Source organism: Lonchura striata, chromosome 4 (genome assembly GCF_046129695.1).
Source record: "Lonchura striata isolate bLonStr1 chromosome 4, bLonStr1.mat, whole genome shotgun sequence".
Lineage (NCBI taxonomy): Eukaryota > Metazoa > Chordata > Aves > Passeriformes > Estrildidae > Lonchura > Lonchura striata.
In genome coordinates, this window is record NC_134606.1 from 64588342 (window position 1) to 64640931 (window position 52590).

At 42.8% G+C, this 52590-nt stretch overlaps 2 protein-coding genes across 4 annotated transcripts; one reads left to right on the forward strand and one right to left on the reverse strand.

Annotated features, from left to right (window-relative positions):
- The first annotated feature begins 3291 nt into the window (after nucleotides 1-3291).
- NOCT (nocturnin) lies at nucleotides 3292-11652 on the forward strand. The gene is made up of 3 exons (XM_021548528.3): nucleotides 3292-3595; nucleotides 8488-8757; nucleotides 9555-11652. The coding sequence occupies exons 1-3, from the start codon at nucleotides 3292-3294 to the stop codon at nucleotides 10388-10390; spliced, it is 1410 nt and encodes a 469-aa protein (XP_021404203.2). The 3' UTR covers nucleotides 10391-11652.
- Nucleotides 11653-16229: 4577 nt separating this feature from the next.
- ELF2 (E74 like ETS transcription factor 2) lies at nucleotides 16230-51197 on the reverse strand. 3 transcript variants are annotated; one of them, XM_077783022.1, is made up of 9 exons: nucleotides 51101-51197; nucleotides 45357-45552; nucleotides 44221-44386; nucleotides 24501-24614; nucleotides 23364-23537; nucleotides 22320-22406; nucleotides 18913-19105; nucleotides 18176-18529; nucleotides 16230-17944 (listed from the first exon to the last, which is right to left on the reverse strand). In XM_077783022.1, exons 2-9 carry the CDS (start codon nucleotides 45426-45428, stop codon nucleotides 17317-17319), a joined length of 1788 nt encoding a protein of 595 aa, XP_077639148.1. In that variant the 5' UTR covers nucleotides 45429-45552; nucleotides 51101-51197; the 3' UTR covers nucleotides 16230-17316. The 3 variants fall into 3 exon arrangements, with proteins under 3 accessions (XP_077639148.1, XP_077639149.1, XP_021404199.1); XM_077783023.1 differs by lacking the exon at nucleotides 44221-44386; XM_021548524.3 differs by lacking the exons at nucleotides 44221-44386; nucleotides 45357-45552; nucleotides 51101-51197 and adding an exon at nucleotides 31304-31456.
- Nucleotides 51198-52590: the final 1393 nt, after the last annotated feature.

Here is a 52590-nt window from a genome sequence, read left to right on the forward strand (position 1 = left end):
TTTTTTAATTTCTTCTAAGAACAATGTCTCTTTCCGGGGAGATATCTTCTGTTAATAGACTATTGAATGACTCCCTGCATGACCGGTAAAATTACATCATCCCATTGTGAGATGCTCCATCCAGAGGGGAGGAGCCAAGCATTCTTACCTGCATAAAATCAGCACTTTTTGAGACACTGGCAGTCACTTCGCTGGATTCCCAGAGAAGCAGCTCTCTTCTCTGCTGAATTCCCAGAGGAAGACCAGGCCCAACTACTCCATCACCAAACCTTCAGAGAAAACTACACCACTTCAGCAGCATTTCACCTGCCACTCCAGGAGGGGCAGCCACCATTTTAACTGGACTACTACCAACACCCTGACTCCTCAGGGTGTCAGGTTTCTGACTCCATCACTAGTTTCGTTTGTACTAATTACATTTTTTTAAATTTTTTTTTATTTAGTTTTTCTCCTAGTAAAGAACTGTTATTCCCATTCCCATATCTTTACCTAAGAGCCTTTTTTAAAACCGTAGCAATTCAGAAAGAGGGGGTTTACTTTTTCCATTTCACAAGAGGCTTTTGCCTTCCTTCAGAGATTCCTGTCTTTTCAAACCAAGACAGGAGGGCTAGATGAGCATACACAGCCAGGTGTAAGTTTAAGCACCAAGATCTAGGACCCACCTTTGAAACTGCAGCTGCTTTACAGATGTGTTTTTGAAGAGAAAAGCAGCATTGAGAGAAAAACATCATCAGTAGAGGGCTTGTGAGACTATCACAATCTATGCTTTGATAATCAAAAAGGAAATTAGTAACAAAGACAAACAGATAAAATCACAGATGAGAATAACAGAATTAGCACAAGTCTCCAGAGGTGAAATTGGGATGCAATCAGTCAGCGCCGAGAGGGTTCAAAGCATCAAAATGGTACAAGTGATGAAACCCAGCTCTAGAAATGAGACAGGAAAGTCTGAACAAGGAAGTAAATCAAACAGAGTGTGGGCAGAAAGAAAAGATAGCTCCATGATCCCAGAAGACTCTAGGTATTTTCCCAAGTTGTCTCTGAACCCCTAACAAGTAGCCTTCCAAAATCCAGGCAAGAAGAGTGGTACCAGGTGATGAAAGAAAGACCAAAAATGCACCTGCTTTCAGAGGGGAAGGAAAGTTCCCCGCACTATGGAAATTTGTGAAGAACAACCTGACAATGACAAATGTGGCTGGAATGGAGAGTAACACGAAGACAAGCAAATTTGTGGTGGGCTGTATGCAGGAGACAGTGGTGAAGAGGTGCGGCAAGAAGCTTAGGGAGACAATAAGATTTAGAAGACATAATGTGAAAAAAAGAAAATATTTAGAAGACATAATGTGAAAGAAGCATGTTTATTTTTTATAGTGGAAAATAAAGACCAGGCCCTTGAAAGTCAGTCTGCAAGATTAAAATACTGCTAGAACAATGACAGGGATGAACCAGTGTTGCCCAAGCCAAGGTGCACTTCTGGCACTCAGGGAAGCAGGTCAGCTGTTATGCTTAGGAAAGACAAGCATCGTACAACAAGACAAGTCAGAGATCGTACAACATGCCAGTGGAAAAGACGAGTCCCATCTTTCTGATGGTACCTTCAGCCCTGGAAGCCAATTTAATCCCTGGAAAGGTCAGAACTCCCTTTCCCTGCACCCAAAGGCATGCCTACATATGTGCCCAAAACCAACAAGAGTTTTCTGGGAGTTGGGTGAGGTTGTGAAATCCACTTCGCTTGCAGCTTAGAACAAGGTCACATGTCACCCACAGAGGCAGCCTGCAGGCAATTCATTCTGACAGCACAAAGAACAGAGTTAAGATCTCCCCAAAACCTGACTTCTGCTTGGCAGTAGAGCCCAGCCTGTGATGCTGCTGAACTGAGACAACTCTTTTGAGGTTGCTCTGGAATGGTCTTTTTTAATGCTTGCACAAATACTTTTGAGGATCCCCATTCATTCACATTGACCAGTTCCTGAACTGTCTGGCAGTTGCAGAGGTGGGTTGTTGGCTCCATCTGGTTAATGAGGCAGGACTAGAAGCATCCTTAGTCTCCCCAGTGTCCCTTCTTCTGGTTGTCCCCCATCCTGTTGTACAGCTGGTGCAGTGGACTGCTGGGGCTTGGGAGCCCACCAAGAGAAGGATGCCCCAGCAGCCAAACAAAACCTTCCACTCTGATGATCCTCGAGGTCTTTTTCTCACCTGTATGATTCTACTATTCTCTCTTGTCTCCAGAGGATGGCTATAACCACCCTAAGCCCAGTAGACAGCAAGCTGCAGAAAAAAAAACCTTGACAACAGACACTGGAACACCAAAACACAGGGAAAACAGGGATCAGCTCCTGTGCCCTAATGCCATCTTCCTGGCAAGAGAAAGCCTGAGAAAGAGAGGGATGAGCCAGGGGTGCTTAGGCAGACCTAGGTCTAATGCCATGCTGCCAGTTCATCCTAGTTCCTGCAGCAGCATCCCTCACAGAAGGCATCTGCCTCCCCCAGGCCCTCTTGGTAGTTTATCGAACACATAAAGGATCAAGTACTTCTGGGGATTAAAAAAAAGTCACATTTTGAGAAGGAAGCTTGTTCAGACCAGCTGCAGGCACTGCCCTAATTTCAGCACAGGAATTTCGGGCTGCCCTTGGCCTGACACAGGCCGCTGGAGCAAAGAGGACACGGGAAGCAGAGGGGAACAAGAAACAAGAGCACCTAGCAGAGGCGCCCCAAGCTCTGGGGCGCAGACCCCCTTTATCGGGGGTCGCTCCCCTATTCCCCCCCAACCCAGCGCCTGGCATGCTCCCATAGGGGCGCATCCCATAGGGAATGGCACGTGCGGGATGCTGCGCTGGGGGAGAGAGTCCCGCTCTCCACGTGGTCCTGGGGACATGGCGGGCGCGGGCAGGGGGATGCGCCTGGCATCGCAGTGCCTCTCCCAAGCGCTGCGGAAACCCGCGCCGCTCTCCCACGCGTGCCGAGCCCCGCGGCTCCCGGCGGGGCGGGACGGGGCGGCCGCGGAGCCGTGACGTGCGCGGAGCAGAGGGCGCCCCTCACGGCCGTCACCGGCGGGAACCCGCCTCCGGGCCAGACCACTCTGCGGCGGGTAGGGGAGGCGGGAGCGGCCACGGGGCGCGTTCTTCCCACCGCAGCGTCCTCCGCCAGCGGCGGCGGCAGCCGCGGGACGGGTCACGGAAAACCGGCTCGCCGGTCTTCGCGGGCGGGCTCGGTGTGCGGGTGGCGGTGCCGGGAGGGTTTGTTGGTACCTCGTCACTCCCCCTCTGGAGCGAGGGTGGTAGTGCCCGATGTATGCGCCGCGCGAGGCGCCGCCGCCTCTATAAGCGTGTCCGCGGGGCGGGCACGGGACCCGCTGCGCCACTGATCCCGCCCGGTGCTGCCCGATCCCTGCCGGTCCCGCTCCGTCCCGCCGGGAGCATGTACCAGAGCTCCGCGCGCTGCCTCTGCTCGGCCCTTCCCGCCCTCTGCTGCGCTCCCGCCGCCGCCTCGGCCTCCCGCCTGCCGCGGCCCCGCTCCCACCCGCCGCCCCCCGGCCCCGCCGCCCCGCGGGCATCAGCGGGCGGCCCGCCCGCCCCGGGGACGCCGCCCCGCACAGGTGGGTGCTGCCCGAGGAGGGCGCGTAGGGAACCGCGCGGGGTCACAGCCGGGCGGCTGCTGTCAGAGCGGGATCTGCGCTGTCCTGCCCATGTCAGCGTGTTCCTGGTCACTCGCCAGCCACCTCTCCGGGCTGGACCGGCCCTTGGGCTCTAAAGCCCCGGAGTGAGCGGGCGGCATCCCGCAGCATCGCGGCGGGCGCTGCCGGACAGCCCTCTGGAGCTTCGGGCGCTTCTGGCTCCGTGTGAGGGATAGGGCACCCTCTGCGCCCACAGGTAGGCTGGAGAGAACCCAGGTGTCGGTGGGCTGCCCAGGCTGGGTGCTTGGAGAAAACCCAGGTACCGGTGGGCTGCCCTGTCTGGTGAGCCAGAGGGTCAGTGTCCACATGCCGCTGTCAGGAACGTCTCTCGCATAGCTGAGCTACCCTCTTTAGCGCTGCCCTTTGTGTAGGATGAGCTTGACTCACAGTGGGGTCTTTTCACTCAAGACAATGTGTGGGAACAGCCCAGGTTACCCTCTGGCTGGCAGCAGCAGCCATCAGGTCCCTATTTGCCTGTACTGTTAAGTAATTAAGCCCTGTCTTTCATTCCCCACATGAGACTTGGAAAGTGCCCAGGTGTCCTTGTGTGCCTGTGTGGACACCACCTTGGTGTGGTGCACCCACGGCATCCCTGTGGTCGGATCCAGCCTTGAGCTACCTCTGTTGACTCTGGCCGTGGCCAGAATGCCCACTCAGAGCCATTGCTGCTGAAAGCTGGGGCAGCAGGGCAGCAGCCACCGTGCTCCAGACTGTTACTGTGGGCGGGGTGATATGCCCAGCTCTTTATCATTGAATGGCTGGGGTTGCAAGAGACCTTAAAGGTCATCTGGTTCCAGCCCTCCCTCAATGGGCAGGGACGCCTCTCACTGGACCAGGTCGCTTAAAGCCCTATCCCAAGCTGGGCTTGGACACTTCCAGTGACAGAACAGCCACCGCTTCTCTGGACAATGTTTGAGGCTGTATTACGTATCTGGCATGCAGGAAGATCCACTTTGCCCTACTGCCTTCAGCTGGGGTTGGGTTAAAGTGAATTCATTCCCTATTGCTGCTGTTACAGGAGGAGTGTAAAAGCCAGGCTGGGGCAGGGTGCTTCCATTCCTCCTGTTGAAACTAGGCCAGATGCCATATGGCAGGATTGAAGCTTCATGGCACTACAGGGAAGAGGAGAGTATGCATCTGAGAGCTGGCAGAATCGAGCTCATGATTCATAAAGCACTCATGAAGATAAATCTTTCCAGAGCTTGTGCTCTGTACTTTTACTGATTCTCTGTATTACTGGAGGCAGGATTTTAGGTTCCCTCTTCTTTCTGGTGTTGCCTGTTGAGAACAGGCAGCTTCTGCCGTGCTCTGACAGACGCTCATTGCTGTCCCAGACAAGGTTGTACATGTAGTATGATATCTTGGTAGCTTAGATTTTGTCACATGGCGGTGGCGCCTATCAAGTTGTTCCTAGAACTGGGGTTCCAAGGAGGGCATTTCTAGCTGCTGCCAGCCTCTGGGGCCGTGGGGGCTGATGCAACTTCAGTCTGGAGTTGCCTCTGGCAACTGGTGTGTGGAGTCATTCACCTGGCAGGGAATGCCTTGTGGTAAATGGGGCTTCTGGCTGAAAGTGGTGCTGGGAGGTATGACCTGGAAGGAGGGGAAATGAGAATGTTGTTCACCTTATCCAAAAGTTCAGGGCTCAATACCTTTCTGCAGCCCTCATTTCTGAAGCAAAGTCCTTAAAGTCTTGTCTCTGATAGCTTGTTGCCTGAGATCCTAGAAGTTCATCTCTTCTGTGCTGGATGATGCAAAAAACCTTCCAACTTTATACCCTTTTCTTACATTTAATTCACAGTTTGAATTCTTCCCTTGCCCTTACTTTGCTGAGGTACCACCCTTGCTGAGGGGAAGGAACTTTTTGATTTTAAGCACCTTGAATAGTAATTGCTGAGTTGGTATTCCCTGTTACATAATGCCAGGAGAATCACTTTCATGTTTGCTATCCACTGGTACAGTGCAAGCTCAGAAGTCTCCTTGTGCCTCTGCCCCCTCCAGCACCACAGCGTCAAAGCTTTGGCAGCACACATTATCCCAGAAAGTTACAGGCCACTTAACTTGCACCGTAAGATTTCAGGGTGCTGACCTTGTATTGTACAGCTGGACTGCTGTGGACATGGTTCAGCATTGCAGAAATAACAACATGGATTCTGTATTTGGAGCTCTCATGTTCAGGTTGTTGGTCTGGCCCCTATTCTGCAGAACACCTCAGTCTGTGTTATCATGATTTCAGTACTTTGGGTGCAAAGAACTTGTGCAGACAAGCAGTCATCTTAATCTGGAATCTTTCCAAGGAGCCCCCTCCTTCAGCCAAGAACTTTCAAGCCACCTGTATCAGGACTGAAAGTGCTTAATTTGCAGTCCAGACCCTCTTTCACACAATCATCTCTGGGTCCTCAAAAGAAGACTGAAGCTCTTTTTCCTTCCTGAGACATGACTGACTTTAAGAGCTGTCAGATCAGTTCTGGGCCATAGTACAGGTTAGTCTATGCTTTACACCCCATAAAGAGGTGGATACACCATGATCCCAGGGATGATGAGATTTAGACAATACTCTGGCTTTGTTTGCAGCTTGGCAGGTGGAGGCTGAGCTTAGCCTTGATCCTGCTGTAACAGCTGTAAGCTGCTCAGGGCTTTGCCAGCAGACCTTTGACTCCAGCTGTGTCGCACCTACCTTGTCCCTTTCAACATCATCCCTCTGACTCAGGTCAAACCACAGGCAGCCTAAGAGCTTGCTAATGGCTTCTTGGAGGGTTATTATTTCCCAGTGTTCCTTTGGAGAGTGCCACATGAGCCATGGTCATTCATGGCATGGCAGGGGCTGACAGCAACCCTGATGCAGCAGAAAACACTGCTTATCTCCAGTTGCAGCACTTAGCCATGGGTTGTACCTGTCCTAAAAATAGGTGTGTGGCTCCCTGTGGAGTATCTATTAAAAGCTCTACTGATTTCTTTGGGTTTCTACATGGCTGCCTGGCAGCCCTGGCTGTGTGTTAACTGTACTCTTCTGTATCCAGCACAGAGCATGCTTTCATTCCTGCTCCCATACCCCTCACAGCTGTGTCAGGGTCCTGCTTAGGGATTTTGAGTTTTCCCTCACTATTAAATGCCACTTCTACTTCAGCAGTACTTGGCTTCTTGAGAAGAATTGTAAACTGAGAAAGACTACAGAAACTGAAACACTACACATGGCTTCCCTGGAAAGACATGTGTGTGAGCTCAAGATCATATCTCAGTTTGAGGAACTCCTAAAAGGACAGAGATGAGGATAAACATCCTATATCTAATCTAAATTCCCATTTCACAATATTCTTGGAACTGTTCCATGGGCTTACACACACACATTAAAGCAAGTAGTTTTGAGTATCTTTTAAAAGTACCCATTTTCCTGAATACAAGGATGTGAGGCTTGTAGTGGAGAGTCTTTCTCTTCCTCCTGAGTATGTTTATTGGACTGTAAGGGTGTCCATCTTACTGCCTGCCACTCTAGCCTGTCATTATTGTATGTCTGTCACCAGCTCTTGAAATTGTAGTGCTGTAATTCAATCTGAATATGCAGCCAAATCTGCCACAAGATGTGAGCACAACATGACAATTTCATCCTCTTCCTTTTTTAAGTAACTCAAATGTACAGATAAGCCTACTCAAAAACCACTGTGGGCCAACAGCAGTGCAACACTGAAGTTCTTTTGCTCAAGATTCCCTTTGCAAAAGGCATTCAGAGTAAATAAGTAAGTTGAGACAACAAAACTCAGTCAGCGTTGCCTCTTATGCAAGTTGCTGTGGTGCAAGCACTGCCCTTCCTGCCTATGTTTGAAGGAGCAAACCCCCCTGAGATCAGGTTGGAGAGCTCTTGCACACACAGTGTAGAAATGCCACAAAATGTGCATAAACCAAAGGGCCAGAACAGAGCAGGGACCCATGGCAGCTGTAAGCCCGTGTGGGATGGGGGGACCTCCCTGTAGGAGATACCGGGCTGGCTGAGGGACAGTTGCATTAGCAAGGAGAGCTGGAGACAACCGCTTGTGTGCAGGTCGTGTGGGTAAGGTGGCCAAAGGAATAGGAGGTGGCTGGGGCCCAGGGAGGACTGCAGGGAGTATTGGAAACTGCTGGGCTGGGGCAGGGCACAGCACAAAAGAGTGGGAAGATAAAGGGAGAAAGCAGGGGGAGGGGGTTGAACACAGGGATGTGGAGCTGTGAGACACCACATCCTGAGGTCTAAGCCAGCAGAAGCATCTGGCTGCTTCATGCTCACGACAACATTACTGATCTGGGGATAAATGACACTGATCAGAGATTCCTATTAAATACTAACCTGAGGGTTAGTCAGGTTAACTGGAGTCTGCAGCCTGGAGGCATCCCAGATGGATACAGGGTGCCAGGCCATACAGAGTGCACCTCCAGCAGAAGCAAATGCTGCACATGAAATAAGGAGCAGGCAGCATTTGTCCACCTGCTGGGCTCTCTCATCTGTGAATAGGGAAAAAGCGTGCTCTACTGTGTTTTCTACAATATATGCAGAGTTAATCTTAGCCCTGCTAATTCTGGTTGAAAGACTTCTTTAATGCCTTAGAAGACAGCAGCATGATGTCTTAAACCAGGCTGTTTGCAGGGTGCAGCCCCAGGTGACAGGCTGAACATGCCAGGCAGAACATGAGACTGCACAGGACTAACCCTATCTCTGCATCCTTATTTTGTCTCAGACTCAGGAACAGGCTCCTGCACAAACAACCAATGTTGTTGTTGCAACAAGGTACCCAAGTGAGGAGGAGAGTTGTGGTGGACCATCTCTAACACCAGTTTTTCCCTTGCAGTGTGTTCCATGGGAAACAGCACCAGCCGGCTCTACAGTGTGCTAGCCAAGACTCTGAGCAGTGGTGCTGTAGCCCAGCACCAGGACTGCCTGGAGCAGCTGGACTCGGCACAGCTGGATCCTATAGACCCCAAGGATTTGCTGCAGGAATGTCAGATTGTTCTGCAGAAGCGGCCACCCCGGTTTCAGAGGAACTTTGTGAACCTGAAGAAAAACAGCACCAGTAGCCACCGCCCCATCCGGGTCATGCAGTGGAACATCCTCGCCCAAGGTAGGAGATGCTTGTGGGCTCAAGGTCTGAGCTTGAGATCAAACACAGCTATGAAAACCCTGGCAGAGCAGAGGGAAAGGAGTGGGCCAGGGGGAATATTTTGAGCACTTGAAATAGTGGCTCTCCTTCTGTCCCATAGGAAAGGAAATAAAGGATCTCTCCTTGCAACTCTGATGCCAAAGATAGCCCTGCATTGCTGTCTTAACTGAACATAGTGTATTCTACAAGCTGTGACCCATCAGTTTTAGATGGTTGTTAACCCCACAGAAAAGTCATCCTTTTCCTGAGTTTTATTTGTAAAGTTTCTCTTCAGTTTCTGATTACTTATTGGTGAACTATCCATAAATTCAGATCTGCTACGGGAATTCTTAATACGTAAAAAAACTTTAACTGCTAGTTTTGAATCAAGGCTGTAAGTTGACGAGTGCAGCAGCCTCATCTTAAAATATTTTGGAGTGGGCAATTTCCCTCATAAGGATTGTCTTAACCTTCTGCAGTTAAGTCACTTTTAATCCACTTAATTTTATTTTGGCTTAAGCTGCAGCAGCCACATGTGGAAGTACTTGCTCTTGTGTAGTGGGCAGAGGGGGAGAAAGTCTTAATATATCTTTTATCTGTAAAAGGAACTTAATTTTTTTTGAGTGACTCCAGTGACTTGAGAAGGGGTTCTCACACCTGCTGGAAAATCTGGTACCCTTAAAGTCACTACATGTAAACTGATAAAACCTGGAGGATGAAAGGCTGTTTCAGCTATCAGTAACTCTGGGTTTTTTGTTTACCCTCCCTGCTAATTCCAGCTCTCGGGGAAGGCAAAGACAACTTTGTTCAGTGCCCCATGGAAGCTCTGAAATGGGAGGAGAGGAAGTGCCTCATCCTGGAGGAAATCCTTGCATACAAGCCCGACATCTTGTGCCTTCAGGAAGTTGACCACTACTTTGACACCTTTGAACCAATCCTCAGTCGCCTGGGCTACCAGTGCACGTTCTTCCCAAAGCCGTGGTCACCGTGCCTGGATGTGGAGCATAACAATGGGCCAGATGGCTGCGCCATGTTCTTCCTCAAGGAACGCTTTGAGCTCATCAACAGTGCCAACATCCGGCTGATGGCCATGAAACTGAAGACCAACCAGGTGGCCATCGCTCAGACGCTGAAGTGCCACGAAACCGGGAGGCTCTTCTGCATCGCCGTCACCCACCTGAAAGCCCGCACAGGCTGGGAGAGGTTCCGCTCTGCTCAGGGCTGTGACCTCCTGCAGAACCTGAAGAACATCACCCAAGGAGCAAAGATCCCCCTGATTGTCTGTGGAGACTTCAATGCAGAGCCAACCGAGGAGGTCTACAGGGAGTTTTCGAACTCCAGCCTCAATTTAAACAGTGCGTACAAGCTGCTGAGCCCCGATGGACAGTCGGAACCCCCCTACACCACCTGGAAGATCCGGCCCTCTGGAGAGTGCCGGCACACGCTGGATTATATCTGGTATTCCCAGCATGCCTTGAATGTGAACTCAGCCCTGGGCTTGCTGACTGAAGAGCAAATTGGGCCCAACAGGCTGCCCTCATTCAATTACCCTTCTGATCACCTGTCCCTTGTATGTGACTTTAGTTTTAATCAGGACCCTGACAGGCTGCTGTAATGTCTTGGAGTGCTACCTGGTATTGCAGTGTTTGAACTCACTGGTCTTTTAGAGAAAACCTTTGAAGCTAGATGCTGTTGAAAGGTGAGAAAATCCTGTTGACTAACCATTATTTCAGGCACTTGTTTGGAGTTACACTTGCTGTTCAACCCTCATTAGTGTGCAGCCTTCAAGGGAGGAAGAAGGAAGCCAGTGTTCTCGTCACACTCTTCCTGCCACATCAGGGTTTGAAAGCTAGAAGGCAAATGGCTTTATTCTTTCACTAAGCCCACTGTTTTAAGGATTTAATCCTCTAATGAATGTGGAGGCCTTAGTATTTAAATCAAAACACTTGTGTTTGTAAAACATCTTGCCCTGACAGCATGCTAATATGTATTTCATGTTAAGCTTCTGCAAGTACTAAAGGGAGTGAGGTTCGACTACCCAGTGAGATTATCTTAAATCTTTTTCTGTTGCAATATGAAGGAAGTTTAATGCAGTTTAGACAAAAAGCTAAGCTCATAATAGTGTGGTCTTGTCATTTTTTCATGACCTGAGATGACAAATTCATTAGAAGTGTGAGGAAGGAAGGACCCCTCCAGTAAGAGCAGGAGAGGAAAGAGAGGCTGGCTATGACCTAGAGTAATACCCTCACTTTTCCAGAACAGTGTGCATGTATGCAGGCTGTACAGTGTGACTGTACCTTCATCTCTTCTGTGCTCCCCTTTGGAGGACACAGCTAACCAGGGACTATTTCTTCCTCTGCTCTGAGTATTACTTTTCTAAATTGTTTAAATTTGTAGTCCTGTCAATCTTGCTGTTTCAGTAAAGGGCCAGTCTTAATATTGAAAGATTTTCTTTTATTTATATTCAGAAACTAAAGCTACACCGGAACCTGTTATAAGATAAAATTTATTAATTGAGAGGAATAAATAAGTCTGATTTGAAATCATAGAGTGACAGTGTTCAGGAGCCTCTTCCTGTGACCCAGGAAAACTCTGGCAAAGCATCTGGGCTACAATAGAGGTGTGTTAGTATAGTAACTGCTGTGATTGCTCACTGGTGACAGGAACTGCACATATGTGTTGTAAATATACCATTATGCCAGAAAATGGCATAGGAGAGAGGGAGGAAGAGGGACAGCAGTTGGAGTTGTGCTGACATTTAGATAGTTGAGGAAGATATAGCAGGGCAAATAAAGCAGTATTTTCACTTGAAGTAGGGTGCATAATAACTCTTAAATGTTCCAGGTGTTTATTAATAAAACTCTTTGGAAAAAAGTAGTATCTCAGCTGCTGTCTTTCTCACTTTGCTGTCCCAAGTTCCTGTTGCCAAGGAGGTGACCTGTCTCAACTAGTTTGAACTTCAAGTTGGTGCTGATGCTTCCCCTTCAGACCCCTTTTCCCCCATCCCTAACCCTAATCTCAGAGTGGCATGGCTGCTTTGCCTTCACAGCACACACCCTTTCTCCAGCTTGGAATGTCCAAATTTCTCAAGTGTGAAGGGAAGGGAGTTATGCTTAGCTGTTAAGCTGCTCACTCTTATAGTTAGAGAGGAAACCTACACTGTATTACTGTAAATATTTCCCTTTCCAACAGTTGTGTGGAGCTACAAACCTGCAAAGCAAGGTTCAAGAATTCCTCCCTGAGGGCTGCTAAATGTGCAAGGGAAGGCTGGCCCCTTACAAGATGCAGCTGTATCTGCCACTTTCTTCTAAAACCTCATTTGAAGAGAAGAAGTGCCACAGGTGTGAGCTTTACACAGCCCATAAATTACTATACTTGCATTGCTGAGAAGGGAAATAGAGTCTGGTGACTGGAAGTCCCAAATTCCCACAGAAACACACTCATCAGGCAAACAAATTAAGTGCTGTTGTGCAGCTGTAACATGCTCTGCACGTGTTCCTGATGCTTGCAGGATGAGGGCAATGGTTTGCTTCCAAGCAGAGACTCCTTTAGCCAGCCTGGGATTTATGTGGATTTGACTTTCCCCAAAGAAAAGGATTTTACAACCAAGGAGAGACAGCCTTGGTGAATACTCTTACCGTGCACATGCAACATGCCAGCACCTCCTTTGGCTAGAATTTCAGAAAGAGCAAATTGTGTCCCTGCAAGCCAGAAGGGTGGCACTTTTGGGGGAGATTTTGGGCAAGAAACACAACATTCCCAATGCCCCACAAAAAGACAGACCTTTGAGCATTGCTGCCATGTTTCATACCAAGTAGACACTGACAGCTTCCTTTTTATGGTGCTGGCTGCCCTCAGTCGTGCAGAGGGAGTGAGAGGCAGTGCTTCTCCTTTGCAATTATTTTCTCTTAGGAGCTTCCCTCAAATGGTCTTGCAGGGAGGAAGAAAAATACCAGTGCCTGTTAATTAACATCTGTAGTCATCTGCAGCTAAACACTTCTAAAATCAACACCACAATGTAGACCTATAAACTGAACTATCACAGCTGTAGAATTTCCACTGTCACTCTCACAGTGAGGTATATGGTATCTGTATGATTCTTAAGACATTTTAATTCATACCCTTGCTTGCAACACTAATTCTCCTAAACAAGAAATTAAACTGTTGAGAAGAGCATGATTTGTATGATACTGCCATCACTGCAGAACCTCTTCTGAAGTGGAAAGGGCTGGGATTCTTCTTTCATCCTGGACATGTTACAGTAGATGTTTGCTGCTTCAACTCCTTAAAGAGTAATTTTGAAGGCAAGGGGTGGGGGGGTGAAATAACTGAAAAGTCTTCCCATTTCAAGGCAATTTTTAATACTCTACTCAGAAAATCCCTGCTACAGCACAATGTTGAACCCTTTCTGCTGGATTTTAATAAAAAGGTAGGCTGCAGAAATTAACTGGTAAATTCCAAGGCAGTTTCACCCCTTTATTCCAGTACGTGCCATAATTTATTTTGCAGACAGACTTTTGGAAAACTTAAATGGATTATTGCTCTTGCTTTGTTTTATGCAGCAAGAGGCAAGCCTGCAGCTCTGAAATACTTCTGCCAGCTATAAATATCAGTACACTAAATATTTTTCAGAAGAAACAGAAAGGATTTTTTTTTTCCTGTGTAGCAGTATGACTCTTAACAATAATAATTGTCTTCCAAGCTCTTCTTACGAATATATGCCTTATAAGCACACCAAGGCTAAAAAAAGGCTACACAGATCCCTTGCTTTCATCTTCAATACAGCATGCCTTAGCTTTAGAAGTGACACTTTTCCCTCACTCTCAAGCAAGCTGCAGGAAGAAATGACCCACTTGTTTAATTTGCTGAGAGGCAGAAGCTGTTGCAAGATTATTAAAACACTATCTCTCCTGGAGAACAATTAGATTCCAAATACAGTGTCATTTGGATCTTCCTAATAAGCTTAATATGTGCTATTTGAACTGTCTCTACAAGGCAAAATTGCACTTAGCTTGTTCTGGCAGTAATGATCTTCACATGTAGCTGAGATCCCTGCTGCACACGTGATGAGTACCAACTGGAGGCTCTAAGCACCTCTCCATTTTCTCCTCAACTTCTGACTGCCCTTGCCTCACTTATCCCTGATCACCTCAGATTTAACTCTACAAAACCCTAAAGTTGATGAAATCAATTAGCAGAAGATCCCAAGAGCTCAGCCTTCCTTTCAGCACACTTCATCCAGGTAAGTTGAGATGTGTCAAGATCCAGACCCCTTCACTGGGAAAGATGTGCAAGAGAGCACTAACAAAAACAGCTGTTTCGGAAATGGAATTCCCCTTTCAACTTTTCTTATTTTTGATACTCAGACATTTATTCTGAGTTGCAACTCAGAGATGAGATGTTTTTTTACCCTGTGGATTACATATCATCACCCTTTTCATTCTAGAAGTTAAAAAGTCAGTTTGAAAAATATTTTTTATCTGCAAAATCAGCGGTACCAAGTCTGTGTATGTCCCAATGCCTTCTGTATAAAGCATACTCACTTCACAGAAGTTTCATTCTACCCACACATCTACAAGTTACTGCTTGCCAAGGATGAGTTAAGCCTGGACCCTTCCACCTGAACCACCAGATTCAGATGTAAAAGGGAATCCCACTTTCACACATGTACAAAACAACAGGAAATCAATGGGATTTCAAAAGCCTGGGAGTATAGCTAGATACTAACCATTTCAATATTCTAGTGTTCCTTTCATCTATTTCAGATGTTACAAACATGACCAAAGCTCCCTCATCCCTCATTGGAGGTCACATCCTCCAATACCACCAGTAAAAACATACTTACTTACAGAATCAACAGATTAAGTCCTCTTTCCATTTCAGTTACATCAGTGCATCCTCACACAGATCGAGATTCTCACAATACTTCATGAACTTCAGGTGAGTATCCTCTGGCAGCCAGTATCATGTGCCACTCACTGGTGGCCAGGGGAGAGAGCCAAAGGACCATCACAAATTCCGTGGCAAGACGCAGCACTGGCAGCGTCTCAGAGCTGGCTACAAGCTGACTACCCCGCCAGTAGTGGAGCTGGGTGCATTCATTCCTCTAGTTTTTGCCATTACGTAATGAAGTCTTGGCATTGCAAGGTCATCAGCTGGAAATCCTTATCTAATTCCAAGAAGATAGTTTGTCCCCATTTGACTTCCAGCGTATCTAAATTAGTTGTTGGAAAGGTCTTAATTACAAATATTTGGCATAGATATTTCATGCTGAGATACAGCATTTCTTGCAGATACAATCATGAAACAGCCATTTATAATAAGGTTTCTTACAGACTGGACTTACAACAGCAGGTTAAAAAACACTTGTTTCTTTCTTCTTCTCTTTTGGCTCAGATTTGTACCACCTGCCTCTCTTTACACTGCTCCATTTCTCTTTACACAGAATGTTTAGTGCCTCTCAAACTGCCAAATTGAGTGATTGCCTAGCTTCCCCTACTTCCCTTTCCTACCTTTCTTAGAAAAAAAAGTCGTTTTCTCTCTCCATTTCCTTGTGTGAGGGTTCTTAGTCCTCTACCCCATGCCAGAAACACAGTTCATGCATAAGAACTTTTGATTCTTTGGATTGCTGCAAATGGAAGATTGCTGCCTTATATAAGCAGCAATCTTTTTTATCTGCTTCAGCTTAATTTTGTTCTTAAACTCCACTTCCCTGCTCAAGAGGATGAAAAAGAACTGCTTTTCCAGAAGTTTTTCATAGTTCCCCCCTCAATGCTGGCCTGACTGTGTGGAGCTATTCCCACTCTTCTTACCAGTTGAAGGGAAGAATGAGCCTTGCTGCTAGGACTCTACAAATAACCTGATTCTCAGCATGTAAAGTATTTCATTCTGGTGTCTTTCAGCATTACAGAAGACCTCAGCTCCAGACAGCTGTTGAAACTGCTCCTCCAGGCATAAAGTTAGATGATAATTTAGACTTTAATTAAACTTCAAAATTACCCAAGTTCCTGCCCTGAAGACTTTCCAGGGCATATCACTAGGAACTGGGAGTCCATTGGGCACCTGACTACCCACAGCCTGATGTGCCAGTGTGGTGCCCCTGAAATCAGGCTAAGCTACATTTAAAGCCATGCACATGGACTGGAAATATGGAGCCAGTACCTGGTGTAGCTGGAGCAGTTAGGTAGTTCACAGATCTCATGTGCATGCTCACCATCCTGATAACGTCTAAGAACTAGACCCCTGCCAGAAGTTACCTCACCAGCTATATCAAGCTTCACAGGTATTTAAACAAATGGGTGAGAGAGCTGGTCAACCCTTTGAAGCAGGAAGGAGTCCCAAAATTTCACAACATATCATCTATATTAGGATGAACACCTGGAAGATTTCAGATAGGAAAAGAAGGTTAACAGGTTATCAGAAAGGAAGAAGGAAAAAATAAACAGCACACCAAACACCATTAAATTTTCTTTCTGTATTTCATTAAAACCTACTTGAATACACTTTGAAACAAGAGTACAACAAAATAGAATATACTTCAAATGTTGAATATACAAACTATTGTAGTTCGTTCTGAACACTGGTACTTCCCTCTTAACTTCAACTAAAAAAATTTACAGGTTTAGAACTACCTGACAAAAGCTCATGCTGGGTGTGACCTCTGAAGTGAGAGTACAGCTGAAACTGAAATGTATGCACAGATGTCAAGGCTAAGTGAGAGAAAGAGGGATGGTACAGCAGAAGGCAGAAAACCTGCTGCTACTTTGTCCACGATTAAGAAATTTAGACAGACTTTTAACTACCATACAAAATATGTTACATGTTATTCTATAACAATACTGTGCTAGGTACAAGGTTTTTAAAAAATTTGTTTTAATAAAAAAGCTTTACACAAACAAGCCATTAGCTTATTTCAAGAAAGATAACTGAAAATCAGTCTAAGGATTTCAATTTGAATCTGCTTAAGCTGTACAATACAAAAATCCCTCTATGCCTCTGTCTTCTTTTAGAAGCTCTTTAATCTTTATTTCACTTCCTACAACACCTAGTAGCATAGTTTTTCACATAGCACCAGTTGAGTACTGTGGGCACACAGTAGTAATCGCTGGTATGCACACAAAATGCATCAGATTTGCCATTTGTGTAACAATGAGACTTTCCTCTCCCCCTGAAAACTAAAAACCAAGGCAAACCTTTCACACAGCTCTCTCTTAGTGTTTCAGGTCTTAGTGTAACTTGGTAACCGGTAGCGTAGTGAAATTGTTTGGTCCCTTTTCAGTCCCTCTCTCTTTCCTTCTCCATAGGTTCAGCTGTTTCCCAACTGGAAGAGGCAGTTTTTATCAGCATATCACTGTGGATTAATTCCCACTGAAACACGGGAAAATAATTTCTTTTCCAGTAAGTCTTCAACATATGCATGTTTATTAACATTCCAAAACTCTCCTTTATGACTTGGTGGTGGCATTCACATCCCTCCCCCAATTATGTCAGTATATTCAAAACCGTAACAGTTAGAAGTCCATGCTGGAAGAAACCTATTCTTCATTTTTCACACGTGATGATTCCTTCTGTTTTCACTGTTACAGGAAGGGCAATAGCTGAGGGTGTACTAACTACCACTACATGGGTTACAGTCTTGTTTCCATCTGCTGGCTTCTCCTCTTTTACCAGCTGCAGTGTTTTCATTTCACATTCCTGTTTCAAAGCAGCTGTGTCTGATTTAACTTCTGGACCTTTGAGAACTGCACTAATCACCCTGGGAGGAGTCTGGCCAGAGGCCTGCTGAGCAGGAACCGACAGTCTCATTACTGGTGTCCCATGAGCTATGGACACTGGGGTTAGTGCTCTAACAGCCAAGGGGGCTCCCACAATGTTGATGCTTCCTGACCCAGACAGGCCCGTTTTTGTTTGCAACTGACACTGCGTGAGTTGCGTGGCAGGGATGGTGATGATTTTGGTGGGCTGCATTGTGATTTTGTCTCCATTTTCAGCAGAGGTTGGCATCACGGTAGGGATTGTCTGAATTACTACCTTTGGAGTTGTTGCTGTGGTTGGACTTGTGTTGGTTATTAACGGTGACCCTGCATTTACTGATTGCACAGCCACAGTTGAGATTTTCTGTCCCAGAGAGGTCATGACAACAGGCACTTGCATTGCCACACGAACAGTCCTACAAAATAAATGTGTGTGTTTAGGCCAAAACACAGGGCACTATTACAGATGACAACAAGGACAGACAGTTCTAAGAGAGACAGGTTTTTAACTGGTGCTTAAAAAAACCCAAACCAAACCCTAACAAGAAAATGAAAAAGCCAAACCGGCAAGCAAAAAACCCAACCCCAAACCTTTTGCACATCTAGCAATAGGATTTTGGAAATTTAACAGCCCCATTAACACAGACCTGGGAGCTGTTGTTGCTGGGACAGTAGCAGTGGTAGTAGAAGGATGAGATGAGGATGTGTCATGAGCTGGTGAGGCAATATTCACAACTCTGGTGACTGCTTTTTCTGTTCTGGTACAGCTTAACTGAGAGGAATTTTTTCCTCCACGTGCAGAGGTTGCTGCTTTTAAAAGGTTTTCTGCAGATAAAGACACTCTTTCCAGGGACTTTTCATCTGTAGGCATTGACAAATCTTCATTGCAGGACTCACTTTTGTCATCATCTATGACAACTATATTTTTTGGCATCTCCTTAAACTGATACACAAGCCTCTGTCCCTCAACTTTTGCCAGAATTCCTCTTTGATAGTAGTACCTGCAAGGAAATTACAGTTTAGTAGTAAGCAACATAGTCACAGATTTTAAATAAAACTTCATTCTGTGCTAACAAGAAAACCTGAAGTAATCACATTAAAATCTACAGTGTAAGAAGGTATGGAAAGAAGCAGTTAGAACACACTGGCAAATTATCTGAAGGATCTCCCTGAAAAAAAACCTTACCTTTCAAATACATACTTCAGGAATTAAAATTGCAAAATTACTGGTATCAAAGAAAGTTACAAGGAGTGCAAGACTGAAGGCTAAATCTGCAAAAGGGCAAAGTTTTTGAAATTTCAGAACCTTTGTATTTCTGCAGGCAAAATTAATAATCATATTTTAAGTTGTAGTAGATAACTTAAGGGTCTAAAGAGTTTTTACCTCAGAGCTCTTCCCATCGTCTCATAGTTCATGTCAGGTTTGTTTTTGTGTTTTCCCCAGAGTTTGGAGACAGCCTTTGAATCCACAAGTTTAAAGATTCCTTTCTCTCTCTGAGTCCATTTAATATATCGAGGACATGTATTTTTGTCCTGAAGAAGGTCCAATAGGAATTCCCATAAGTACGTTGTATTTCCTATCATCAGAAAGCATTTTTATGTTAGAAAACCATTTTTAAAGATAACAGAAACTTCTCCATATGACCTGCATTACAAGCAATGTTATATAGAGGATGTAACCTGCACATATTAATTCATTCAGCTAAGTTTAATAAAGTTTCCATAAATATTTACATTCTGAAACGAGCTAATCCAAGTGATCTGCTATACAGCACAGGGGCCTGCCTGTTCAATCCAACACCCATTCTCAGTTCTTGAAAAGAAAAGAAAAGAAAAGAAGTATGGAAGGATGTTCCAAGTCAGTACTCATCTATTCAGCAGCACGAGCACTAGAATTTCCTTCTCATATTTGATTACACAGCACATGAAAATGCCAGTATATTTTTGACACTGCAGAACAGGAGGATATAAATAAGTAATTTTTTAAAGGCATACAACCTGCAGCAACAATCCATCTCAACTGCAGTTAAGTTTGTCCAGGATCCGAGGCTCTTACACTGACTGGGGGCAGCCCCATGTTCTAACCCTGACCAACGGTGCAAACCCAGTCCAACTACTTAAAAGTGAGTATTCACAGGGCAGAAATCCCATGCACCCTTCTGTAATTAGAGAGATATAAAATGAAATCAGGCTAAAGAATTTAATGCACTTGTCAGGTATTGCAGAGGTGCACCATCTTCACTGGAGAAGCCCCAGGAAGGGGTTTGTGACAGCGACTATCAAGACACCACAGAATGTTACACAGTGTTTGTCTGCACTCTGACCAGACCGTGTGCATCTTGGAAGAGGGGAAGAGAACCCAAAGAAACAAAGCAGATCACATTCCAAATTTACAGCCGGAAAAGACTCCTCAAGTTTCTGAGAAGGGAGAGAACTAAGACAGATCCCCAAAAATAATAACCTTAGAACATTAATAACAATTCTCTACCTCCAAAGACATGGACCAAATTGTATTTTTGTGTGTGTGTGAAAAAAGGTCATTAATTCTTGAGATTTAATGGCCTAGCATTGTACTTGTTATGCCATGCAAACATAATTAAAATAAATTAAGGCATATTAGAGACCACTGTTGCAGATTGTGAGAAGTCAGCTATCTTTGTAAACCTCAAAGGGTAAAAAAAGATCACAGGTTCCATTGAAAAGCACCTCATGGAGAAAAACTGCACTTTACAATGTGCTCCAAACAGCAGCAAGTACCTACTCAAGAGCTACCAAGATTCAACTAGATTTCAGAGACATTTGAGTAAGACCTATATGAGGAAAGAGTCAATAAGAGAACTCGGGAATCTTTAAATCATCCTCGATTTTAGGGAATTCATCCCTGGGGTTTTACTCCTTAGAAAGAGAATTTCTAGGTCGACCACCAAGTGCTATAGGTCTGCAACAGTTTTTGCAAAAATATAAGTGGGTTTCATGATTAGAAAGCAAACAGGAACTTCAAGACAAGAAATAAACTGTAGGACCAAATTAAATCAGATTAACAGCTGCCTCACTTTGCACCAGAAAGTACCCAGAATGCACAAAGGAAGGAATGCCAACAATGGATCCCCTTTCCAGATGTGTACAATCATCTCTCCGTCTCCATGACTTAACTCTGATAGTACTAAACTGTGGAATAATTCCTGGTTTTCCAAAAACATGCTGCATATGAAATAGTCTATCTTTGCAAGTGACTTTTTAAAGTAAGTAACAAAACTTAAATCTGGTCAACAAAATATTTTGCAGGATATCAAGAAAAAAAATTAATTTACTCCAGTTGTAGTATAAAATATGGAATGAGGTAGTTCATGAGAACATATGTAGGTCATATAAATATAATAAATTTAAAAGAAATAGAAATAGAATAGAAATAGAATAGAATAGAAATAGAAATAAAATAAATTTAAAACAAAGCTAAAAAAATCTCCCAAAAACCACAGAGCAGTACCATCTCCCACTTTATAAAACAAGAAGCTACAGAGCTGAATTCACCAGCACAAAAAAGGAGAACAGAAAGAAATTCAGGCCTCCTTTTTCAAATTATTTGTCCAGGAAACTAGGACCTGGGACAGCTGGAAAGTACTGTTCAGGTAAGAGAATGCTGTAATACTAAAATCTGAAACAGAATTAAAGGTAAGGATTCCAGAGACTACAGAAAAAGGAAATAATTAAACAAGATGTATTTTTAAATACAACAAATACAAAAATCTGTTATCTCCACTGAAGTCCATTGCTACACCAAATCTAAAACAACTGTGGGCACTGCAGGGAAGCTTAATTAGTGTTTGCACTGGTTTCCATGAGCAAACATCTCCATGAAGTCAGTCCCATTCTTCCTTGCCCTACTGACAAACATGATGACTCGGGAGCTGTAGCCAGATAAGGAATTACATAAACAGCAGAGATCTTGCTTTCAAACAAATGTCAAAATAGTAGAGCTGACTAGTGCACGCTTTCAGCCATCATGTTGCTACTCCAAGTCACTAAACTTTGTTACTCCCAGCTATAGCAACATCTCAGAACAACTTTCAGCACACCAAGTGGAGGTGAGATCCAGGTTTTTCACCTGTAGCCAGGGAAGAGCTGATACACTGCACACCACCCCAAAGGTAACCTGTGAGCAAGTGTCCCAGTCTATCTTCTTGCTGAATGAATAGCAGGGGCTTGGAGTCCAAGAAAGGAACCTCTATTTATCAGGAGAAACATTAGGAAACTAGAACTCTTCTGCACTAATTCTCCACTCAACCAATATAAAAACACATCAACACATCATTTGTTTTTCTCCTTAAACTAAACTGAACCTATTAGTCAAAGAATATATTCCCACTGAAATTTGTCAATTAACTAAGAAATCATATTTGCAACCTTATTACCCTTACTTCCAACCATCACCTTCCTAAATGCCTAAATGCTGCCTCTACTTGAAAGCAAGTCTTACGCAGTAGCTTAATAAACTGTGTGCAGCATTTAGTTGATACACAACACAAAAGACATCATAAGTCAATAACAACAAAATAAAGTAAATAAAAAATGAGAAAGCTTATTAACTGTGGAGGGTACTAGAGGAGACTCCTAGAGCATACATCCTTGTGCTAGATCTTGTACAAACAAATTTAAAGACATTGAATAAAACTCTAATAAAGTCAATACAATCTCATCAATAACATTTTCAAACATATGGGCATTTCCTGTGATAAATACCATGCAGATGCACTGTTTATTTTTAAAGACTCAATGAATAGAAAAATATACCTTTGCCTTCTCTAGTTTTCTTCTTTATACCTAGATCTGGAGACCCTTCAGATAAAGCTGATTGCTGGGTTTTGGGTTTACGGCCAGCTGCACATAATACATGGGGAAAAAGAAGTATTAATAATATGCAGAGTAAAATTTTATAGTTTGCCTTTGCTGAAAAAAGCAATTTGTCTATTTCCCCCCCCACCCCCCACTGTTTCCTTGCTACAGGCACGGATATACTTCAATTCTTAGATTACTACTGCACATCCAGTGTAATTATCATTTGGTTGCTTACTTCATAGGCAGATTTAACTCAATTGCAGACAAGTTAATGTGCATTTTTATTAATTCTAAGACTCACAGATCTTGGATTTGTATCATTTTATCACTATATTGCATTTGTTTCCCTCTAAATTACAAGTAAATATTCCATCTCAGCATATCTGGAAACTCTATTCAATCAATGTTCCTAAACTGTATTGATGCCTCTAACAAAACTGCTAGACCAGAGAGAGCAACCTCACCAGGTGCCAACCTCTCATGTGATAGCAAAATGCTTTAGAAATCAAACATTCTTCTGAATTGTTTCTCCTCCAAGACATGCCAAATAGATAGGAAAGACAGAAATTTCACAAAGAAGATCTTATAATGATTTTGTAAACTGATTTATATTTTTAAGTTAGTATTTACCCTGTTGCTTCATTGCATGAACCCCAGGTCTACTGTCTCAGCAAATAAACCCGCATTTCAGACAGTAGTGGCTACCTACCACAAAAGTCCTCTTTGAATACTCTATCTTTTCTCCACTTTGTGCTAAAATACACAACACAGAAACCATCTTCCTTTATGGCTTGTCAAAGCCCATTCTCTTGCTCCCTCTTTTTTCTTGATGCTGACACATGTTTCTAAGAACTCACATTTCAGTCTCCCATCAATCTGTTTGTATGAGCAAGAGATCAGACCATCCAATCCATCCACCCCTGCATCAACTGCACCATCCACAGCAGTGGACAACAGAAGAAAAATTTTGAGATTGCTCCTATGAAAAGCCATATGTACCCTTTTTCTTTTTCATTGGTTCATGGATGTCAGGGGAAGTTGGCACAGGAGATACATCCATTTGTTCAGATTCCTCTGTTGATACTTCCACCACAGTTTCTGTGATCACATCAGGTCTCATGGCTGCATGGATAAATTCTGGGGTGGATACACAAGGAGGGACAAAAACTTCCACTACAAGAGATGAAAAAAAGAATATCTGATTAAGTTTCTACCTGATTGTTTTAATGTATTTTACATAAAATCATTTTAAAGAAAGCATATGAAACAGTGTAGTAAGGTTCTGCTCCAAAATCCTGTCACCTTGAAAATCAATCCAACTCCCTAAAACACACACATTTAGCAGTACCTTTAGGCAAAAACAAGTACCGCATCAATATTCTTCAGAACTAAACTCAACTTTAATTTAAACAAATTAGAGCTTCATCTTTGATCATTACTCTGATCGCTACTTCCTATTTTGTAGCTTTTGCATTTCAGTTTGACCATTATTTCATCCAACATATATTAAGTAACTTCAGAAGGGACATCAGTTAAAGTAACCATCAACATTAAGGTTTGGTTTTTCAAACTGGTAACTTTGCAACACATTGGGTTTGGGTATTCTTTCTAAAATAGAAAGATGAATAGAAATACTTTTCCCTTAAAATAACTATTTCAGCAATTTAAAATGTTAGATTCAGAGAAACCAGAATGTCTGGGGTTAGAAGGGGACCTGGTCCAACTCCTTGCTCAAGCTGTGCCACCTAGAGCTGGCTGCCCAGGATCCTGTACATTTTAGTATCTCCAAGGATGGAGTCTCCATGGCCTCTCTGGTCAATCTGTTCCAGAGCTCTGTCACCTTCACTGTGAAAAAGTATTCCATGGCGTTTAGGGGGGAAAATTAATTTTAAATATGCAATTACTCAGCTATCTCTTCCCAACAACCCATCTCAAATAAATTATTTAATCTGTAGGTGCACTTGTTGCAGGGTGGGGAAATTATGTAAAACTCCAACAAATCAGTAGTTTTTAAATATGCAGGCAAATGTTTTAAATAGCATATAGCTCTCCACAGAAACAGTTTGCCATTTTGCTTGTTTTACTGATTAGTAGAAGAAGAAATGGCTCCCAGAGTAGAGACTTTGGCTGGCATACCAGGACTCCTGGCATCTCTCAGGCAGGTTGGAGACTCCATATGAAGCAAGGCCTCTGCAGCTTCAATTGTCTTATCTGTGCAGTGCACATTACTGCCATGAACTGATGCTTCTACTGCAGAAGGATACAAAAAAAATTATGAGAACAGGTTACTTATAGAAGTCCACATATATCCCTATACAACTATACTTCTCAATCTTTAAAATGAAACACACAAAATTATCACATGTCTTCACACCTTTTATACCTTCCTGTCAACAGAAATATTTAGGGAAGACATAAGACAAGCAGAGCTGACACTGTCACTTCCTAGATTAGATTTCTGGTTCACAAGAAAGCTACTCATTTCCATGAGGAGTTCAAGAGTTTACAGAAGAAGACTGAGATTTGTCTTCTGCCTTCAGATTAACCAGAAAAAAACAGATTGTGATGAGGATAATTACAAATTACCACAGCGGAACAGAGAAGTAGTACCATATCCAACTATTATCCCATTAAAATCTAAAGGTCACCTCTTCAAATTTTCACTCTGTTGGATAAATATATACACATACATGTCTATGTATATACATATATATATATATACATACATATATATATATATGTATATATATATATATATGTAAATACAAGACTAGTTTCCAAAACATACATCCTGTTTTGATTTCTGACATTAAAAACAATTTTGAGTTCATTTTAGCAGGTTGGTTGTTAAAAAAAACCACAAAGCACAACGAACAGTATTAAGGGTGTGCTTTATGCAAAAACTAAGGGAAGAAGGCAAAAATAGTTCAAGTTCTGAAAGTTTAGGAAAACTAATTAAAAAAATAATACAACTTCAAGTGAGCACAGTTAAGTAAGATATAGTGCAGAACACAGCAGCAACACTAAAAAAACTCAGTGTACCATGTAGAACTACAATTCTATGCACAGCTAACTCCATATTCCTCGCCCTTGTAAGGGTTTTGAAAAGCAGTGACTGCAGAAACACCTGTTGTCCATTATCCACACTCTGGCCAAGGTAGCTGTCTCTCTTCAGTTGCTCTTTCCATTTATGGCCATGTGCTCTAAGCCGAACCACTCCAGCAAGGCAGCCAGCAACAAGGAGATCTATCTTTAGCCTAAGCGAGTCACCTATCTCTAGTATCACAGAACTAAAGAGGATTTGGGAATAATTCTCTACAAAAACTTCAAGTCACATATGCTGTTACTGAAAACAGAAACAACTCAAGGTTTGTTTAGTGAAAAGCAGGGAAACATAATGCCAGAATTGCTTCTGACTTAAGGAAACACCGGATACACACATATTCCCTGCAGGCTCACATGGGGAAGCTTTCTAGCATATTGCAGTTTTTTTTTCCAAATGCAGGGATTAAAAACTTGAAAGACCTACTAGCCAGCAGATTAAACATATCAACCAGAAGATGAAAGTGGATAAAATGTGGAAGATGCACAAACGCAAAACTACAGGTGACAAAGTTCTTCCTGAACCAGCCTGCTGCTCACCTGCTGACTGGCTGATGGGATTCCCACCACAGCATATTAGCTATGGCCTGGGATGCTATTTAGAAGGCTTTATCTTTTTGAACAGTAGATGCCTGTTAAAGCTGACATTCCAACACAGATTCACCCCAGGCTGTGAACAACAAAAACTTACCTAAGAGCACAGGAAAATCAGGAAAGGGACTTTATTTTGCACTCTGTTTCTTGGATAACCAATGGCAACCAGCACAAACTATGCACTGTAAGCCCTTTCCCCAGCTGCAAACCCTGCATGCTCCCCATGCTTGGCCAAGTGTTTCCTTCCCAAACAGCTGTTTGGGCATATCCAAAGTCAGGGGCTGACCACCTGCACTGTAAGAAACTGGCCCTCCTGTAGCAGGAAACCCTCTGACTAAACATTTCTCTTCTCTTTCTAAATAAAAGTTTCAGTTGCACAGAATTTGATTACTAAGTTTCCCTCATCTACCTGATAAAAATTTTCACTGATTATCAGAATACAGGAACAATATTCAGACAGTTGATAAAAAATGTATAAATTCTACAAACTACTGAAATTAGAAAGTCCAAATCAGTATTTAATGTGTTATTATTCTAATGCATGCAGTAAGATTCAAAGCATGTCAAGCAAAGCTTCTCCAATCAGATAGCTGCTCCTGTGCCATTAGGTTCAGTATACAAAGGACTTCTGTAAATAAACTCAAACTTAGTTGACAATTTTCAATTGTAACAGGGTACTGAATTCACTATCTCCTAAATGTTTAAAAGTATACAAAATTTTCCTACAGAGAACAGTTTAGATGCTGCACCACAACTAAGAGGTACTTAGCAGAGGGCAGGAACCAGGCAAGAAAGATAGCAGACAGCATCTATGTACTTTTCCTGTATTAGGATATTCTGAAGGACTAGAGTTGAGGGAAAGGAAATACAACCACCATTAGGGACTAAGACTGCAAAACTGTAATAGCAGAGCAAAGGAGCCACTCAACCTCTCCCCTAAGCAACCCTTCAATTTCCAATAAAAATACACTATCTCCTCCACAAAAGTCTCTGACACTTGAAAATACACTCTTCACAAACGCTTTTCCAATGGGAGCTACTTGGGACTCCACTAAAACTGTCAACTAAAAAAAAATCAAGCAAAAAATAGTAACACTTCTGGCTTTGGCTGCACAACACATGCTGTCTGTCTATCACAACAGTTAACAAAGTAATCTAACATTGCCTAAAGGACAGCTATGAAAACACTGACTAAATTCAGTTCTGCTACCAAGTTTCAAGTCTTCTCAGCTAACTAATTCTCCTTTACCCAGTACACAGTTTTCACCTTAGATGCATTTGTCTATCCAGTGAACATCAAGAGCTTGCATCTTCTCACAGGGAATGTTTACTACACCAGCACAGTGGGAAGAAAAAAGGAGAAATTTGTAAGCCAACACAAATGTATGTAAAATATCTTTCTGACATGCTAGTAAATGTCTAACAGAAGACAGCATGTCAGAGTGCTCAGATAGAAGACATGATACCCCAAAACAGCTAAAAAAGACATAGAAGAGGAAGTGGGGAAGCAGGCTCTCTCAGAGAAGGGATGGGACAAGAAAATAACAGGCAGCTCTTCTTGCAAGTTACTAGATCAAGTGTCATCAACTAAATTACACTTGTATCACAACAGTTCTCACAAAAAAGATAGGGGGAAAAGGAAAACGAAAGGAGTAGGATTCCACAATTAAAAAGACAACTTCCCAAGACTTTGATACACAAGTATCACACTTCTAACCAAAGACTGAAATATATCACCCATTTCTCTAAAAATGCCCAATTCTATTTATATTATATTTATACTATCAACTATATGCAAGACCCAAAACTAAACTAGACTGTACTTAAACAATATAAGGTGTAGGTCTGTTATATTATACAATTGTTTCAGAAAGAACTGTAACTTGCCCAAATGAAACAAAGTAGTTTATGTGAATGGAAGTAAATTTTCCACACTTTGGTAACTGAATAACATGAGAACTGCCATTTACTGATCTAGAACACATCAGAGCTAATACCACTACTTATGTTCCATTCTTTAAAATAAGATCTCTTCTTACTGCTTTTATGAAAGAATCTGAGTCCTTGGTACAAATATTTTAGAATATTTAATTTTAAAAATTTGATCTATTTTTAGAAAAAAGAACTCAGAAAACAAAAACAGATCGACAGTGTAAACAGGTAAATAGGCTAGTTGATGTCTATCTTTATTGTTGTCCTAATATTTGCTAACTCCACTTTCTACCCAAGTAGTATGTATAGTAGATTATTCAAGGTTCTCAACAGCTGTTACAAAATACTAACCATAGTAATTAAGTCTGAAAGGGCTGTACTTTAAATTTACAGAAAAAAACAGTGGCAACATATTCATGTGGTAATAATGTCCCCCCCCCTTCTAACATAAGACTAACAAAAATAATGAAAGCAATTTATGAGACAAAAAAAATGGACTGAAATTTTCAAAATGGTACACTTTTGCACTGCACTACAGCCCCGCAAGCCCCCTTTTAACCTGAAGTGCTATGAACATCTGCTTTTACAAGGCCAACACTTGTAGCACCTGCAATAGCCTACCCTTTAATACTATCAGGCAACCAAAGCAACATTTGAATGAAGAATTCACAATTACAATCAAGTAAAGAGTGACTACCTATACACTAACAAACCTCATTAAAGTTTACTGGCATTCACATGCTTGTTTTATTTCAGCATTTAAACAACAGTGGAAGTTAGTAACAGTGTTCAAACAACATCTTAATTAAAAGCAGTTGAACTGCCTCTATAGGTAATCCCCAGAAATCTTTCTGTATGCAAAACATGACTGCAAAAGAAAACATTCTTCAGTTTACTGCTTGTTTCATGGTGGATAAATATTCGGAGAACAAAAACCAATTTCTTGAGTTTTTCAATACTTCCCTAAGCCTGCCTCTGTTCAAGACTCTCAGCTGCACACAATTTAAGAATGATGCCTAACCTACTGCATAAAGGCAAATCAATAACAAAGATGAGATCAACCATCTCAAAACACTTGTTTCACTGTGAGCCATATGTTATCAGCCCAATGTTGAAAGAAATATTAACTACAAAGCTAAAACATATATCTGTAAATTCATTTAGGTGTTGCTCTTAAAACTGGCAATTAAGACAACAGTAAGTGGTAACAATTTTGGTCCATCTTATTTCCCAATTATAAAACATTGAAGTTTTGTCAACAATGAAACCAGCAGGCATGGGAAAAAGCAACATATAATTATTATAATCCCTTAGGATAAAGAATTCCTCACTTAAATCCACGTGATACCTACATACAAAACTAAGTAAACAGATATGGTATATTGATAGTATGATGATGGGAACACTAGACATGTGTAGGTTATCATTCACTGCAATACAAATATGGAAAAAAGGAATGAAATTGGTTGGGCTAATGAGACCAATAATGACAAAGGACATCAAAAAGAGCAAAGCAAAGGTCACTCATTATTTATCTAAGGGCTCGCTCTCAAGCAATCTAGTTACAGTGACTTAAGGTGTTGACACAAAGATCAGCTACTTAAACGTTCTCTATTCACAGACAATCAAAAGTAAAAAACAACTCACTGAAATCTACAGTAGTGAGACCTGCAGAAATGAAAGCTGTTCTACTGGCAAAGTCAAGCTACTGCTCCATCCTAGACCCAAGTGTCAAAATGCTTAGGACCTACTCCCCTTCTGTCATGCAGCAGAAAAGTTCTTCACTGCTTTGTAGTGGGGATTTTTGTCATGTCTGGGGTGTGGGTCCTCTGAAAAATCCTGGGTATTTTTCCACATTAAGTATAAATAAAGTATGATGATTATGTGATTTGGCCCTTTCTGAAAGCATCTTAATACACTGATAAACGACAGAGTGTATCTTTAGGCCTGTAAAAACCCACTGCCATGTGAATGCAAAGCCAGTATTAGCTTGACTCTGTCTGAAAATTCAAGTTCAGCTACTGCACAGTTCATTACCTATAATGCCATACACTGTACTGCTTATGGTTCCAAGGACTGCTTTTAGAAGTTGAGCTTCATGCAGTAAACGCAAAAATAAAATCAGATCTAGTACAACTTTGGTGGAGAGCTGATTGCTCTCCAAACACTGCATTTGAGGTATAGGCCAGTTGTAACCTTGCTCGTTCTCCAGGGCTTTGCCACACTTTAAAACAAGTCCCGCGATCACTGGAATATCCTGTTGTCAGACAGATATAACGAAACGGAAAGAGGCCAAAACATGCAGGACTCTGAACACAACCCCGAAAAAATGCTACAGCTGGGGTAAACGGTATCCCGGCAGCAGCTGGGCCCGGGTGCCGCAAGATCTGACGGTGCGGAGGAGCGGGCACAGAAAGCGCGGCACCTGCACGGCCGGCGGTAGAGAACGGTATTCCCGCCGCCTCGCTCCTCCTCAGCCCGCCGTGGCCGCGGCGCTGCCCGGAGGGAAGGCTCGGCCCCGCACGGCGCAGCTTCCCACCCTTCCCCCGCCCGCCGGGGGCGCCCGCAGGCAGGTGCGGCCACGTGCGGCGGCGGCGCGGCCACTTCCGTGTTTACAGTCGGCTTCCCTCCGGTGCCGCGCGCGCCGCCGGCGCCGCGCCGCCACTCCCGCGCCCGCCGCGCGCCCATTGGCGGCCGGCGCCCCCCGCCCGCCAGCCGCGGCGGCCCCTCCCCGCGCGGGGCCCCGGGGGAACGCGCCGCTTCCGCTACGCGGCGCGCGTGGGGGAGGGGGCGCCACCGCCCCCCCGCCTCGCACACGTGGGGCCGCGGCCCTGCCGGCGGCGCCTCCTCCCGCCCCGCCGCCAGAGCAGAGTTTAAAAGGGCACGGGGGGCAGCCGCCGGAATAGCGGGGGACGCGCGCGGGGGTGCGGTGCCCGGCGAGGTCGGGCCGCAGCCCTGCGTGCGGTGCGCGGCGGCACTCGGCCTGCCCGCTCAGACAGCGTGGCGGCAGCGCTCGGAGCGAGCAGAGGGCCGGGAAAGGCGGGAGGACAACAGCCTCGCGCACTTCCTGGTTCTCGTCCCAGCCTCCAAAAGCCCGCTGAACTCCTCCGTGCGCCCCGCCGCAACTCCCGGCGGCGCCGCCCGCGCCGGGAGGCAAGTGCCGCGGGCGGGCCGCTGCCAAGGTGATCACTTCCTGATTGCCCTCCATTGCCTCCCGCTCGCCGCCGGGGCGCGACGCGCGCCGCGTCTTTCCCCCCGCCCTGGCCCGTCCCCGCTGCCGCCCCGCGTCGGCCCGGTGCGGCGCTGCTCACCGGCCCGAATGAGGAGGTCGAGCTGATTCGTGGGCCCCTCATGCACGGACGCCGCCATGTTTACGCTGCCGGAGCGGCTTCACATTGACGGATGGACGCGCGCAGCGGCCGGCGGCGAGGCGCGCTCCCGCGGGCGGGCGGAGCGCTCACCGCCACGGCGCGCGGCGCGGGAGCGCTTCCTGCGGGGCGGCGCGCGCGGTCCTTCCGCTGCCCGCCCCAGACAGGAAGTGCCGCGCCGGCTCCCGCCGCAGCGCGGGGCCGCCCGCGGGCGGGGGAAGCCGCCCGCCGCCCCCCGGTGCAGGCAGCGCCTCCCCGCACGGCTCCAGAGGCGCCCGAGGGCAAGGACGCGCCGCGGCCGGCCCCGCACGCTCCGAACGCCTTCCGCTCCATCTCTCCCAGCCCTCGCCCAGCCGCACGCCGGTGACACTTTCGGACCGGGGCTAACCGCCTACCGGTACAAGCCGGACAGTCCTCACCCAGGCGACCGCTACGCGTTAACAAGATTTCTCCTTGACAAGTCCCTGAGGCACCTATGCTAGTAACAACTTGCCAGAAAAGCTCCGTGCCTGCAATCCACCTTATCTCCGTTAGAGTAACAGGGCTTATTCCAGTCAGCCAGACGTCCCATCCATGCTTCATCTCTAAAAAGACTTGTGGGGTGAAAAAAAAAATTCATTGCCCTCTTAATTTAAAAAAACCCAAACCACTACCACCACTTTTTAGGGTTGCATCCTCTCTCCCCTGAAGAACCCCTGTTTCAGTAATGCCACAGCATTGCCTGCCAGGCCCCTGGACGGAAGCACCAGTAAGGAGAACACACTCTCCACACTTCCTACCCAGTCCATGCGCTAATCACTCCCAGGGTAAACTTCAGAGCTGCATGAGAAGAGCAGCTGCACCAAGAAAAGCCAAGGGGGTCTGACATAGAGCAATGCATGGAAATCACACAGAGGAATTCCTTCATTCACACCACACACCTGAGTAGGCCTACATTGTTAAACCAGAAGCTAGCAAACACCTGCTGCCTACAGAACCTTCATTGAACACATCATCTTCACAGCTCCATTAGAAGAAGGTGAAGGGATCCAGCTGCAATACACAATCTCTTCCCCTCTCAAGTTTCAGTAGTCTTAGGACCTAGAGCAGAAGGGACAATTTAGAAACAATTTTCCCCGGCACCAAAATCACAGAATCATATCCAGCAAAAATTAACTCCAGCTGGTAAATTCAGTGCTTCAAATTCCTGACAAATCCTACTTATCCACTAGAACTCTCAAGACATTATAGGAATACATTTTCATGCATGTATTTATACTTAATGTTTATAATACACAAATAAAAAAATCAGGTGTTTTGTAGATAGCAGTCATCTATTCCTGGGTTTAAGGAGTTAAATTTGTTCAGTGCCTCATCAGATAAAGAGCAAGACCTGCAAGCAACATCATTCACACTCACATTCATGAGAGAGGCCATGATATCTAAGGGTAGGTCTGTGCTAAAATTTTGGCAGTCAAGATTCTTCCACAGCCAGAAGCACGGACAAATAAGGCACCTAGCCAGCTGTGAGGGCAAAAAGCTCTCATGCAGATCCAGCTCTGCCAACAGCAGAGTGCTCCTATCAGCTTTTGTTATTCAGAGAGGTGGAACAACAGCACTAACAAGAATTCCTCCCATCAGCATATTTCCACTAGGGGACTCTGCTGTATTCTCCAGCAGAAATTTTCCTAGTGGAGACAAGCCCAAGGACAAGAAAAGGCATTTTAGGTAGGCACACACTTAAATGTGCAATAAAATGTAATAGTCGTTCATCCTCAGATTGACATGGAAGCCTTACATGGTGTAGTTTAGCAACACCATAGCTTCAGCTTACATACAGAGTACTGGAATAACTGTGAAGTCCTGTCACTTTGTCCCGTGTACTTCCTTTTGTTAAAAACTATAATTTAAAAGTTTGTCTGTTTAGATCCAGATCAAAAGCTGTACTGAGATGCTAAATGCCTTTGAAGATCCACACCCATGTCAACAGGAGCTCACACTACCATACTTTGGAAAAGGTGCACTCATAGTTTTTTCCTTTTTTGAATGCTGTGGATTTTGAATGCTGAGGATTGTTTACTGATTGCAACTTTCAGTCAAAAACTGAAGTGTTTGACTCATACCCAATGAAGTTTTGCCTGAGATGTGTGGACTCCTTGAGTAAGTGCATGCAAGTAATCAGCACTGCGTAACTTTTGACAAACTCCATAGGTCCAAAATGGAATAAAAAAGAGAGTATTAAACATGAAGTTCTTGCTTTAATACCAGTTTCTTAAGTAGCATTTAATGTTTGCCAATGAAACAGACTTGAACAGCTGCACAGAAGTGCTCTGATTCTTTCCTCTCTCTGATCATACACAAGAGAGAGTATCACTGGATGCCCAAGGGATTCCAATCACTTGAAAATGAAAACAATCTGAGTCCGTGCACTTTCAAGATTAATATGTAAAATGCCACAACAAATTATGAAGTGACCTTCATAAGGTCACTTATAAAGATAAGGTGTGCATACCTTATCTATATTAATATTAAAGCATAAAACTATTTAAGGAGGAATGCAACATTCTCCATAAGTCCTACAGTTTCATCTGTTTAAATTATATTATTTCTAGTATTTTATGAATGCTGATTGATTTGTCATGCTAATAAAATCTTATTATTTCAGGGGGAAAAAAGACAGTCACAGGAAAAAGGTAAATGGGCATTTAACTTTTTAGTCTATTTTAAAGCCTCCTTTCTAGGCTAAAAAAGAGGGCTAGAAAAATCTACTCAGTGGGTGGCCCAATGAAGCAAGAAATATTGTAATGAAACAGGGCCACAGGAAATTGCAGACATTTTATTTCTCTGGCATTAAAAAAGTAAAAAAAAAAAAAATTAAAAAAAAAATTAGAGGAACAGATTCCAGACCAGCATCAGTCTTTGTCAGACAGAAACATGTTTATTTACCCCAGTTTATTGTTGAGGGTTTTTTTGTTTGTTTTCACTGTTACTATACACAGACTAAACATTATTGTAATTTTTTTACATGCCAGTTCAGCTGTCAAAATAGCCAGGTAGATCTACATGCTACATTTACCAACTGCCAGGAAAAAAACCCAGTCAAGATGTTTAATAAGCTGGAAAGTTACAATTCAAAATTATGCTTCTAGTTACTACATTCCTCTTTGTGATAAGCTTTAAGTAACTTCAAGACAAGTGAATTGTATCTCTGTTCTTGTATAAACACAGGAGTAAAATATCTATCAGTTCATGCTTTCTGGTCAAGGGATATGGACAAGTTTGATCACAATAAAAGAAATGTATCACTTCTCTGCAATATACACTAGTTAAAACTCATTCTGATTCTTCTGAAAAACCGAGAGGCAATTCAAAAAAAAGCAGCTGGATGTGACTAATTGGATCCAAAACAGCAGATGTAAATTCAAAATATGAAAAACTGATGGGTTTAATCAGATTTGCAGACTTGGATTAGAATAGAATCATCAATTACCTTAAGCATCTCCTTGAACAGTCCTCAAAACTAATAGAGTGTTTAGTGCTTACAGAGGAATTGTCATTCTCCACTCCCAGTCTCCTACGCAAAGTTGCGTTTCCTACAATTCCCTCAAATATTATGAAAACATTCTCTAATAACAGACTAGTTTCTCTTGAAAAACTACTTCACAAGCACTGTAGCTTGAAATGTTGGAAGTACAGCCTTACAGTGGCACCTTTTCCTTCCACTGACAGCAAATAATTAACCAAAAAGAAAAAACTGTGTGCATTTAATTACTTTTAACCTCAGAGGATTCCAGTTGTATTCTAGTAAGACAAAGCTACCCTGGGAAAAGGCAATTATCTTAAAGCACTCGCTTATTCTTAGAGAAGTGACTTGTTTGAGTGAACTTAAGTAAGTGGAAAGTTGATGGCAATCTCTTTTGTGCTGGTTTGGCATGAATTGATTTGTGGTGAAGAGGGAAAAAGTCAGCCACCCAAGTGCTTCTCTGTGAGGAGCTGCTAGCAGCTCCCTCCATGCCTGGCAAAAATCAATTGCTGGCTAGCTCTTAGAATTAGCACACTTGTAAGCCAATTAGAAAAAAGCAGATAACGCCTCTATGATAACATATTTAAGAACAAAAAAACGCGGGAAGCTGTCTTGCTGCCTGCCCTCAAAAGGGGGTCTGGCTGGGCCCCCTTTCTTGGGGAGCCAGCCCGGGCCCCTTCCCAGAGGGGGCCACTGGACCGTGTCCCAGCACAGCCACCAGGCCATGCTGCCGGGGCAACACAAGCTATCCAGCCCCGTGAGCAGATACGCAGCCTGGGTGGCACCGCACGGCTGCAGCTGTCTCGGCATGGCTCGCAATGGACTTCATTTACTTAGCTGCTTTTAACCAGCCGTGTTGCGGACAGAAAGACAAAAGCAGAGGTGCAGCTTTTCTTTTTTCAGTGTCCTGCATGAAGAAAAGGCACAGAGTGGAGCTGCCAGCCAATGCAGCTTGCGCAGTGCTGGCAGAGACCACATGTCCAACATAGAGAAAAGCACAGCGAGAGATTCCCCAGTTGCAGGGCCTGGACAAGATCAACCTTTCAGCACTGCAGAACTCTATAAAAACATTTCAACTGATAGAATTTGAGAACAAATGAACTGAACCTACAGACACCAATTCTCTCCCAAGTCAGAGAAAAGGAAAAGGTGAAGACACGTGAGGAGAACAACATGGTGACACCAAGGTTGGTGCAAAAGAGGGAAGGGGAGGAGGAGGTGCTCTGGACCTCAAAGCGGAAATTGTTCTGCAAGCTATGGTGAAGACTGTAATACAATAAACTGTTTCCCTATAATTCATGAAGTGCATGTGGGGATGCAGCATTCACCCACAGCCCATGAGAAAAGACACTCGTGCTGGAGCATGTGGATGTTGAAAAGCTGTGATTGGGTGAGAAGCTTGAACAGAGAGAATGAAAGCCCTTGCTTTCAGAAATAGAGGAAGAGGACCCTTGCTTTTATACTAGAACAACTTATCCTTAAAAACTGCATCCCATAAGCTAAATGGCCACAAAACGCAGTTGTGGGAAGACTGCTTGCCTGTAGGAGGGACTTCACATTGCAAGCAGGGTCCAGGCAGACTGTTTGCTGTGAAAATAAAACCATGTTGGAAAAGTTCATAGAGAACTGTTTCCTGTAGGAAAGACCCCACAGCATAGCAAGAGACTCCTCTCCCTAAGTAAACTGAAGAAAGACTTTTAGACTGACTAAAAATCCTATGTTTTGTCTCCCTATGCTGTCAGTGGGAAGGACAGAAACGCTGGGAGGGGAGGATGAAAGTGTTTCAACTGTTTATTTTTTAGTTCTCATTATCTTCTTTTAATTCTCTTAATAGATTTTTCTTTATACCTTTTAAAATGTTAAGGCTGTTTTCCCTTAAAATGTTTTTTTGTCCTAATCCTTATCTCATCCCATGAATTTTCTTTCCCCCTCCTCTGCTTAACTATAGCAGAGGAAAATTAATAATTATTTTCACGGGTGTACTGGCACATGACCAGTGTCAACCTATTACAGTCTGAGGGCAATACCTGCAGTCTACACAAGATATTGCAAATTATAACAGAGTAAAAATCCTGAAATGCCAACCACTTCAAAAAGCTGCAAGTAATTTCAGAAGTCCAGGCATGCCCTGTCCCAAATGCCTAAATCATCTACTAATTTTAAGGTTACAGAAAGGTCAGTTTTGCCCAGGATCCTAAAGAAATTCCAATCTAATAATTACAAAAGCAGCTGTTATCTTCGACAGCAGGCCATCACTGTTGAGAGCGATTATTGCTTTGCAAAGGTAACAATACAAAGAAGCATTTTCATCACTTAAATATCAGAAAACATATAAGAAGATGCAGCCATCTGTTTTATCAGCACATCAACATCATCATTACCATCCACTGTGGATTTGACAGTAGAAAATATCCCAATAACAAAATAATATCCAAATAACCCCAGTGTCCCTGGAAGACACAGGGAAATATTGAGGAAAGTGGTCCATGACTATTCCAAGGCTCCTTTCCTTGACTACACCATCCAAAGTCTAACAATACCAAAGCCAAGTGTCTGTCACAATCTGCACTTTTGAGTGAACTCAGGGTTCTGACGTCACTATTCATACAGGAACTAATAATTCCAAACAGAAAAAACAAATGTATCCTCAAGAATTGGCACTATTTCTGACAAACTGAAAAAGAGTTAATCAAAACAACAAGTGTCTACCTTCCAGTACTACTGCTTGTGTATGCAGAGTAAGAAAATTCAGCTGTCTTGAAAAAAATAAGAAAAAACAAACTACCAACACACAACAATCAATATTTACACTTCCCTGCTTTATAAGGAGATTCCTTCTTTCCAGGGCAGTCTATCAGACAATGATAAGTCAGGTATTTGCATAGCACTCTATATGATTTTATAAAATTAACAGTATTTGAGACTGGTAATAGGCTGGCATATAAACTATGCCACACTTGAGCAATTTATCAGTCCCAGATGCATAATTTTGAAGTCCTTAAGGCTTATCTGATAAGAACAATCATCTGTTCTATAAGTCCACTGAATGCTTTTAAGGATTAAATGTCCTGCTTAAACACAGCTTTATCTCATCCTAGAGTTTGCTGTCAACTACAATCTCCCTTTTAATATGCAGATCACCTTTAAAAATTATTACTTTCAATAGCTTTTCACTATCTTTTTGATCAATAAACACCACTAACTCTTGTGCACTCATACCACAATGAGTTTGGATGCCCCACTGCATTCTAATTTCAAGGTAAAAACCCCCAGATTTTTTCAGCTTACATTAGTAAAATGTTGTGACTGTTGTCTTCACAGTAACAGCCTACAAATTTTCACTCCCAGCTGCAACTGGAGTAGGGAGTCTAAAGGAGAATCCATCTGTGCATCTGAAGTCCAACCCATAATGCCCCACACTAGCAAAATGTTGAATTAGCCTCACATTAGCCTCAGAAAGTAAAAATTATGCCTGAAATGTGTAGTTAAATTACATTTAAATAGTTCATCTTGCAGCATGCATTCAGTATGAATGGAGCACTGAATGCTACACAGCAGAAACCTGAAATCGAGAAAGAACTGGACACCACAACCCAGCAGTTACCATTATGTTAAAATACTATTGTCCATGGAGCAGTTGTAGAGCCATTTTCCTTATTTTCTCAGAAAAGAGAACACCAAAAAAGATGACATAAAGTCTAAGTTGCAGTTGCATTTTGTTTCTGAATTAAGAATGTTACTGAAAACAAAGATATATATACCCTTGGCATAACTGCTCCAAGCACTACACAATAGTACATGCAATAGGAGGGGAATAATTTTGCTTGTCATCAACATTCAACTACTAAAAGGGCAATGATTTCTTGGTAAAATAAGGATTCACATGGATGCAGTAGCAGTACCAGCATGGTGTGTAAAATAAAATTAGTTGACATGCAAAGGACAAACTCTTAACACATTAATGTGTAGGAGGCAACTAATTCTTGCAGTAGAGCAAGCAAAGTTTCATCTTGCTTATCTAGCTAATAGGCTTCATCTCAGCTCTTTGAGAAATGTCACAGCTGCAGCAGGTCTGAAGCTGCACAGATAAATATGGCCATAACTGAACCCAATTTGGCTAGCCTAGGTCATTCTAGAATAAAAGTAAACAAGTCCCCAGGTGAGGCAATGATAGGTTGGATTTGAAACCAACAAGGAACCCCAGCTAATCCCATTCAACACTGAATGCAGATGCATCACTGGCCAGTGAGCTCCAGTGAGCTGGGCAGCGCTGAGTCCCCCACTAACCGGTTGTTCAAGCGTGGGAATTTTGGACCTGTTGTTGCATGATCTCAGTGTGTTCAGTCATGTGCCTGTCTCCAAACCGCAACCCTAATGTAACAGAGGAAGACAGCGCCAACTTAAAATGAGAGTTTAATCAAGTTCCTAGAATGTTCATACTCTTTTTTTTGTAGTCAGCACTGTCCTCTAAAGCAAATGGTCTCTCTGCATGTGTAAAGTTCTCACTGAGCTATCAGTGTAAGGAAATGAAATTCAGTCAATAGGGTATGTCAGCACTAACAAGAAGTACACCATATGATTGTGTTAACTCATTTTTTCTAAGAGGCACTTTAATCAAATAATGTCTGGCCAGAAATAATTATAACACTGCTTTATCTATCCCTTACACACACAGACCATAATCGCAAAAGTTAGATTATAACCAGATCTAATACCAAGTTCTTATATTTAACTGATGAAAATGGCTATCAATATACATGATAGTTTCAACTGAACTTCCTGGTCTTTGTAGCCCAGTATTTTATCATCCTGGAAAGGGTCATTTTCAGATCCACATTTTTTTCATACAGATCTTCCACCCCCCTGTGGCAGTAACAGCTTTAGAATCAAAACAGACTTTCAACTTTTATCACAGGGAGGATTTCTAACAGGACATGAAATTAAAAAATCTGGTGACAGTTCACAACTTGAATGATACTTCAGCTTCTTGAAAATAGTAGTTTTGTTGTTTCTTTAATCATAAATCTGCAATGAAAAAATAAATCCCAAACTTGTACTTGGTGCTTTGATGATTAACAAAAAAATAAGAGGAAAAATAGTATTCATACAAGATATTAGAGTTACTAAAACAATTAAATCAGGGTCTACAGTGGCAATACTTAAATACATGTCTTGGTTAACTAAAAGAGTAGGCATCCTCCATGTCCAAGATCTGCATCCAAGACCATGACCGTTTTACCTTCTGTACTGCTCCTATGGTAAATTCCAAAATTCGATTACCCCATTATAACCACGTTACAGGTTCTGTGTGGTGACAAAATAAACAGAACTGTAGCAGTTGTTAAATTCAGACACACTGCTTCTTTAAAGAAAGCAGCTTCTGGTATTATGTAAACTACAAATGTTTTGTTGAATAAATCCTAAAACTGAAGGGCTAATTACTTTTAGGGGAAAAAAAACTGTGCAGGAAATGAAAGCCAATAGACCATGAGTAATATTAAAAACTTGTTAAGAAGGATGTGTCTTTTATGATATAAACATGTTCACTGTTGCAGTAAACAAAATTTTAAGGTTGTAACACAGTTCTCAATGATCTAAAGGTACTACTCCCAAGAATATAAAATAAAAACTGGAAGAAATTAAAATACTATGTCAATCTAAAGATTTTATTTCCCCTTCCAATCATTACAAAAGGCACTCACTACTTCCACAAAGACTGTCATATGGTCATCCTATATTTTGATTTTCTAGAAAATTCCTTTTTCTATTCCAAGCAAATAGGTGTATTTTTCTGGAATAAAAACAATGAACCACTAAGTCTTTCTTATTTGCTAAAAGACACTTGGGTTTTACATCTGTATTTAATGGATTAATTTTACAGTTAAACGATTAATTATAAATAATGATCCTTGATTAATCAAGATAGATTAGTGGGAACGAGTCTCATGGGGGGCAAACCCCCCCATACTCCACTAGAATTAACTAAAAATTCATGAGTACTTATAATGATCATATAGCATATTTTATTTTAATTGTCATTTCATAAATGTGAGAAATTTTTTAATTAAAAATAACATTGCAGACCCTGATTCTGCCCTTGGCTCAGCACTGACTGTCCTTATAGTTCATACAGTCTCAAATCCATTTGTAGAATAGCAAACCACAAGTAGAACCATAAAGTGAACGGTATAGATCATCTTTTTAGTGTCCTAAGTAAATTTTCCCACAGCGGCTTCCCTACAACATTTTTCACATAGGATACTGATTCCTATCTCTGGAGGCTAGAATAATGCTATATTTTAATAAATTATCAAGCTTTAAATTAACTGCAAAGTAGCCTGAGGCTATTTGAATGTGTGTTGTAATGCTATAAATCAGTAATCATTGGAATTGCCAATGAACTGTCACAAGAAAGGGAAAATCACGTTCATGGCCAACAGGAAAAATACTGACAAAGGAGGCTGTATTATGTGAAAAGGGATCCTTTTCAAGTACTCCAAGGATTCTTCAAGATGGGTTTTAATATTTACCATGCTGTCTGTAGAATCTAGAACCACCAAAGGTATTAAGTCTACTCATTCTTGATGCAACAATGATACATTTATCAAATAACATGAAAGTTTTTGTAGCAATTAATTCAGTCATTTATGAAGTAGGATCTATTCAAACTACTTTAGCAATAATCGATTTTTCTAAGATGTACAGAAATCAAACTTTTGCACCTCTCTAAACTGGGATCATTAGCATAATAAAGGCATGTACTTCAAAAAATTAGCACCTTAAAATGTTCTTTAAACATTGTACCTTGTTACTGCCTTAACCTGCTTTCTCATTAACAATTACCATTGTTACCACCTCTCTCGTACATTAAATTGCTACCTACCCACAGCCCACTATCTCTACTATGAAATTAAAATTTAAAAACAGCGCACTCAGATTCACTGTCCTGCAATTCATTGCTAATTGAATGCTTCTCGGGGCTTTCATATTTTCTCTCTATCTTACCTCTCTGTATGAGAAATAATCCAGAAAGACTCCTGGCTGTGTCAAAACATGTTGCTCACAACACATGCCCCACAAGACTGCCTTCCTCCAAACAGCCTAAACCAAGTACTCCTTTCACCAACACTGGACATTAGCTCTGTGCAAGGACCACTACTCATTGTCATGTGTAATTACACCATGACAACCACACTGGATTAATGGGTGTATACACACACAAATAATACTTAAAAGACAGACAGTAGGAACAGATGTGCATTCATAATTTTTAAAATCTTCATTAATTTTAATTTCTTTTCCACTGTTTATTGGCTTTTCACTGCCCATTAATTCTTAGATCAAAACTATTACAACAAATAAATAGTTAAACTGATTAAAATATATCATTATCTTACCATACTAAATTTTTAAGAACCTATTAATGTCAAACTGAAAACAAAAACAACACAGAAAACACCAAGAAACTGCACACAGTCAAGACATATCTCTTAACATCTCCAGCCATAGACACCAAATTATGAGATCAACTGTCCTATAAATTTTAAGACTATACTTTCAAATATCAAGGCTTGGAAGCATCCACATCCCTTTATTTGAACAGCAGCTTACATAAAACTATTCCTATAGAAGAGCTACAAGTTTTAAATTGTAATTACTCCCAGTTTATTATGGCCATAAAATTATGCTTAAAAACATAAGGAGTTCATTTGCAGCATCTCTTTATCCTAAAAGAGTTGTTCTGTTAGCCATTAATCTACAAAAATTTTACTAGAAACAGCATATTTAATGTTTAAAAAGCAACTTCTGAATCCAGAAACCTTTGAAGTATAAGCTCTTAAAGGTTTTCAAATATAAACTGAAGTTGTAAAACTCAAGTTTGCGAAGAACACTCTCACTTCTCACCTTATTCTTAAAAGTTTTGTTACCATAGTCAAAAAAATTTTAAAAATACACTATTTCATAACTTCTCTTTACATTTATTTGTTTAACTTCTAATTAGCATATTTCTTTCAAAACACATTTCAGTTAACTGGAATTTTAAGTATTGTCCCAAAACCTGCATCACTAGTTCACGGTCATCTTGTGAAGTTGATGCCTACGATTTTCACTGCAGAGCTGCAGGATAACATCCAACTTGAGAAGGATGTATGAGGAATTCCACCCACTGTTTACTGAGAAATCTGCACTGAAACTTACCTAATCTGATGGGAATGCATACAGACTTAATGGGATCCCAAGTTAAGCAGCTGAGACAGTCTTCCACCTTTATTTTGCTTTCCTGACATCAGGAATTTAAACTCCAGCTCTAAATTAGGCAGCTGCAGGATAGGAGCATATGCTACCAATGTCAGGTGCGTCTCACCAGTTACATTTGGAGTGCCCAAGAGGACCTGTCCTTCGGTCGCAGTTCTACGTACACCCTACCCCAACATTCTGCTAATCCAGCAGAAATTTAACTCAGCAAAAATACAAAACAGTTGAGGGTTTCCTTGCTATTTTTCTTCTTGCAAAATTAGCACAGAGAAGTATGAGAAGCAACACAAGAGAGCAAGACAGAAGGACAGCAGGAATCAAAGCCCAACAATCAGAGGTTATTAGGCTGCCATAACAGCACAGCTTTTGTTTCTGCAGACACTTTAAACATACTTTGGTGCCCCTCAGAAAATGCAAACCAGATTATGTTCTGTAGAGAAAGGGTGTACAGAAAGATTTGTGCTTATCACTAAACAGTTCAGTTTTCACAGCAAAGCTCCACTCCTTTCTTCATTCCTAACTTGTTATTTTATAGACAGATGTGTTAACTTCAACCTATTAGGCTTTTTACCCAAAAAGAGATAGCCTAACTCCATTCCTCATAGCCACCCACTCCTGCAACCAAACCAGCAATAATAAACTCTTGCACCAAAAAGGCAGGATAGGAAGGGACAGACAGGCAGGGCAGGGGCAAGAGATGGAAGATGGGGTAACTTGAGCCATGCAGTCTCTATTTCCAGCTGTTCTGCAGTTGTGTGGCTCACACACAATGTAAAACTAAATTCTAACCAGCTTCCTGGCTCAGCTGATTTTTAAAAACTCCAAGTTTGGTTGTCTAGTAAAGTCTGCATAAGTACATAGCAAAGATATAACTGAAGATCTGCCTGCTCATGAGGGAGGAGACACAGTGTTACAATGCAGCATCCTGAATGTAATGGGACATTTTTACCTGCCAAGGTAATCCTGTCACCAATGAAGCCTAAGCAAAACTAAGCTTAGAGGAAAGAGATATGAACCCATGTCAAGATCTCCATCCCGTGGGTCCTTGGGGATTTCTAAAAGTACAAAAAACTCATGGAAGAAAAGAATTAAGTAAGTCTACCTGTTTCCACAGTTTCAGTCTCAATTTCTTGTTCCTCTGCTACATCTTGCATCAGGTAAGTCTCATCATCATAAACCAGGACCTGAGCAGCATAACCCTGTTCTAGTCTGGCACTAGGAACTGGCTCCACAACCACTGCTGGGAATTCAGAGACAGGCTCATTTTCCTATAGAAAGGAAAAAAAAAGGAAAGAAAAGAAAAAAAATGCTCTAAATACTGCACTATTCAACTCTATGTCAATATTTTCCTCTTATGTTCTCAAATTCTTTATGAAATAATTATAATAATTTCAAATATTTTTAAAGGAAATTTTCTTCCAAAGCAAGAGATTAAAAGAATAACAGATAATTATCAGCCATTAGAGGGGGCTTTCTAAATCTCAAAGTTCTCCTGAGTTTAAAGAAAATTTAAAGCACCAGACAGTTTAAGATATTAGAAAAGAGCACACTTTCTAATGAAGATACTCAGCTACTCAGCTGTGAGAAGTCTTTCTCCTCCCTCTACTTGATGAAAGGTAACAAAGGCTTTGACTATGCACTGCAAGGTACCTACATCTGATCTGTGTCTTTTGGACACATGTTTTGGGTTAAACACGTAAGTTACTACAGAAGAACTGACTACTTCAAAGCCTATATGCTCATCTCTACTTATTTAAGGATCAAAATGTCTGTAAGAGCATATATAATCAGTTAGTGTTGCAGAAGTAGAACTGTGCCAGATTACCTTTATTAAAAGCTACAGAAGAGTAGAATATATTTATTATTTGATGATAAGAATGCAAAATACAGTAAAATATGCCGTGCTGGCTAACTTTAAAAGAGGTCTGTGGATTGTTCTGCTCAACTTGTTCTATACCTCACATCTGAGATCTTTAAAGAAAGCTTAGTACACAATATAATTTTGTAAACCCAGTCTACTGTTGTACTGCAGACTTCAAAACTTCCTGCTTCCACTGCTGTGACAACAAATTCTTCTACTAAAAGATACTTGAAAAATGGCTGCACTCTTCCTCCTTACACAATAATCTCAGATCCATTTCATTCATTTTCACAGCAAGTTTACAGCAAATTTTCTTTCAAAGTAAGATAAAAGGTTTCAACGTTTGATAGTAAATAAGTGCTATCTACTTTTCTAACCTCTTGATTTTTTATTTCATTGCTGTCAAACTCCAGAGCGGGGCCTCCATTGTCAATCACTACTGATGTCATGGTGCATCCCCCGAAGATTCTTTGAGAACTGTTATCTCTCTTGAAGATACTAATGCTGATAACCTCAGGATATCAAAGGCTTGAATTCACAGTCCACTGCTCTTAAACAGCTAGGCAGAGGTTGCTGAAACAGAAAATAATTTTAAGTTATTCACATAATTTATACTAAAGTCTTCCAATATTTATGAAATCTCTTGCATACATCAAAATAGGGCATCGGCAAACTCCGAGATCAGTGCTTGATAACAAAAGACAGAATTTTTTAAATAAAATCCATCCATTAGAAGGCTACAACAATCACTGAGGTCTGCAAGAAAACAGGACCACCTAATATGCATTGAAGAAAGAAATCATCATCAATACTCCAATGGCCAAACTCAATGAGTTTGCTTCTCAATAGCAGGAAGCTGGTTCAAACTAAACTAATGTTGCACATTTAGGGAAATGCTTGTTTGGCTTCATGCAGGGTAACTGGGCTTCCTACAGGTAAGGTTACACTAACAAAAATTGCAAATGCTGATCTCCCCAGCCACATGCAAACTAAGCAAAGAATAAGCACAAGACACATTGCAAAATAAAGAAGAAATATACACAATTTAGAAAAAAAAATATGGCTTTTTTTGCTCACATAGGCAGTTCACTTTACATGATGAAGCATGACTCATACCTAACTATATTTAATTTGTAACAGCACAAACCCTCCCAATGTTACTACTTTATTTTCCATTGTTTCACTTGCAAAGCTAGCACCACTTTTTGATGAAGAAGAAACCTAAGACCTCCTCTGCTCCCCAAACAAGACTCAGGTTGAAAAGCCTTTAACAGGCATCCCATGGAACCATATACACCTGTCACCTTCCAGATTTTTAGAACAAAAAGACTACTCCTTACCTATCCAAAAGTCTTTAAATTCAAAAATATGTAAAGTAGAAAAACAATTGCTTATGAATACACAAAAAAAAATCAATCAGAAGAAAAAGAAAATAAATTTTATTGCAAAACCTTTTCTTCTTCTACAGTTTTCCATTTATATACAGAATAGAAATACCAATTATGCCAATGAGCCATAACCCAATATGGAAATACAAAGAAATTAAACTGCATTTTAATTTGGAAACACATATGTTCTAATCTGTTTCAAACATCAGCATTATTCCTGCAATTCAGACAGGTACGTGAACATATGGTGCTTCATAAAGTACCTCTGCTTAAGCACATCACAGTGTTAATTTCATTCTCATGCAGAATATTAATGCAAACAATCAACAATAATAAATGCTAATGCAAATAAACAAACAAATACTAGACTGACTGTATATTTATATTTTACGTACTATAATCCCACACAGGTGGCCAAGTAACTGCCAAATTTCAGCAACTGAAAACACCCAATACTGTTTACAAGATCAGGTTCTCTCAAAAACATGTTATTTCTGTCTCCTAGGTTACAAAAGGTTTCAATTACTTTTATGCTGATCTATCTCTACATGAATCCCCGATTTCCTATAAAAATGAAATTAAGGCAATGCAGAGACATAAATTATAATCCTCATTTTTCAGTTGGGACAGATATCATAGTAAGGACCTTACAGGGCAAAGAAAGTACACAGAAGAATGTGTGAGATGCAAAATCTCAGCATTCATTAAAAAAATGGTGTCTTCAGACTGAATATGTGGAATAGTCCATCAAGGTACTCAAAGTCTTTATATAACAGGATATGAACTTCATACTGACATTCAGTCAACAAGGTTTTCAAAACTCTGCCAGGGTAGAGAAAACAACAAGCCCACTCTTCAGCACATGAGAAAGTAAAAGAGTTTCAGCCCAGTCTGGTTTGGAAGTTGTAAGTTAAAGCAGACACCCAAACATAACCACACACCTACATGTATGTGAGATTCTCACAGACACAGCCCCTTCTCAAGGAACCAGCATTCCCCTTCTTCCCTTTCCCTAAAGAGTATGTCTCTATGGAAGACTTTTTGTTTTTCCTTCAAATTTCATTAGGATGCTGTATCTATTCCCCATCCTCTCTCTAGCAAGTCCCAACTCATTAGATTCCTGTAAAAGGAAAATGCTGCCCGGTCACTTCCAGGAATCAGCTCAGAAATTCACATTTCCCAAGACTAAGTTAGCCAAAAAGGCCAAAAGACAATTAGACTCTTAAAGTAAAAGACAATCCAGGTTTGTAAGAGACTAGGCTGTCCCCAGTGATACAATTAGCAAGCACAGACTAGTACAAAGTACAACTAGGTTTGAATTACAGAACAACCTGCAGAAAGATTAAAAATAAAAACAAAAAAATGCCCATGACAAATTCAATTCCTCTCTGGATAGATGCTCACAATAAAGCAAAATACAGAATAACATCAGAGGAGAAAAAATTAATTTAACATTTCCAAAAGGAATCACTAAATCATGTTGTTACCATTCTGACATCCAATCCTGTTCTTCCTGGTAATGGAAAACTCAGAGAAAAACTAGTTCTGAAACATTTGGAAAATGCTTTACAATTACAAAAACATCCTGTTATTTTTATACATATCTCATGGGAAAACAAAAATAAATCTACATACTCCCATGACCAAATAATAAAAAACAACGTAACCCTAACCCCAACCAAACTAAAAATTCTGGATCTTGAATACTTTGCCCCAACAGCAAGAAGTTTCTAACTACTGACCACACCAAAACACTGGTCAAAATAACCAATTAGAGCAAGTCTTCAGAGGCTGCAGAGCACTTGCAATAAAGGCTGCAAAACACCAGTTCGTTCACATATTGAATAGTACAAGTGTATCCAAGTGTGTGCCTCCAAGAAATCCAAACTGTTCTCATATGTTGCTGGCAGAAAGCTTAAAACCACAGTAAATCACAACTGTGATAAACACATCCCAGTAAAAGCAGTATCTTAAGTTGATTCCCCTGTGCATGATCACCTATCAAATTAACAGGGAAGCAAACATGCAGCTCAACAGAATAAAAGATAACAATTGAAAAATGGTGTAGAAAGGATGGTAGAGAAGGTCATCTCTTCTAGGCGAGACTTCAAGTGAAGTTCTTTAGAAGCGATTTCAGAACAAAACTCTAAATACAGGTCTGCAACTAGCTTTAGCACACTGTCATTTTAACTATAAAAGAAACTAGCCAAAAAAACTCTCGAAACACAGCGCTTGAAAAAAGATGCCCACACATGAAAACAAGACAAACACACAGAAGTGGGCAGCAGTGACCAGAGTCAGCTGCTCCTACAGCACTCAGAACCACAAGAGTACTTGGAACAACATCCCCCTTTTATTCCGGTCGCATCCTAAATCCTGAGGAGAGATTTATTCAGATACCTACACAGATGCAACCTGCAAGTGCAGGACTCCAGCTAGCAGTAGCATCGCACACACGGCTTTTTTTTTTTTTTTCCCCAAAACAGCTTTATTTTGCTTTAATTTAAAAAAAAAAAAGTTAAGAAAGTTGGCTTAAAAATTAAGTTAGTTAATTTTCAGAAATACACCAAACCAAGACCACTGCAGAATCCCATTGAGAGCAACAAGGCTTCCTAAGGGCACGAAGATGTTCTTTCATAGGCAGAACCTCAAATACAGCAGTAAATGCCACTATCACTCTAATACATATAAACCACAGCACACCCTGTGAAACATTTCATGTTGACTGAAAAGTCTTCTTAAAGATGTTTTCCCAGATCATATTTACAGTTCTGGCTATCTGATTCACACTGGCACGTGCAGAACAAACAGCAAATTGGCTTTCTTTTTCTGAAACTCAGCAAGTCTTAAGAATTGAAAAATTAAGTTACTTAAAAACTTTTCTGTCTGAGCATAAAAAACTCCGAAGCTTCTTGCTAAAGTTTGTTGCACATGTTATACCAAAATTAGGATACAAAGTAAATCTTTGCATCCACGAGGTCAGGGGAGCATGCAATCTATGCAGTTTACACTACTTCACAATTTAGACCAAGCACTAAACTTTATAAAACACAAACCAAAATAAGGTACGGGCAAAGTAGTCCTAGCCACATCATACTTCATAAGTTTTCATACAAAAAAGCATTAAATTTATTCCTGAATGCACAGAAACTATTACGCTGGATCAAATTAATGATGCATCAAATCCAGTAAAACACTAGAAGACTTCCTTCCATACAGATATAATTTGATAAGCTGAACATCCAAAGTTTGCTCTGAAACCTCAACAGCTAAAGCTGACGAGCTCCAAAACATGTAAGCTTATAATCACCTAGAAACTATTAAGGTTCTGCAAAAAGCTTTGTGGCTTCAGCAGGCTTTTCTTCTGGACCTTCCTGCATCTCATCCTATTAGTAGCCTCTCTTCCCACTCCTCTCTATTTAAAGGTATCTTGGAACCTTCTCTTCCCTCTGACAGAAGTCTTGCATACTTTCCCATAACTTGTACCTCTCTTTCCAGTGAATTGATTGTTGGTCCTTAACATCATTTCCACTCCCCCACAAACCAGAGTACGGAGGAATTATTCATCCCTCTACATAATAAAGCAGCAGAGACTATTAAATTAAACAGTGAGGGTACAGGTTTAAAACACAAACCCCCAACACACACTCTAAAAAGAAGCAGTGTGCAGAAATTCCATAATTATCTTTGGTAGTATATTCTAGAGATTTAAGTAAGATTGAAGTTCGACAGCTTTATGATGGTAAAGCCCATGAGTTGCTTATGAGACAATTGAATATAAAGATGGTGTAACAGTCTAAACTTCAGGCATCTTCTGAACCAGATACTACTGAAACCTGAGAGATTAAGAGTATAGCACCATGCAAAAGATCCATCCTTTTTCCAGCACCTTTCTGAAAACAACTAATCCTGTCCATTATAAGAGATGGAGTGATAGAAGTAAAAGCAATAAGGACTAGACCCAGAACCTGTTTTTAAACTTGCAGTAAGGTTGTGCTGTCTTTGCTAAATAAGTTAAATTACAAAAGAAAAGTCACAAGAAAGGTAACAGTGAACAGCCATAAGCGGGGGAGCAGGCATAAAGAAAAACTGAATTATTCAAGTGGGGAGAGACAAGAGGGAACACATCCAAGGCAACAGATAAACACGAACTGGGCTCACGCTTTACAGTCACGGTATAATGAAAAGTACGCCAGTTTATCGCCAGAAGTCTGCCGTTTATCTGCGGAGCGAGCAGCGCAGGGCGCACAGCGATGCAGGGACGAGGCACGGCAGGAGCGATCACGCATGACAGCGAGTGTCCAGCACACCCGGGCTGCCATGTTCTCCCAATGCCCTGTGTAAACAAGGCGCTGCCCCTTGGCGCTGCCCCAGCCGCCGTGCCGCTGCCAGCCCGGTCCGGGGCCACGCTGCCTCGGGCTGTTCACCGTGACAGCGCCGGGCTCCCGTGCCACCGCTCCGGCGGGCGCGGAGCCCGCGGGCAGCGGGGCCGGGGCAGCGGGACGGCCCCGGCTCCTCCGCCGCGCCCCGCGCCAAACCGAAAGTGCAGCTCCCGCGGTGGGTGGGAGGCGCCGCCCGAGCGGCCCCCGGCCCCGCCACCTCCAGGCCATCCCACGCACCCCGGCGGCCTCCCCCGAGCCGAGCCGGCCCCGCGCCCGCCGGCAGGGCAGCTGCCGCCTGTCAGCGCCCGCCCGCCGCCGCGGCGGCAGCGGGAGCCCACACCGCGCCCTTACCGTGGCCGTGCGCCCGGAGGCCGCGTCTGCCGCCCGCCCGGGCCGGGAGCAGGAAGCGGCGGCGCCGCCCGGGCAGAGCCGGGCCGGGGCCGGGCCGAGGCCGCCCCGCGCGGGAGGGGCGGGGGAGCAGCGCGCGACCTGCCCGGCCCGGCCCCCCCCCGCCCCGCCGCCGCCGCCGCCGCCGCCGCCGCCGCCGCCGCCGGGCGCGCGGGGGCGCTGCGGGCATGCGCGGCCGCTCCGCGCCTGCGCGGGGCTCGCCCGGGAGCGGCGCGGGGCGCGGAGCGTGCCCGTGTGGGAGCGGCGCCTCGCCCTTCCCCGCTCCCGGTGCCTCGTCCCGAGCAGAGGAGCCCGCGCTCAGGAGGCACGGAGCAAGGCTGAGGGGAGCGCACCAGCGTGTCGCTGCCCCTCCGCCGTGTGGGAGCAGGTGCCTGTCCCGGCAGCGGATCTGCTGCCCCGCGGCCGTGTGTGGCCAGCTGCGGAGACCCGGGCGTGCGGCGCCGATCCCGGGCGGCGTCCTGCCAGCGCAGCGCCGAAACGCCGGCCCCCCAGTTCTGCCCGCCGGCTCACGGGCCGCATGGGTTTGGAGCCAGTCAAATCCAGTTTTTGTTGTCCCCTGGCAGTACGGGATGCGCTGTCAGACCCTGCTCACGGGACTGCCTTGATCCAGACTGAAGTTTTGAACAGAATTGGTCTTCTTTACAAACACTGGGCTCCAACCGTTACGCCGTTCTTTGGCATTTCACAGAAATAAACGGAAGAGCTTTAGCTGAAGAGGAGGCATTACATTTTCATTACAGAGAGAAAAAAATCCCTACATTGTCAAGGAGATTTTCTGCAATGAAAAGCCACTTGCTGTAAGGGGCTCTAGGATGATGGTTTTGTTCACTCTGTATTGGGTCCCTTGTGCCTGTACGTTGCAAGGGTCTGATTTAAGGATCTCCCTTTTGACAAGAGCCCAGCCCCTGTGACAGGCAGTTCAGTCACACACATCTGCTCCTCACCTCCATCTGTGTGCAAAAGTACCTCTGCTACATCTCAGTTTCCATCTGACTATCTACATCTACTGCTCCTTTGGCACTCTCTGCATCTCCTGCTTCACCAACTCTCATTTCCAGTCTTCAGCTTCTGCGTTAAGCATGTTGCCACCCATTGCTATACTGCTCTGGTTTCTCTTCCTTATAATTTGAACAGAATATTTCTTCCCTGCATTTTTAGGGCATCAGCTTCCTTTCCTATGGAAATTAAATCTTTCAGGGGTCTTTAGGTTCTGGAATCTGACTGACTTTTACAAGTTACACACGATTTGAGTTTTCCAGGAAAATAACAGTTATTTTACTCAAGGATGTCACAAACATCTCCCTGAGATTAAAGGTAGCCCTAAAAATACCAGTCCTGTGCCCTGAAGCATGGAAACATTAGTGATTCTTTCTTTCCAGAAACATTTCAGGCATTACTAATAATAGATGGTGCTACCAGCAGCCTCTTATGTA

What these genes read in the sequence shown, in the direction of transcription:
- NOCT (XM_021548528.3), top strand. Translation starts at nt 3,292, where the DNA reads ATGCGCCGCGCGAGGCGCCGCCGCCTCTATAAGCGTGTCCGCGGGGCG. An exon ending in GGGGACGCCGCCCCGCACAG is followed by an intron (nt 3,596 to 8,487) that starts GTGGGTGCTGCC and finishes TTTCCCTTGCAG; the next exon opens with TGTGTTCCATGGGAAACAGC. An exon ending in GTGGAACATCCTCGCCCAAG is followed by an intron (nt 8,758 to 9,554) that starts GTAGGAGATGCT and finishes TGCTAATTCCAG; the next exon opens with CTCTCGGGGAAGGCAAAGAC.
- ELF2 (XM_077783022.1), bottom strand. Translation starts at nt 45,428, where the DNA reads ATGACATCAGTAGTGATTGACAATGGAGGCCCCGCTCTGGAGTTTGAC. An exon ending in ATGAAATAAAAAATCAAGAG is followed by an intron (nt 44,387 to 45,356) that starts GTTAGAAAAGTA and finishes TCCTTTCTATAG; the next exon opens with GAAAATGAGCCTGTCTCTGA. An exon ending in ACCAATGAAAAAGAAAAAGG is followed by an intron (nt 22,407 to 23,363) that starts GTACATATGGCT and finishes TATTATGTGCAG; the next exon opens with CTGGCCGTAAACCCAAAACC.